Genomic DNA, 70,449 nt, shown 5'->3' with positions numbered 1-70,449 from the left:
ATTCAGAATGTCTGTGGTCCTCACATGACTCTTATTTCTTAAATATTAGAATGATAATCTTTTAGTCAGAAAAAAAATCTTGGTAATCGTCCCTTCAGTACAAGTATTAAAGTATCCGTGGCAGATGGCCGTTTGTTAAGCCCATGCCTGGAGAAATGTGGCATTAAACTCTCCATTTTGGGTGCAGACTATTCCCTTGGTGGCTGTTTCCTTTTTTTTAAGTTCCTTATGTTAGGCAGAAGTGCCTATCCCTGTAACTTCTGTGGTGGATCTCATTTCTTAGTTTCCAAAAGCAAGAGACTGTCCTCTCTCTTACATTACTGCCCTTCAGAATGTGAATTCAGCTGTTATAACTCCTACTCATAAATTCTTTTCTAAGCAAAACAGCCACAGTTCCTTTGATGGATCCTCATATGATATATCTGGACCTCTTTTCCCAAGACCGTCCTGCCTCAGGGCATGCGTCTTAAATGCATTTCTTAAAATTAAACATAGTTATTTAGATATGTTTATGATAAGTTTTATAGACTTTTAATACCTAAAAGTACTTCTTTCAGTTTGGATTATACTTCTGCTGTTTAGAATCAGATTATATTTGCTTTGAAGAAAATCAGTGATATTATGCTGTAAGCTCTAGATCTTTTTTACATACACTATAGTGAACTAGATTTATGCCATCCTTGTCTAAGAGAATTGCTTTTTATCCTTGATATCAGGACTTCACATATATGATTGTTCAGTTTTTTGGCCAAGTTTTCCAGCTTGTCAGAATAACTATGAGTCTTCATTTATTCAGGGTTTTAACTGTCCTTTCCAACTTTATGTCCCTGGCATATTTAATAAGTATTCATTCTATTTCTTCCTTCATGTCGTTGAACAGGTCAGAATTAGGACAGCCCTGTGTCGTGTCACTATAGACTTTCCTCTGCATTGTCATTGTTTTTACATTCTGTAGGTATCAGTATGCACTCAAGTTTGGTTTAACCTATTACACAGTTCTTTTTTTGAATTTGTTTAATATCATTAGAAGTCTTAACGTTACTTATTTATATAGGTTTGAGCCATACCTTATATTAATTCTCAGTTCTTTTAAGAGTGCAGAGAAACTCTTTCTTACAACTGCATGTGTACCTAAAATTATCTCAAAACCAAAAGTTTAATTTTAAAAATCAACTGTCTTTCACTATATTATCGGTAAACAATTATAAAATATAATAAAAATAGCAGTCTGCTTACGATAGCATCAAAAATATGAAACAGGAATATAATTAGCATGTGTAAGAAGATCTGTACACTGAAAGCTACAAAACGTTGCTGAGGAACATTTTTTCCAGCTATATTGAGATATACTTGACTCCTAACATTGTGTAAGTTTAAGTCGTCCAGTGTGATGATTTGATATACCTGTATGTTAGGAAGTGAATACCATAGTAAGGTTAATTACCACGTCTCTCATCTCACACATTTGCCTTCTGTGTGTGTGCATGGCGAAAACCTTTAAAATTTACTCACTCAGAAGCTTTCAAGTATATAATACAGTATTGTTAACCAAGGTCACCATGCTGTACATGAGATTCCCCAGAACTTATTTATCTTATAACTGGAACTTTGTGCCCTTTGACCAGCATCTCCCATTTCCCCCACCCCTCAACCCCTGGAAACTCTGTCTCTATGTGTTTAGCTTTTTTAGATTCCACATATAAGTGAGATCATGCAGTATTTGTCTTTCTTTGTCTTATTTCATTTAGCATAATGTCCTCAAGGTCCATCCATGTTGTTGCAAGTGGCAGGATTTCCTTCCCTTTTAAAAATTTTTTTTTTATGACTGAATAGTATCCCATTGTGTGTACACATATCACCACAGTTGATAGACATGTAAGTTGATATAACCCCTTTGGAAGACAGTACAGAGGTTCCTCAAGAAATTAAAAATAGGGGGCACCTGGGTGGCTCAGTCGGTTAAGCGTCTGCCTTCCACTGAGGTCATGATCCTAGGGTCCTGGGATCGAGTCCCACCTCGGGCTCCCTGCACCAAAGCCCCCGGAGGGGGGGTGGTTGCTTCTCCGTCTCCCTCTCCCTCTGTTGCTCCCCCTGCTTGTGTTTTCTCTCTCTGTCAAATAAATAAATAAAATCTAAAAAAAAAAAAATTTAAAAATAGAACTACCATATGGTCCATCTGGGTATATAGCCAAAGAATATAAAGTCTACCTTGGAGAAGTATCTGCACCCCTATATTTATCACAGTATTGATCACAATAGCCAAGACACAGAAACAACCTATTGTTTCCATCAGCAGATGAATGGATAAAGAATTTGCAATATATGTATTTCCATAGTGGCTATATCAATTTACATTCCCATTAATAGTGCACAAAGGTTCCTTTTCTCCACATCCTCACCAATACTTATCTTTTGTCTTTTTGATAGTATTCATTCTAACAGGTGTGAGGTGATCATTGTGGTTTTGATTTGCATTTACCTGATACGTAGTGCTATGGAGCACCTTTTTATGTACCTGCTGGCCATTCATCTATCTTCTTTGGAAAGATGTTTATTCAGGTCCTCTGCCCATTTTTAAATTGGATTATTTGTTTTTATGCTGTTGAGTTGTAGGAGTTCCTTAAACATATTTGATACTAACCCCTATCAAATATATGGCTTGCAAATATTTTCTCCCATTCCATAGGTTGCCTTTTCATTTTGTTGATGGCTTCCTTTGCTTTTTACAGAATTTTTTTTAGTTTGGTGTAGTTTCTCTTTGCTTGTGTTGCTTGTGCTTTTGATGTCATATCGAAAAGATCATTGCCAACACCAGCGTCAAGGAGCTTTCCTCCTAAGTTTTCTTCTAAGAGTTTTATGATTTTAGGTTTTAAGTCTGTAATCTATTTCAAGTTAATTTTCATGACCGGTATACAATAGGGGTTCATTTTCTTTATTCTGCATGTGATTATCTAATTTTCTTACCACCATTTTCTGAAGAGACTGTTCTTCACCCATTCTTTCCCCATTGAGTATTCTTGGCTCCTCTTTCAAATATTAACAGGCCAAATATGAGAGGGTTTATTTCTGGGCTCTCAATTCTGTTCCATTAATTTGTGTCTGTTTTTATGCTAGGACCATATTATTTTCATCACCATAGCTTTGTAATATAGTTTGAAATAAAAAAGTGTGATGCCTGCAGCTTTATTCTTTCTCAGGATTGCTTTGCCTTTTGGGGGTCTTTTGTGGTTCCATATGAATTTTAGATTGTTTTTTCTATTTTTGTGAAAAGTACCATTGGAATTTTGATAGGGATTGCACTGAGTCTATAGATAGCTTTGGGTAGTATGTACATTTTAACAATAGAAAGTCTTCAGATCGAGGCGCCTGGGTGGCTCAGTCAGTTAAGCGTCTGCCTTTGGCTCAGGTCATGATCCCAGGGTCCTGGGATTGAGCCCCTCATCGGGCTCCCTGCTCAGCGGAGAGCCTGCTTCTCCCTCTGCTCCCCCCACCCCTCATGCTCTCTTGCTCTATCTCAAATAAATACAATCTTTAAAAAAAATTCTTCTGATCCATGAACATGGGATACGTTTGTATTTATTTGTGTCTTCTGTGATTTTTTTTTCATCAGTGTCTTAGACTTTTCAGAGTAGAGATCTTTCACCTACTTGATTAAATTATTCCTAAGTATTTTGTTTTTGATGCTATTCTAAATGGGATTGTTTTCCTTCTTTTTTAGATACTTCCTTGTATAGAAACACCACTGATTTTTGTATGTTGATTTTGTATCCTGCAACTTTACTGAATTTGTTGATCTGACAGTGTTTTTGATGGAGTCTTTAAGATTTTCTCAGTATAATATGTCATCTGCAAACAGATAATTTTCCTTCTTCCTTTCTGATGTAGATGCCTTTTATTTCTTTTTGTTGCCTAATTACTCCAGTTAGGACTTCCGGTATCATGCTAAATGGAAAAGGTGAGAGTGGGCACCCTCCCCCTGTCCCGTATCTCAGAGGGAGATCTCAGCCTTTCACCATTGAGTATATGTTAGCTGTAGGGTTGTTATACCTGCTGTTATGCTGAGTTTGAGAAGTATTGGCATAACAGTTTCATACTGGGCTTGTCTTTGTTGGGGGGTTTTTGATTACTGGTTCAATCGCCTTACTCCTTATTGTTCTGTTCAGATTTTCTGTTAATTCATGATTCCATTTTATTGGGCATATGTTTCTAAGAATTTATCTATTTTTTATAGGTTGGTTACCCAGTTTGTTGGCCTAGCAGTTTCTTCTGATCCTTTGTATTTCTACAGTATCAGTTGTAATGTTTCCTCTTTCATTTCCGATTTTATTTAAGCTTTTTCTCTTTTTTTCTTAGTTTAGCTAAAAGTTTTTCAATTTTGTCTGCCTTTTCAAAAAGCCAACTCCTAGTTTCATTGATTTTTTTTGTTATTTTTCTGGTCTTTATTTCATTTACATCTGCTCTGATCTTTGTTATTTCCTTTTTTCTGCTAACTTGGGGCTTAGTTTGTTCTTCTCGTTCCTTGAGGTGTAATACAGGCTGTGTGTTTGAGATCTTTTTTCTTACTGTAGACATTTAGCACTACAGAATTCCCTCTCAGAGCTGCTTTTGCTACATCCCGTAGGTTTTGATATTTCGTTTCCATTTTCATTTGTTTCAAGATATCTTTTGATTTCCCTTTTGATTTCTTCTTTGACCCTTTTGGTGGTTCAGGAGTGTGTTATTTAGTGTCTACATGTTTGTGAATTTTCCAGTTTTTGATCTCTGGTTTCATACTATTTTTGTTGGGATAGACTGTGGGTATGATTTTGGTCTTCTTAATTTAGCAAAGTTAAGATCTATCCTGGAGAATGCTCCTGTGTCCTTGAGAAGAATGTGTATTCTGGTGGTGTTGGATAGAATGTTCTGTATATGTCTTTTAGGTCCATTTGGTCTAAAGTAGGTTCAAGTCCAGTTTCCTTGTTAATTTTCTGTCTGGATGATCTGTTCATCGCTGAAAGTGGGGTACTGAAGTCTTCTACTACTATGCATTGTTGTCTGTTTCTCCCTTGAGATCTGTTAGTATTTGCTTAACAGATTCAGGAGCTTTGATGTTAGGTACATATGTATTTATAATTATTATATTCTCTGAATGAATTGATTCCTTTATCATTATATAATGGCCCTTTTTGTCTCTACGGTTTGTGACTCTTAAGTCTTTTTTATCTGATATATGTATAACTACCTCTACTCTCTTTTGCTTTCCATTTGGATGCAATATCTTTTTCCATCTGTTTACTTTGAGCCTAGTGTGCCCTTAAAACTGAGTGAGTCTCTTCTAAGGCAGCATATAGTTGGGTCTTATTTTCTTTATCCATTCAGTTACTCTCTTCCTTTTGATTGGAGAATTTAGTCCGTTTATGTTTATTAGTAAGTAAGGACCTACTGATGCCTTAATAGTTATTTTCCGGCTGTTTTATACTTCCCAGGTTCCTTTCTTCCTCTTTTGCTGTCTTCCTTTGTGAATTGACCATTTTTCAGAGAGGTATGCTTTGATTTCCTTTTCTTTATCTTTTCTGTGTCTCCTGTAGGTTTTGCTATGTGGTTATCCTGGGGCTTACATAAGACATAGATAAAACATTTTTCAAGCTGATAACGAACTTAACTTCAACTACATACAAAAACTCCACCTTTTTACTGCTCCTCCCATTTTATGTCTTTGATGTCACAATTTATCTCTTTTTATATTTTGTATCTATTAATAAATTATTGTAGCTATAGTTATTTCTAACATTCTTGTCCTTTAACCCTTACATAAGAATTAATGTTGATGGGGCGCCTGGGTGGCTCAGTTGGTTAAGCGACTGCCTTCAGCTCAGGTCATGATCCTGGAGTCCCGGGATCGAGTCCCACATCAGGCTCCCTGCTCAGTGGGGGGTCTGCTTCTCCCTCTGACCCTCTTCCCTCTCATGCTCTCTGTCTCTCATTCTCTCTCTCTCAAATAAATAAATAAAATTAAAAAAAAAGAATTAATGTTGAACACACAACCGTATTACAATATTAGAGTGTTTTGAATTTGACTGTACACTTATTTTTACCAATGTGTTTTGTAATTTCATGTTTTCATGTTATTAATCAGCATCCTCTCATTTCAACTTGAAAGATGTCTTCCAGCATTTCTTGTGAAGCAAGTCTAGTGAACTCCTTCAGCTTTTGTTGTATAGGAATGTCTTTCTCTCCCATTTCTGAAGCACAGCTTTGCTGGGTAAAGTATTCTTGGTTTGCAGGTTTTTTTCTTTCAGCATGTTGAATACGTTATCCCATTCTGTCCTGGCTACAGTCTTTTGCTGAGCGGTCTGCCAATAGCCTGACATGGCTTCCCCTTAAATGGGAGGAATTTTTCTTTTCCTCTTCGTGCTTTTATAATTTTGTCTTTGATTGTAGACAGTTTCATCATAATGTGTTTTATTTTATTTTTTTTTAAGATTTATTTATTTGTCAGAGGGAACACAAGCAGGGGGAGCTTCAGGCAGAGGGAGAAGCAGGCTCCCCGATGAGGGACTTGATCCCAGGACCCCGGGATCATGACCTGAGCTGCTTAGCTGACTGTGCCACCCAGACGTCCCTATCATAATGTGTTTTAGAGAAGATATTTTTCACTGGAAATTATTTGGAGACCTGTGAGCTTTATGAACTTGGAGGTCCTGGTTTCTGCCAAGATTTGGGAAATTCTTAGCTATTATTTGTTTAGATAACCTTTCTGTCTCTTTTTCCCTCTATTCTTCTGGGACTCCAGTAATGTGTGGATGCTTCTTTTAATGGTATCCTATTATTTACATAGGAGTTCTTCATTCTTTTTCTCCTGTATTCTCCTCTGACTGGATAGTTTCAAATAACCTGTCTTCTGCCTCCCAGGTTCTTTCCTCTGCGTGGTCCAGTTGGCAATAGGTGTCTTCCATTGGCAGTTTTCCTTTCATTATGTTCTTTGGGTCTAGAATTTGTCTTGTTTTGCTTTATTGTTTATGATTTTATCTGTTAAACTTCGAATTTTGTATATTTCCCTAATTTCATTTAAATGTTTTTCTCTGTTATAGCTCACTGAGCATCTTTAAAACAACTATTTTGAATTTTTTTTTATCGTGTAAGTCATAAATCTCCCTTTCTTTAGGGCTAAAGGAAAATTATTGTATTCCTTTGGTGGTGTCATGTTTTCTTGATTTTTCATGTTTCTTGAAGTCTGGTGTTACATCTTTGCATTTGAAGAGGCAGTCACCTCCTCCTGTCTATACTTCCTGGCTTTGGGAGAAAATACCTTCTGTCAGCCCCGTTAGGGACTCTGAGGTGTTCTCAGATCTTCTGTGGATATGTCTGCCCCACTCTTCTTGTTGCCTTGTGGGGAGGATTTCCTAAAATTGTATGCCTTCTCTCAGTCCTGCAAAGCTAGGCCGGGTGCTGACAGACTCACATTTACTCTCCTTTGGTACTGAATACTCACGCTTTAGTGCTTTTCCCCCAATCCTGCAGAGTCAGGCTGGCCTGTGTGGGCTCACTAGCTGTCTCTGAAGTCTTGCTCTCACCGCCAATCAGGGATGTATCCAGGGAGCCAGCCACAGGGGGTGGGGTGTGTGTGTGCAGGTGAGGCATGCAGAGCCTGGGCGAATCTGCAGCTGAAGCATCCCCAGTGGCTCTTTGGCAGGCTTCCTGATGGAGTCCACGAAGTGGCTCGTAGGATCTGCGGTCCTTTGTTACCCTCCAGGACACTCACTGCTGTTCCCCCAGCTGCTCCCTTCCCCCCGCCCCCCAGGCACTCAGGACACTTCAGTATTCTGGTTGGATGAGAGGGAAGTGGGTCTTTTTGGTGGCATCCCACACAGCTAGGGAAGCTGAGTGCTCACACACTCCCTTTCCCCTGTGGGAGAAATAATGGGCCAAGAAGGTCTCTCTTGACACTGAGCTTTACCACCTTGGGGGTGGGGGCTGTGACACAGACAAAATGAAACTGCCTCTTACATCTTCAGTGCATCCAGTCCTGGGTTTTCTGTTTTTTTTTCATTCTTTTGTTGTTATTGTTGTTGTTTGTTTATTTGGCTTGCCCTTTTTTTTTTTTTCTTCTACCATGTATTGAAACTTCCCTGCTGGACTCTTGGACTTCCACAAAGACACTCTCATCCATGGGTGATGGTCTGTGTTCTTTGCAGGAAAGATGATAGAAGACTCTTATTTTGCCATGTTATCACTCCTCAGCGCTTTGCCTATTCTATCTTTTATAAATGTAAATCAGCCAAAATGGTTTTAAGTCCTTGCTTTTTTTCTTCTTGGGATTTTTCACAGTTGTATAGTTAGGATTACTTTTCATGTGCCTCTGTCCCTTAGAGTCATAATATTTGTAATATTTACTGAGCGTTTGTTATTGCCATTTACTATAACCAACATAGTTGGTTTCTGCAGGTCTCACTGTTGTTGGTTCTATTGGTTTCTGTTACTTGAAATCAGAAGCATCTTATCTGAGACATCTGTCTTGGTTCTGTTTTCCTAAAGTCTAGGTTACATATCTGTTCATGCACAACATTCCCTTCTGCTGTTAAAAACTCTAAAATCACACCTTCATTTTTTTCTCAAGATTTCTATTAGAAATCAGTTTTCCCTTACTGATCAAATCTTAAGTCGAGAATAATACATAGTTCCTTTTATTGCTTCCTCTGCTCTCTGAGAATTGGGCTTTCCTGTGAACCATTACTCTGAATAGGCCTCTCCAAGAGCAAAGTTTGTTTTTGTTTATTGACATATAAGTTACATATATTAAGTGCACTGATTTTTATGTATTATATACCAGTGGAATCACCACCCACGGCAAAATGTAGGATGTTTCTGATGCCCCAAAAGTTTCTGCCGTGCTCCTGTTCAGTTATTATTATCCCTCCAGAGTTATCCACTGGTCTAACTTCCATTACCATTGATCAGTTTGGTTGGCTTTTTTTATGTAAGCGGAATTATACATTTATGTATTCTTTTGTGTTTGGCTTGTTTTGCTCCGCATGATGAGGTACGTCCATGTTACTAGGTATATCAATACCTCATTCTTTTATATTGTTGAATAATATTCTGTTGTATGAAAATACTGTGGTTTATTTATCCATTCACCTGATAAAAGACATTTGGGTTGTTTCCCGTTTGGGGATATTATGAATACACTTGCTACAGACAGTCTTGTACAAGTCTCTGGGTGGTCATGAGTCCTGCCACAGGAGTGGAATTGCTGAATTCCGAACAAGCATTTGTTTACTTTAGTATATAACTGCCGAACAGTTTTCCTACGTGATTGATACATTTACTCCCCACAGCAATGCACAACGTTCCAGTTGCTCTGTATGCTTGCCAGCAGTTAGTATCGACCATGTCAGTTTAATTTTTAGATATTCTGGTGGGTAGGTAGTATAAGTAATTGTGCCATCGTGATATTTAATTTATGTTAATAGCAAAGTTTTAAAGGGCCTGTGAAGACTTTTGGGAAGTAATCGTATTATTTATTCAGATGTTGTTCATAGCAGAGAAAGCAGCAGAAATCTTTTGCTTCTTAATAAGGAACAGATTGAGTTGAAGGCTACTGTATGTGTCTAGGGACAGAGCTGTGAGCGTTGACATAACGCTTTACATCCTGAGTCTACTGATGAGGGTACCAGGCCCTAGTCAGCAGTTACCCTGTTTCTGTTTTTGGATTCGGAGAAGTAAAGGAAATGGCATAGTTCTTGCTATTTTCACGTGGAAAGATAATCTGGATTTAATAGCTTGCTGGTAATAGCTAATTTGGACACGATTCATTGTGGTTTCTTCTTCTTCTCCAGATCTGTCCTCTTCGGAGTCTGCCCTTCTCCAAGGGGAACATACTCTGCTCGCATCAGCCAGTTTTCAAGTAAGTTGGAATTCCTGAAATGCCATTTAGTCCTTAAGAGTGAATAGTGTATTTTCTGCTGTGGGGTATGTTCATTTAAAAAACCAATCCTGGGAATTCATTTTGGGCTCCCACCTGCCCAGTGACGTTTGAACCTCTGCCTCTCCAGCTTCACTAATACATTCACCACTTAACCTCCTGCTTCGTATCTTGTCACGCCCCAGCAGTGACAGGGCAAAGGAAGTACAAAATGGGATCCTTTACCTGAATAGACCAAATGACTGCTAAAAACCAGAACAGGTAAATATAAACAAAGCTAAATGAGTACCATGGAAATTTGAGAATGCAAAAATGTGTGGTCTGGAAGGGTCAGGAGAGTTTCAAGGGGTATGGGATTTGCACTACCTCTCACAGGATGGGGGACATTTGGATATTTAGACAAGTAATGTGGGAGGGACGGCATGGACTCTAGCTGACGGAGAAGATTTTGAGCAAAGGTTCACAACAATTAACGGATGTTACATAGGAATCAGAAAAATTGGGGGAGCTGGTTTATTTTGGCAGATGGTAAACAGATGAATAAATAAGTTGGAATATGACATTCCTCAAATGTCTAGATGAAAAGTTAAAGGCTTTTTTCTGTAGGCCATTTGTGAACCATTAATGTTTTTTTTTATTATTATGTTATGTTAGTCACCATACAGTATATCGTTCATTTTTGATGTAGTGTTCCATGATTCATTGTTTGTGCATAACACCCAGTGCTCCACGCAGAACGTGCCCTCTTTAATACCCATCACCAGGCTAACCCATCCCCCACCCCCTCCCCTCTAGAACCCTCAGTTTGTTTCTCAGAGTCCATCGTCTCTCGTGGTTCGTCTCCCCCTCCGACTTACTCCCCTTCAGTCTTCCCCTCCTGCTATCTTCTTCTTCTTCTTCTTTTTTTTCACATCTGTTGCATTATTTGCTTCAGAAGTACAGATCCGTGATTCATCAGTCTAGCCCACTTCACAGCGCTCGCCGTAGCACACACCCTCCCGAGGTCCGTCCCCCAGCCCCCCACCCCTCCCACCCCCCCCCATTAATGGTTTTTGAGGAAGAAAGGGACAGGGTACTGTTTTAGGAAAAACCAGTAACTGAGAATTTAGACAAAAACGGTGACCGTTGTTCCACCAGGTATAATTTACCTCAAGCCCTCCCTTATCAGGCTTTTTCTTAGACTTTTGCCCCTACTTCCTGTCCCACAATGTAATCATCTTATCAAAGAGATTACCCCAGTTCTTTCCACTTTGAGCTCAAGTACTTCTGGCATCACTTTATTTTTTCTTGACGTATAACGTGATAATAAACTACATGTATTTAAAGTGCGTAACTCAATACGTTTCGACATACACGTGCACCCGTGAAATCACCACCGCAATCAAGATCGTGAACACATCCAGTCAGAGAACATACTTTGTATGACTTGACTCTTTCTGAACTTGACACTCCTTTTGCCCTGATCTGGTAGATGAGCAGTGAGCACTTGAAAAGAATGTATGTTTTGCTTTTGTCGGCTAGAGGATTCTAAGAATGGATTAGTTTCCTTTTAGAAGCTTAACGACTGAAAACAACACATTTATTGTCTTACAGTCACAAAGGCCAGAAGTCCGAAATGAGCTGGCCGGGCTGCACTCCTCTGAAGGCTGTGGGCGGAATCTGTCCCCTCACCCTCCAGTTTCTGGAGGCAGCCTGGATTCATTGGCTTCTGTCGCAGTCCCCCATCCTCAGAGCCATCGGTGTGGCATCCTTAAATCTTTCTTCACATCTCCTGCTCTGTGACCTTCTTATAAGGACTCTTGATGACATTGGGCCCACCCCGGTAATCTGGGCTAACTTCCCCATCTTAAAAGTCCTCAACATGATCTCATTGGCAGTGCCTCTTGTTTTCGATAATTTCATAGTTTGGAGGATCCGGATGTGCCGTCTTTGGGAGGGGCCCGTATTCCGCACACGCAGAAGTCAGTTAGGTCAGGTCGGTTGAGCGTTGTTCAAATGCTTTATATCCTTATTGATTTTGTCTACTTGCTTTATCAAATGTGATAGGGATATTGAAATTTGGGGCTCTCATTATGTAGATTTGTGTGTTCTCCTTGCAGCTCTGTCAGTTTTTCCTTCATGTATTTTGAAGCTGCCACTCGATGCATAAACATTTGGGACTGTTATGTCCTCTTCATCAAGTGACCTTCCTTATCATTGAGAAATGAACTTTCTCTTGTTGGCCTTGAAGCTACTGTGATATCTGACAGTGTCAGCGGCGTATCTTCTTTCATCCTTTTGCTCTTAATTTACTTGTGTCTTCATATTTACATATAGGTAATATGTAGTTCATTGGGTTTTGCTTATTTCAGTCCAGTCTGGCAATCTGCCTTTTAATTGGGGTGTTGAGACCAATTACTTAATGTGATATTTACATTTAATGTGATTGTTGGTGTGATTAAGTCTATCATCCAGCTTTTTTTTTTCTGTTCATATTGCCTTCCTTCCCTTTTTCCTCCATTCTTACCTTTTTTTGGAAACTAAATATTGCTTAGGATTCCAGTTTATCTTCTTCATTAGCTTATTAGCCATAACCCTTTGTTATTTTATTTTTTAATTTTCTTTTTTAAAGATTTATTTATTTGAGAGAGCACTGGAGAGAGCAAGCACAAGGGGGGTGCAGAGGCAGAGGGAGACCCTGGGATCCTGGGACCCCGGGATCATGACCTGAGCCGAAGGCAGACGCTTAACTCCCTGAGCCCCCCAGGCGCCCCATGCCTTTGTCATATGTTGCTTAAGGTATACGTATTTATCGCCACTTACTTTCAAGTGATACTCCCCTTTGTGAACAGAAGAACCTTGCAGTAATGTTCTTCCACTTCTCTCCTCCCAGTGTTTAATGCCATTGTTGGCACAGGCTTTCCTTGTGCACATGTTGTCAACCCCACAATGCTTGTTATTTTTGTTTAAGCAATTATCATGTAAATAGTAAGAAAAAAATTATATCCACATACTTACTATTCTGGTGTTTTTCGTCTTTATGATGTCTATCAATGAGTGATAATTAGGGGTGATTTGACCCCGGGACGTTTGGCAGTGTTAGGAGACATTTTGGCTGTTAGGACTTCCTGGGACAGGCTCCTGGCTCCCAGTGGGTTGATGCCAGCGATGCTCTCCCCGCAATGATTTAAAAGAATGATTTGGTCCAAAATCATTCAATAACAACAAGGTTGAGAAACACTGGTTGTAGATCTGGTATCATTTTTTCTTCTGCATGAAGGGCTTCCTTAAGATTTCCACAGTGCAGTCCGCTGTTCATGAATTCTTTCCAGTTTTTATGTCTGAGGAAGTCTTTATTTTGCCATTGTGTTTCAATTCTCATTTGACAGTTTTTCTTTTTAGTATATAATGTTGTTGCTCCGTTTTCTTCTTGTTTGCATTGCTTCCAACGAAAAAGCTGCTGTCGTTTTTTATCTTTGTTTCTTTACATTTAATGTGTTTTTTTTTCCCTCTGGTTGCTTGTAAGATTTTTTCTAACACTGGGTTTGAGTTACTTGATTAAGATGTGCCTCAGTGTAGATTTGTGTCTCGTATGCTTGCAGTTTATTGAGTTTCTTAGACCTCTGAACCTTCATCAAGTTCAGAAAATAATGAGCTATTATTTCTTCAAATGTTTTTTTCTGCTGCTCTCCCCTCGTTTTGTTTTCAGGGACTCCCGTTGCACACATACTGGGCCACCTGAAGTCCCTGGTGCCATCTCTCTCTCTCTCTTTTTTTTTTTTAAAGATTTTATTTATTTGAGAGAGAGAGTGAGCCCAAGAGGGGGGAGGGTCAGAGGGAGAAGCAGACTCCCCACTGAGCAGGGAGCCCGATGCGGGACCTCTGGGATCATGACCTGAGCCAAAAGCAGTCGCTCAACCAACTGAGCCACCCAGGCATCCTGCCAGCTCTTTTTATAAATTCTTGTCTTCTGTCTGTTTTACTTTTGATATTTTCTGTTTTGTTGTCTTTGAATTTACTTTTTTCTTCTTCAATGCCTGATGTGCCATGAAGACTATTCAGTATGCTTTTCATCTCCAAACGTTCTCACTTTTAGCTCTAGATATTCCATTAAGGTCTTTTTAAAAAATGTCTTCCGTGTCTCTCTTAAACTTTTTTTTTTTTTTAAAGATTTTATTTATTTGACAGAGAGAGACACAGTGAGAGAGGGAACACAAGCAGGGGGAGTGGGAGAGGGAGAAGCAGGCTTCCTGCTGAGCAGGGAGCCCGATGCGGGGCTCGATCCTAGGACCCTGGGATCGTGACTGAGCCGAAGGCAGATGCTTAATGACTGAGCCACCCAGGAGCCCCTCTATTAACTTCTTGAACATGCGGAATATAGTCATAATTTTTAATGTTCTCATCTGTTAATTTTAGCATCTGTGTTAGTTCTGGGTTGGCTTTAATGGATTATTTTTTTTCCTCATTATAGGTTGTATTTTCCTGCTTCTCTGTAGACCTGATAATCTTTGATTGAATGGCAGACACTGTAAATTTTACTTTATTGGGTTCTGCATACTTTTGTGTTGAGCCTTATTCTGGGATTAAGTTACTTAAAACAGTGTGTTTGTTTCATATCTGGCTTCTAAGATGTATTAGGTGAAGCAGAACAGTGTGTAGTGTAGGGCCGCCTGGTCCCACCGTTGGGGCCCCGCCTTCCTGAGTATTGGAACCAGCGTCTAATGAATGTGAAATTTGCCAGTTTGGCTGATGGGAACAGAAACTCTATTTCCAGCCCTTTTTGAGCACCGGTACTGCTCCCTTGAATCCTTCTGGGTGATTGTTCCCCTGCCTCGGTGGTCTCATCACACCCACGCACTGATGGGTACTTCACTGAGTACTCGAGTGGGAACCTCTGCAGTTCTCGTTGCTTCTTTCCTTGTGCAGCTTTCATCTGCAGTCCCGTGACCTCGAGTCCCCCTGATTTTCCCGAACTCTAAGCATTCTCTCTCAGTTCGGGGAGTCTGTTGGGCAGCCTCCGGGTGCCCCCTGTCTGCACCCTGGCCTGGAAACTCAAGGCAATATGCTGGAGCAGTTGTGTGACTCACCTCATTGGTTTACTGATTCTTAGGGATTGCTGTTCTTTGTTGTAGGAAACTCATTGTCTTGGAAACTTGTTTCCTTTGTTTTGTCTGGAATTTTTTGGTTATTTCACGTAGGAGTGTGGATCCAATCTTGTTAATTTTATCTTGACCACAGCTTGATCCTTTTGAGGTTGTTTTCTTTGAATTTATTACCCTTTATTCATATCATAAGTTTTATTAGGGCCGATCTAGCCCAACCTCACTCTGGGACTATTTCTCAGGGGCCCCATGACCACCGTGTACCTCAGTGATCTGCTAGAATGCCTCACCCAATGCAGTGGCATGACTTAGGGCTAAAGATGATTACTACAAAGGACATGAAACAGGATCAAGAAGGAAAAAAGATCCTCGCAAGTGAAATCCAGAGAAATCTGGTGCAGGCTTCCTAGTCTTCCCTCTGTGAGGGTCGCATGGAGGCCCTTTGTTTCTAGCTGTGAGAATGTCTCTCCCCGGGGAAGCCTGCTTGAGCCCTGGAGTCCAGAATTCTTAGAAGGAGCTGACCCCTCTGGCAGGCACCTCCTGTCGGGCAGCTATGGGGCAGACCCCCGACGAGGCACCGTCCTGCAGGAAATCTTCGTGTGTGCTTGAAACAGTGCGGACAGTTGGGGACATCACCCTCCAGGTGCACTGGGACACTCTTGGTGCGTGACGACGTAAGCCTTAGTTTTGACGGCGTAAGGCTTGGAAGCGTGGATCCAGTTCTCCCTGTTGATCAGTAAGGATCGAACAGACCAGACTCACGGCTGCACTTTCCTCCTGGGTGCACTGGCCTTGCTGCGGAAGGTGCTGGAATGGTCTGCGTGTCTGTCTTCACACTGGGTTCTGTCCTCTGTGACTTCCTCTTGCCCGTGGAAGCTGCGGTGCTTCCACCAGATTAATGAACTTCCTCTCCTGCATCTGCCCCATAGATGCCCTGCATCCGCAGTCCCGAGCTGTCACCTTCATGTCCTCGGCTCTGTCTGACCGCTGTTCTTGAGGGGCCCTGCCTCCCTGCTCTGCAGCCTGGGGAGCCTGCTGGCAGGGTGCCGAGGGGGCTTGGGGTCATGTCATGGTCTCCCTTCTCTCAGGGTCACTGTTCTGTCCCGCTGCTGTTCAAATACGGAAACCGTTGTTCCAGATCGTTCAGTGGGGTAGCTCGTGACACCGCAGAGCTAGTCCACTTGCTCCTGTGTTAGAAACAAATCTTACGAGTTGACTTACCAATTTTAAAACAAAATTAACTCACCCAGTTTTGAATACAGACTAAAGAATAAGTAGTAGGACGCCCCCTGTACCGCCTCCATCTCCCACCGATGATACTTGGTAATGTCGTCTTTCGGGTTTTCTCTGTCATTTACATATAAACCTTCCTTTTCATAAAAATAAAAGGATCACGCCACATATACCATTCTTAATATCACACGTATTTCCTAATCAGTGCATAGAAAGAGACGTCATTTTAAAATGTCCACAGAAAGCGCTTTAGTAGGGATACGCCGTACATTCGTCAACTGCGATCCTACTAATGGACATTTAAGTTTGCCTTTTATCCTCCAGAGGGCTGCAGGGTGCTTGTGCTATGTCTTTGCCCTCGGCGGTGCTTCTGGACAATCAGTTCCCCCCAGCAACAAAACTGGACTGGGTGATAGGTGCATTTATAAGTTTTGATGGCTCCTGTCCTGTCAGACTGCCCCCTGGGTGGACAGAGCGAGGTTCCGTCCCTGCCACGCCACCCACATGTGCTTCTGGGCCTCGCCCCCTCCATGTTTTACGTGGAGCATTCTCTTGTGGCTCATTTGACACTGTCACTGTCACCCACTGTCGTGGGTGAATTGCTTGTTTGGGTTGTTGGCTTTTTTGTTATTGTTGTGGGTTCATCTCTTTTGCTATTTATGGGAATTCGGAATATTGCCTTTTGTTTATGGTTTATTTTAGAAGTTTTGCATTTTTATGTGGTTATATCTGTCAGTCTCTTTGTCTTAGGATTTTTTGCTTTCTGTATTTCAAGCTTATGAACGCTTTTATTCTGTTTTTGCTTTTTTTTTTAAATTTTACTCCAACAGAAATTTTCATGTGTGCCATGAAAGTAAGAAACTCATTTAAATTTTTTTCTCAGTCATTTGTTATGACAATATTTAGTGACTAATTCATCTTATTTTAACTAATTTGACAGCTGCTTAATCCTATTCAGTTCTTATAATCCTGGGTCTGTTTCATTGAGTTTTATTCCATACTAGGCACTCTCTTTTACCTTATCTCTTGGTACATTTTAAAATGTGGTAGGGCAAGTCTCCTCTGAATTCTTTCAAAACTATTTTTGGTTATTAAACATTGTAGGTAGGTAAGGCGTTTTATTGATATTGGTATAGGTATGCTATCAATACTTTGTGTATCTTAGAACACAGAGATGATGATGAACTACAACAGGGCCAACACGGACTTAGCACCAGTTGTATGCCAGGCCCTAAATGAAGCATTTCATGTTGAACATTTCTTACTAATTTCTCACAGTCACCCTGTGCGTGAGGTACTGTTTTTATATTCATTTCACAAAGAAGAAACATCAGGGTCATTTCTCGGATAGCCCCATGGCTGTCTTGCCTTCGTTCTGTCCGTACCGCAAACCTCACCCCTCTCTCAGGTGAAGGCTCTATGGCTAAGGACAAATCTGTTTGGTATTTCAGGAATCCGTGACCTTCAAGGATGTGATAGTGGACTTTACCCAGGAAGAATGGAAACAGCTAGATCCTGTCCAGAGAGATTTGTTCAGGGATGTGACACTGGAAAATTATACACACCTGGTCTCCATAGGTAAGGATGATTTCTCAGTATCTCAGGGTGTGGAGGAAGAGGGGTCTCTTGTGCTTAGGTGAGTTTTTGCCTTTAATGAAGTTAAGGAACCTAAGATTCCTAAATTTTGAAAGGCTTTGAAAAGGTTTCTACTCTCCTAGCAAGTAGAAGTACAAACTAGTAACTTCTCTGAGCCCACATTGGTTCCCAAATTATACTATGGGGATTTGTAACATCAAGGCTTTATGTGCTATTCACTGCTCTCGGATTTGTCTCATGTAGGACTTTCCTCCTACTGTAATCAGGCACCTTTTTTCCCCCCGTGAGCAGGACTCCAAGTTTCCAAACCTGATGTGATTTCCCAGTTAGAGCAAGGGACGGAGCCATGGATCGTGGAGCCTGGCATCCCAGTAGGTTCTTTGGGAGGTAAGTAATGGATACCCGCTCGGTGAGTATCATTAACTCTAACCATTAGCCTGATAAGAGATTTTATGTCTGAAATACAGATGTATTTGCTTCTCTTTACCATCTCCCGTGGAGAAATGAGAATCCATCTGGACTCTTGGGGCTTTGTCAAAACACTAATGGTCTCAACATATATTCTATTTTGATACTCCTTTCAGAGGCGGTATCCTTCCTGCTTTTTTTCTGAAGGCAGCCTCTTGACCTGGACTCTGGATTCCATCTTTTCCCACCTCCTTTGGGACCCTGGTCTCTTAATTCGCACCTCACTTTTCAGCCCTTACCGCTTGTTTGTTTTGGATCTCCAGGCTTGATGACTAGTACTTTCAAACAGAAATAGTACCCTAAATTTCCAGATGCTTTTACTCAACACTCTTCATCCTGTTGGCCACCATCCAGTCTGTCACCTCGCTTTCCCAGCCAAACTCTACAAAAGTCAGTTCCATACCTGCAGTCTTCATTTTTTATCACCTGTTTCTTAAGCTTCTGACTCTACAACTTAATCTAAGACTATCCCTGAAATTGTGAATAACTTTCTTGTAGATCATGAATTCCCAAAGTGCACAGAGAGGCGCTTCAAGGATCTGACCCTGAAAAAATATACAGACTTAGTCTCGCTAGGTGAGGGATAGATCTCCAAAGTCAGTGAGGTGGAGCAGGGGTTCTTTTTATGGGGAGGAAAAAAAAAGTACTCCATGTTCAAATTTGAGAATTGTTGGGTCATCAAAATTTTAGCAGGTTTCTTACTGAAAGACCACTCAGAGATTTCTTAAATACGTAATTGGGTGGTATGAATTTCCAACAGTGTTGCATAGCCTGTAACATTCTTCCTCCCCCGCCGCCCCAACCGTGAAGCCTTTTCATACTGCATCTTTAAAATCTTCCTCTTAGAAGACGGTTTCTCAGAACACAGTTTAGAAAAGTGATTTTTTAGAAAAATTAAGAGCTTTATTAAGTCATGCTTAACTTTTGGAAAAAAGTTGTCAGGTTTTACTACAAATTAAAGTTTTTAAAAATCCCAACTTGAGCAGATAGAAAGCAATTTTAAAATATTTAACTGTGTACTGAAAAATCCTAGGTTTTTCACAAAATGCTTTAGTCATTACCAAAGAGAGATTTATTTAGGTAAAAATAACACTAGACGCCTCCTGTTACGTAGATAACGTAGATGATCCCAGGGATCCGGTCGGTAGGCAGAAGACAAACACTTGAAATATTTGGCCCTATTCCTTGGTTGACTTCTTACTATGGAATGAGACATGATGGTAGTCTTGGTAAGCTGGCCTCTCACCCCTAGCCCTGCGCTTTTCAGCATCCAGAGTGGACTCATTCTCAACTGCGGATTTGGCTGTTTTTATCTCTGTAAGAACAACGTGCAGCTTCACAGACACGTGCGGGTAGTTGGGAGTTGTAGAAGCACCCACAGTGAGGTGGCTGCTCATCCTGGGCCTTGTCTGGGTTCCTCTCCTTACCTTCCTCATGCCATCTCCTCTGGGCCGGTGGAGACCTGGCCCCTGCGGGATCCTGACCGGTAGCCCTGACCCGTGCTGTGTCTCTCGGGTCCCAGCGCGCAGGGGTGTGGCAGTGTTGTGGTCGAGGCCCACAGCTTTGCTTTAGTAAAGTGAGAATTCCTTTCTGCAGCAGGAATGGTGCTGCTCAGTCTGGCCTTCTGGAACTCTCTCCAGTCCTTCATTCTTTGCCCCACCACGGATCTAAGACATGACAACGTGGATAACGTTTGTGGCCTTCTTCTGCCCCTTAGAGCTGGACACCCTTTTCCTCTTTAACAGCCTCAGACCCCATGATCTCTGTGTTCCTCACTGTGGAATACTTCCAGAAGGTATTCTTCATGGCCAAGTGCTGTACAAATAGGTCTTTCTTGGTGTTAGTCCGTTAGTGGAAACACACCCATTTCTTGTACTGCACAGCTGGCCATTCCCCCGACTCTTCGGGTCTGTGCTGGGGGAGCTCAGCTGTTCGGCTTCGGCCTCGGCTTCCAGACGCCACACCCGTAGCCAGGGCGCCCGGGATGGAGGGGGCGGAGGCTGTCCTGCATCTCTGCCTCCCAATGCCCGCTGGCAGTGACGATGGTGGTGATAGTGGCCCTCCTGTCACCAACAGAACCACAGAAATGTGTAATTAAGCTGCTTGGTTTCTTTACTGAATCTACCAGCATTGACTCCCCTGCTGCGTGTAGCTGTCGCCTCCCTGGGCTTGAGCAGCACTCCGCCCCCCGGTTATGCGCCTGCCTGCCTGTCCCTCTGCTGCCTTTCTGCAGTAAGTTTGACCCCGCCCGTCACCCTGTCTTTCAGGGTCTCCCCTGCCCTCTTTTTTTCTCAGACATTCCCGTGGTTTCTCCTACCCTCTGCTCCCTTTTTAGTGCCGATCCCTCCTCTCCTCTATCTGAACATCTGGGTGGTTCTACTTTTGGCATCTTCCACCCCCACAAACACCACTGCAGTCTGGTCCCTCAGTTCTCTTCCGGATTCTCAGAATGCCTGGAGTTGAACTTGCTGTCTTCCTCCCTTAAAGTCTGTCCTCTGCCTGCACCTTTCCCATTCCTGGCAGAGATGTAACTGTTCCCTCAGTGTGCCCGGCTAACGACCGTGGTCCCGGTTAGCCAGGGCTTCCCTAGTTGTCCTCACTTGAAATCTTTGTTCTCAGATTTTTGTTTGCTGCTCGTTGGCAAGGAATCCGCGTTCAGACTTGCTTTCGTCTGTTGGTGTCTCCTGGGCCATCTCTCATCCCTATGGTCAGCTTCTAATTTAACTATTATGTTCCTGGTTCTTCAAGATTATCTATGAAACTGAGTGAGACATTCTCTTGCCACTTCGTGTTTTATTTATCATTATCCTTCGCTCTTTCCAACTTTCTCCCCAGATATAATTGGCTACACTTGAAAACCCTCAAGATTTCCTAAGGGCTTTCTTTTTAGCTTCATTAGGTCCTTCCCACAACAGCAATTATTTGTTCCCTTCTATTTAGAGAACAGAGACATTCTCTTTATCTTTCAGACTGCGAGACAAGACCAGAAAATAGCAGTTCAGTCCGAGTGCTGAACATCTCTGGGGAGCAGCCAAGTCAAGAGGCAGTAGTGGAAAGACACAAAAGGGATGATCCTTGTAGTTCTAACTCTTTAGAAAGCTGGGGGTGTGGAAGCAGTGTGGAGAAGCATCAGGCAAACCACCAGACACGGGCAAGAGAAATAAAAATCACTGAAAAGACAGTACCCACCTGGGAGAGAGGCCCTGTAACTAAGGACTCTGAAAAACGCATCAGTGTGAGTTCAAACCTTGTAACACAAGAAAAATCTCCAGAAGAGACCTCTACTAAAACAAGCGCCAAACAGAATACAAACCCAGTTAAAAAAGAGAAATCTTGTAAGTGCAACGAATGTGGGAAAGCTTTTAGTTATTGTTCAGCTCTCATTCGCCATCAGAGAACACATACTGGAGAAAAGCCCTACAAATGTAATGAATGTGAAAAAGCCTTCAGCCGGAGTGAAAACCTTATAAACCATCAAAGAATTCATACTGGAGATAAACCGTATAAATGCGATCAGTGTGGAAAAGGCTTCATTGAGGGTCCATCTCTTACTCAACATCAAAGAATTCACACTGGAGAAAAACCCTATAAATGTGATGAATGTGGGAAAGCCTTTAGTCAGAGGACCCATCTTGTTCAGCATCAGAGAATTCATACTGGCGAGAAACCATATACTTGCAATGAGTGCGGAAAAGCCTTTAGCCAGAGAGGCCACTTTATGGAACATCAGAAAATTCATACAGGAGAAAAACCTTTTAAATGTGATGAATGTGATAAAACCTTTACCAGGAGCACACACCTCACTCAGCATCAAAAAATTCATACCGGCGAGAAAACCTATAAATGTAATGAATGTGGGAAGGCCTTCAACGGGCCCTCGACGTTTATCCGCCATCACATGATCCACACTGGGGAGAAGCCGTATGAGTGCAATGAGTGTGGGAAAGCCTTCAGTCAGCACTCGAACCTCACTCAGCATCAGAAAACACACACGGGGGAGAAACCGTACGACTGTGCCGAGTGCGGGAAATCCTTCAGTTACTGGTCATCCCTCGCTCAGCACCTGAAAATCCACACCGGAGAGAAACCGTACAAATGCACCGAGTGTGGCAAGGCCTTCAGTTACTGTTCCTCCCTGACTCAGCACCGGAGAATCCACACCAGAGAGAAGCCTTTCGAGTGCACCGAGTGCGGGAAGGCTTTCAGTTACCTCTCCAACCTCAATCAGCATCAGAAGACGCACACCCAGGAGAAAGCGTACGAGTGTAAGGAGTGTGGAAAAGCCTTTATTCGGAGTTCATCTCTGGCCAAACACGAGAGGATCCATACCGGCGAGAAGCCCTACCAGTGTCACGAGTGCGGGAAAACCTTCAGTTACGGCTCATCCCTCATTCAGCACAGGAAAATACACACTGGGGAGAGACCATACAAGTGTAACGAATGTGGGAGAGCCTTCAACCAGAACATCCACCTCACACAGCATAAGAGAATTCACACAGGCGCAAAGCCTTACGAGTGTGCCGAGTGCGGCAAAGCCTTTCGGCACTGTTCCTCTCTTGCTCAGCATCAGAAGACTCACACCGAAGAGAAACCCTACCAGTGTAACAGATGTGAGAAGGCTTTCAGCCAGAACTCTCACCTGACTCAGCACCAGCGCATCCACAGCGGAGAGAAGCCGTACAAGTGCACCGAGTGTGACAAGGCCTTCAGCCGGAGCACCCACCTGACGGAACATCAGAACACGCACACGGGGGAGAGACCTTACAACTGTCACGAATGCAGGAAGACTTTCAGCCAGAGCACGTACCTCATCCAGCACCAGAGGATTCACTCAGGGGAGAGACCCTTCGGGTGTAACGACTGTGGGAAGGCCTTCAGGTACCGTTCTGCGCTCAACAAACATCAGAGACTGCACCCGGGCATATGACTCTTCCGGGAAGTCCGCGTTGTCCTTTGGTTAAGTACCGAGGAATCAGAGTGAAGTAAGCGAACTGCTCAAAATATTTTTACTTTTCACCATCCACTATGGCATGGAAAGGACGCAAAGGGCTGAAGGAATCCAATGATGTTGTTGTTAAGCAACTCGGTGACATTGGAAAATTCAACTGTTTTAAGTTTCAGTTTGCTCTGTGAATGAGGATCTGGAGTAGATGGGTTTCAGGACTTTGGAGTTTTATATTCCAGTTTTGTATGTTCACGATATATTCTTGATTAGGATTACTGTACATCAGCATTTTGCTGTGTTGCATCTACAGTGTGTATATTTATGCATGTTTTGCTAATAGAAAGCATTTGTGCTTCAGTAACTAGACGGGGGATCTATTATGCTCCTGTTCTAATGCATTTAAGTTAAGTAACTGCTTCCTAATAAAAAGAATTAAAAAGCATTCTTAAATTAATAATTCATTAGTATATACTGGCTTACCTCAGGGCAAGGATTAAACCTTCCTGTTCCTATTTCTTTTAGTATGTTTTAGCATCCTAGGAGTTTATCACAACTACAGAGATCCTCCTCTGTAGCGAAACCAGTGTTATTTAACCCTCATTGAAGAGTGCAGTCACTTCAGGAACTTTGCTGCTAAGGCCCCACCCTCGGAGACTAATTTAACTGGCCTAGTGGGTGGGGACCAGGCTTCAGTATTTATTTTTAAACTCCTAATGTGCAGCCCAGAAAGAACAACTGGATTAGATGACCCACTCCTTTAGTCAGTAGCTTCCAGTGGCTCCTCCTAGAAGCCTCACATAACTTGTACACGTAATTTCGACTGTCATCTTGTTTCATAAGTTGGGTTCTCATGCTCTGGGAGGTAGGGTTAATTTATTTCCTCACCAAAGTGCAGAAATTAAACCGCTGTGTAAAGGTCATCTTACCTGCTTTTCCTTGGCCCCAGATACCAAAGGCAGGTGACAGTGTTAACGACCTCCCTGGCCGTGTGTGGCTCCGGCCTGCACGGCCATTTGAGGCAGACCCGGTCAGGGTAATGTGCGAGCCAGGAATCCATATGGGCTGAGCCCAGAAGAGACAGGCCCCTTTGATTTCTTCCAGATCTAGTCAAATTACCAGGTAGCTCTTTTCTGGGCAACTAACGACTTCCCAGCTGGGCCTTGAGAATGGAGAGCTCAGAACAGAGGGTAGCAGAGCAAAGTTCTAGACTCTCCTACAGCAGGGTTTGTGGGGAGTGGGTGCTGCAGATTCTCACAAGTGAAAAAAAAACCAATGTAGTCTTCTTGGCTTTTATAAATGCCAGGGACCTACACTGGAGTCTTGTCCCCTCCTCAAGTGGAGGTGCCAGACAGTGAAAAACAGATTGAATTCAGGAAAAATGTAGCCATTTTAAATCTCACGACCTTATCCTGTTGTAATTTGGAACATCTGTAAAGGAATGCCACCTTGGTATTTCATAACCTCTCAAGGCTTCCATCGTGGGGGTTAGAGTCCCCCCACCTCGGAGGTGGGGACGGGCAGGGCACGGAGTAAGCTTGGGGTGGGGTCGGAGCCCCCCCACAGGGCAAGGAAATGAAGCGTCTGTACCTGCGTGAAGGGTCCTCTCGTGTCAGAGGAGACCCCCAGATGGAAAACACCACAGTCTGGGATGCGAGGACGCCTGTCCTTGTGCCACCAGTTCCTAAATGAAGGAGTAGAATTTATGTGGAAATGTGTCACCAACCTTGAAAGATCCCACTTTGTTCCACTCATCACAGATGCCGTCAGGTCCAGAGCACCCGGAGCGTATGGTCACTGCCCAGCTCACTTCCTCTGCTTGCCTGTCCCCCATCTGCCCAGATCTCTCCCCGATCATACCGGCCTGCAGGACGCAGAAGCAGAGGCCCTCCGGAGGTTGGCATGACCTTCGTTTCTTTATCTTCTTTTTGAGTAGCTCCAGAAACCCTCTTTATTATTTGTCCCAGAACACATCCCACGTCCCCAGGGGGGCAGATTTGCAACTGCCGCTTCTGCTCAGACACCCTAATCCTACACGGTGGTGGTGAGTGAAGGTGACCTGAGCTGCCCCCTCGCCATGTACATTCCTCCCTCCCCCCCATCTTAAGAGCCGAGAGAGGAAGTTCCTTCGAGTGGTTTCTTAGTCCTTTTTTCTTAATTGTGTCACTTATATGCCACAAACATCTATAAAGTAACTGTATGGATAATAACATGCTCTATCCCACTATGTCTTACTAGACGGCAAAGTAAAATTAAAATCTAAAGAGGAAAACTGGAAGTTAGAAGTTCTAGCCTTTTCCTTGAACTTATAACCAGCCCAGAAAGCTAGGAGTTCAGTTTACCTTAGAGGTGTACCATCCACTGACAAGCTGCCCCAAAATAAAAGGGTCTCAGAAATAACCAATAAAACCAGACAATATGAGACGAGAAATTCTCTACTATTTACAAAAAATTCTATGACCTTCATAATGTAGTTTCTTCGGGTGTTTCAGCGTCCAAGACTGAGCATGTAAAGACCACACATTTTTCCCTCAGTCCTAGACTGGCAATTTCCTTATCTGCCACCAGATTATAGATAAAGGGCCACCTGACCAGGTTTTTGTCAAATACGTTGTTGGGGGGAAAGGGGAAATATCAATAACCTCATCATTCTTACACATTTGGGTCTTCAGGGCCGCCTGGGTGGCTCAGTTGGTCAAGCGGCTGCCTTGGGCTCAGGTCACGATCCCGGGGGCAGCAGGGAATCTGCTTCTCCGTCTCCCTCTGCCCCCACCCTTGCTTGTGCTCTCTCAAAGTAAAATCTTTAAAGCAAAAAAAAATTGGGGTTTTCCATTAAAAATAATCCAACCACAGCCAGTGCTTATGAGCTACCTAACCTTAGAGTGCTTGGGGGTCAGATGTGGACAAGACCAAATCTCTGCTTCCACAGAATTCACATTATAAATGGATGTGTAGAATGCCAAGCGATGGGGTAAGTGGTTGAACCAACACTGGAGCAGCATGGATGGCTGGTGAGAAATCCCACCAGGGCTGTGGAAGTAGGCTGGCTGGGAAATGCCTTTCTGAGGAGACCGCCGAGCACAGGCTGGAGGAAGTGAAGGAATGACGGTATCTGGAGAGCCTCCTGGGCACCGGGCTGTGGCCACAAAGGGCCTGACACAGAGCGTCTTTGGCAGCTGGAGGACACTGGCCAGAGCCCGGTGCGTGGTGGATGAGGTCAGGCAGCTGCAGAACCGTGCACACGGGGCCTTCCTGGCCTTGGGAAGGACTGGGCGTTTTATTCTGAGCGGGACGGGAGGTCACCGGGGGCTGTTGAGCAGGGCAGTGACAGGATTTTTCTTAGGTTTTAGGAGGGTCGCTGGCTGTGGTGGAGGGAAGAGAGTGCGGGGCCTGGGTGGCATGCTACCCCGGCTGGTCCAGGTGACCCGGACAGAAGGGTTAGTGAATGTAGGAAGTAGCTGGGTTGAGGCGCTACTCTGAAAAAACAGACCAGGTTTGCTGATGGTTTGGACGTGAAAGTGCGAGAGAAAGAAACCAGAATGGCTCTGGCGTGGGAAGCAAAGGCAAAAGAAAAATCTCCTTACTACCTACAGCCCACTGACAAGTCCTTGAAACGGGCAGAGAGGCTTCCTCTGGGGGCTCAGCGGCCCGAGCCAAGCGCAATGTATACTACTACTCTGCTGAGGGCAAAAGGCAATGCTAGCCCGGCCCCCAGGACCCTGTGAGTCTACTTTAAAACATAAGAATTCCTTTGGAAACTTCCTCGATCTCTACCATCCTCCCCCAAGATACGTGTTGGCAATCGTCCCCCAAGCATACGGTCCACTGACGGACGTCTGCAGGGTCTCATGACTCAGGTTCTATTAGACGGTAATAAATGACCTTTCGCCAGTAGCAGCCAGCCCCCGCGAGGTCCTAGAAACCTTGCTTCCAAATTCCCTGTTGACTCACGCTCTCCCTAACCGCCTCCCAACTTGAGGGTATACAATGGGCCGCTTTTCACGACCCCAGTGCGGCTCTTTCTGCCCACGGGTCCTGTCCCGTGCTTTACGAAAACCACCTTTTTGCACCAAAGATGTCTCAAGCATTCCTTCCTGGCCGTCTGCCTCGAACCCTAATGTCTTTCCTACATCTGCTCTAAGGGCTCCGGCCTGAGTAACATGAAGAAAGCAGCTGCCGAGTCCTGGAGAAAAGATGACCAAAGAGGGAGCAGGTTCACAGAAGGGGTGAGGAATCTGAATTCAGTTTGGGAACCTGTTAAAACATGGGAAACCCCACAGGATACAAGTGTACAAAACACATCGGTACAATATCACTCAGGTCCCGAAAGAAGAGCATTACCAGCGTCCCAGTAAACCCCTGCTCTACCCCTTCCAGGCACAACCTGTCTCCATCCCCCAGGGAACCACTGTCCTGCGTTCCAACACCGGAGATCAGTTTCACCTGTTTTTGACCTGTGCTCATACAATAGGCTTGTGTGACTAGCTTTTTAAACTCAGATTGTGTTTGCGGGACTCATCCATGTTGTTGGAAGGAGCTGTGAGCGTCGCACTCCATTCTACCACAGGTGTATCACGTGGATTGTTTCCACTTTGAGGCAGTTGGGAATAACGCCACCTGATAACATCCCTGCACGTCTTTTGGGCACATATGTGCCCATCTCTGTTCCGAGTACACCTGGGGGTGAAATGATCGTGTCAGGGTATACGTAGGTCCAACTTCAGTAGACACTGCCAAACCGCCACCACCCATATTCGAGAGCTTCCACTGCTCTGCATCTTTGCCGACGTTTTCATGGTGTTTTTAGTTTAGCGACCTGGGCCAAGTGTTGCTCCGGATACTTTAGACACCCGAGTGCACACACCAAGTCGGCTGTAGGATGCGCAAGTCTGCAGTATGGAGGAGAGGTCCACTGCTGGGAGTCTACAGTGTGTATTTAAAATCATGGGAGCGGATGGTGTGGCTTTGGAGGAGAGTATAGAGAAACAAGAGTTTCAAGGACTGAGCCCTTAGAAACCCAGCTTTTAGAAATCAGGTGGGGATCCATGCAGAAGGCAGGCAGCCTGTGAGGCAGTGAGATAATCAAGGAGTGTACTGGAAGCCCAATGAAAAGAGTGTTTAAGGATGAGAAGGTGATCGACTCGTCTCCTGAGAGGTTGCAAACGATGAAAACTGAGAACTGACCTTTAGATTTGGCAGGGAAAGGATCGATGTTGACCTGAAGAGCAGCTTTGGTGGACGGCAGGAACCAAACCCTGACTGGTGGGGTGAACATGAGAGTAGGAAGGAAGCAACCGGAGAAAGCAAGTTTGGGCACTTGAGTTTTGCCAGAATGAGAAAAGAAAATCGGGGTAGTTGCTAGAGGCAGATATTGAGTTGATGACTTTTTTTTTTTAAGATTGTATTTTTTCAAGTGAGAGTGAGTGGGGGGGGAGGGGCAGGGGGCGAAGCTCCCAGGGCTCTCCCTGGGAGCCCGACACGGGACTCAATCCCAGGACCGTGAGATCGTGACCTGAGCCGGAGGCAGACGCTTCACCGACTGAGCCCCCCGGGCGCCGAGGTGATGACTTTTAATAGGAGTTAGGACAGTATGTTTGAATGCTCCTCCGCCTGACCCAGTAGAGAGGGAAAAGCTGATGACCCAGAGAGGAGTGAAGTTAAAGGGAAGTCCCGAAGGGAGCAGAACGCAGTGAGCTCGGGGCACAAGGGGGAGGGCTGACCTTAAAACAGGAGCGAGACCAGGATGGCTGTGGAAACAGGAGGGGCCCAGAGTGTTTGGCTGTGGTTGTAGGGAGGCTGGTGGAGGAAGGCTGCGGAAGTTCTCCTTCAGTTGCTTCTGTTTTTTCACAGAATTATGTCATGAGCGGAGACGGAGAAGTGGGTGATGAGCTGTCAGAGGCTTAATGAGAGGATACAAGGCGCGAATGGGGACCTCGGACAGCGCAGGGGAGTGACCAACGGAAGAGGGCGACAGACAGGCCCTTTGAAGAGTCAAAGGGAATTTCCAAGGAGACCCATCACCATCGCTGAGCTCCCTTTGATGTTCCGCTGCATGGGGGCAGGGACAGAATAAGCTGAAAACTGGATTTAACCAGGATTTTCCTAGGACAGTGTGACCCAAGAGAGGGTTAAGAGAGCAAGGCTGCTTGAGAGACATGGATTATAATAATGACCTGTGGCATTTACGTGGAGAATGGAGGGAAGCAAAGAAAAACCCACAGGTCTTACTGTTCTAGGTTTTGTTGAGGCTGAAAACAGATATGTCGTCCTAGAGGGAGGAAGCTGAAAAGGTAGGAAGGAGATGGCAGTCAGGAAGCGGGCTGCTTGCCATGGAGGTTGTGAGGCGTGTACTCACTGGTGAGGACACAAGGTCTAGGGTGTGCCTCCGGGTGGAGATGTCTGAAGAGAAAGAGAAAAGCAGACGGTTGGAGGAGAGGAAGCTGAGACCCGGGAGCGCGGGCGTTGGGTGGACTGACGACATGACTATAACCGGGAAGAGTGAAGCAGGTGCTGTGATCTCAGGGTGAAGCAGTGACTTGGGATCAGGAGATGGCCTCAAGAAGGGGTGGTGGGTGGTCTAGTTTGATGACGGATGTCTTGGCGGCAGGGGGGTCTAGGGCCGAGGCGGAAAGGATGGCCTGTAAGTGGCAATGAGGGGCAAGGACACCTACCTCACCTCCAGGCCCAGTTAAGTCTGCTTACGTGAGAGAGATGCAAGGGAAGAAGAGCAAGAAGGCAAAGGAAATATTCTAAAAGAAGTGCCAGAATTACCTGAAGAATTGTCTTCAGAGTCTGATCCATCTTCTTGTGAATTCTCACACTGTGACAAGTGCAAATGAGAAAGTAGACTGATAATCTGGGAACATTTTGGATCAAGACTAAAGAGTGATCACAGAGCCTGGGCTCTGTTTACCGGAAGGAGGAAGGAGAAGGGCAGTGGGAGGGGGCCCAGCCCTCAGACGGTAGCTACCCAGTTTGTGTTTATAACTGGGTCACTGGCTGCAAGTTAAGTAGGGCAGATACATTACGAGGGAGGAGAGGAGTCAGTATTCATCCTAAGGATCCTATGTTTCGGAGGCAAAGTGCCCACGGCCCAGGTCCCTAGGTAAATTCGAGCCTCCAGGCTGAAGAGAATAGGAAGTGAAACTGGATGGGCCCTAGGAAGGAAAGAGAGGCGCAGGGGCCCCTGAAGGAAGGGTACGTAGGTGAGGTGGGGGGACCTAGAGAGCCAGAGGCCAATGGGACAGTGTGGGGCGGTCGGCATCAGTGACTTCAGCATGATCCCAAACCTTCTGAATCACACAGCCGACTCCCCTTGTACAATCCCACACTGCTTCCGCACCCTTATTTTCTGCTGACGACCTGGCTGGCGCTGCACATCGGCCCACCAGGAGAGCGCGGGGCTTGCGCTCATCACCCCCGCCAGCCCTCCCGGCAGGCGCGGGTCCTGCAGCTAATTAACAAAGTAGCGGCCTGTGTTCTACGGGAGTCTCAAATGACGGATCTGATTTCCGCTGGTCCGTGTGAAGAAACTCCTGTAGTCCGGCCACACCTGGCCTCAAACCCTGGGGACCAGGCCCCGGACAATGACCACAGCAATAATAATTACTGTTTATCAAAAAGCAGCATTCCAGGCCGCTTCACATGCATTATCCCATTTTTTAAAACGACAACCCTAGGAGGTTTGTGTTGCTATACCTGCTTTTACAGGTGATAAAATTGAAATTTAAATGGTAACTAACTTTCCTGTCAATCATATAGTAAGGGTGCAATGGGCATTCAAATTCTATTCCCGCTTGCTTCCAAGTCCCTATTTTCCTACCTCCTCACAATGCCCACCAGCAAGTCACCAAAAGTAATGCCTCTGAGTGTTGAGTCGACTGGGTTTCTTCCAGGGGCAAGAACGCATAGACACACACCTCTTTCAATCTCCACCATAGTTTTATGTACTCAGCGTTCCATCTCCGTGACATTTTCCTTGCCAAAATGTTTCCCCAAACACAAGATGAGTCTTAAAAAAAATAGTAACAACCTTTGATGAAGCTCCTTGACAAAACTTTTGAAAATCTAAATCACAGCATCAAGGCAAACTTCATTGCCTCGGTGTACCAGAGGACTGCCAGTCTACCCTCAGTTGAAAAAAAAAAAAAAGCAAATGATCAATACTTTTAAAATGAATGTCTATACTGTAATGATCATGAAGCAATGGACAGAAAGTAGCATTACCATTTAGCCCTGAAATTAAATATCCTGACCATCAATAGAACTATAGGTTTTTAACCTGTCTATACATCAGAGAGCTACAGAATAATAAAATGGATACTGTAAGTTTTCCTAAAATTGATTCTTTTCAGTGCCTGAGCCACTTCTCACCACCTTTCACCAAACCTTTCCTCCTGTGGAATCAGACCAATTCATTTGAAATCAATTTGTCATAAGTGAATTAGACAGAAATCAATGTATGACCAATTGGCTGAAAAATCAATTCACCCATTTTCCAAAAAAAAAAAAAAATGCATTTAATTATAAAGTTACAATTGAGTAAACGGGGAAAAAATAGGGCATGATGAAAGTGAAAACACTGGATACATGAATTCTAATATTTTTTTAAGATTACTGTAAAATTTAAGCTGGGCAATCTTCATTTTTCTAGCATACAAAAATGTTGGAAAAAAAATAATCAATTTGGGGACATAAAGATCATATAAGGTAGTTTCATCTTCTAATCGGTTATGAAAAAAAGACTAGACTCCAAAACCAAAAACTTCAGTGTAGCATTCGTACTCCCATAGACCTTGATCATCGATTTGCTGAGAAACCATCTAGGGCGGTGCTTCTCCAGCTTTAAAGTACGTGACTCACTGAGGATCTTGTTACTGCTTCTTCAGCAGGCTGGGGAAAGGTCTCAGAGTTTCTCACGAGCCGCTTGATCCATGCAGTTCACTCTAAAACCGGCCCTGCAGTGCCCTCTTCAATATGAAACAGCGAAGTTTCTGGTACGAACTGCTCGAAAACACAGAGCTCCTCTGCCATTTACCACACTGATGGAATAATGGCAACATTTTCTGGAGATCGGCAAAATGACAACTAACACTCAAAAACAGAAAAGAACTCAAAAGTACCCTCCCAAATCCTACCCACACAGAATGTTAACATTTATAAATCTGGTTGCTAGAAGTACAAAATTTGAGGAATTGAGTGAATACCACAGTGACTGAGAGAGAGTGGTCCTTGTGGCTTCTGCTTGGAAAGCTCCGTCTCTCAGATCCTTCCCTGGCTGGAAACACTATTTTCCAAAAATGGCCCTAGCAGTATTTCCGGTCCTAAAACATTCTTCCAGAAAGCCCATTCTCCCACTCAACCTCCCCAACTCGGGGGCTGTCACCCCTCCTTGAGCAGCACTCAGCAGAAGTGACCTGGTTTCCAGGTCTAGGTCGTAAAAAGGAGAAGACCCCGCTCCCCTCACTTCTCCCTCCAACCCAGAAACTGCCTCTCCAGCCTCCCCCCGGCCCCGGTCCTTTGTAGCACACACACAAGCACAGACGTCCCCTCGCCTTCTAGGAAACAGATGTTTGGAGAGAGTTCTTTGAAAAGTTGGACTTGGTCTTTATTACTGTTTTCTCTCCATAATCCAAGCAGCTGACAAAGAGGACTGTATAAACCCCAGACAGCAAGTGGCACTCTTTTGTGCGAGAATCACCCTTTAATCGGCTCCTGAACCTCTGTCCTGAACGTCTGATACACAGCCACTCACTTCCCTGAGCGTGAACTCTTTCCCGTAAGGTTCTCGACTTCATGCAGAAACCACCTGTAATTAAGGGTCTTTCTATTTTTGATTCCTGGCTTTGGGCACCCCCCTACCCCCCCCGCCTGGTAGTCCTGGTGCTTCTTCTTTGGGCATGCTGGGGTGCAGGGTGTTCAACCCACACAATCCCTGGCTCACATGTGAGAACTCTCACCCAGTCCCCCCATCCATCATAAAACCCCACGCCAGGAACCCCTCCACACTATTTTCTGACCATGTGGGGAGCTTGCTGTGCTCTCCCCAGAAAGTCTCACTTTCACACCATCTTGGTGCCGGTGTGGAGTCATCAGTCTTGACATCTGATCCACTGTGCCCGCGTCCGGTCACCAGGCCACCACCTCCATCTGAGTCCTTGCGCGAACACAGCTTGGGTTTCAGCTGGTGATCTTCATGCATAGGTGTTAGGAATCCAACGGCCTGCCTGCAAAAATTCTGGCTCTTCTACAAAAACATCCTGTAAAACTAAGATCACGCCTGTCTGCTGCGTTGGAACAAGACATACTGTTACACCACGCATCACTTTGCTCCCTGTTCTTTCATTTTGTAGTCTATCAGTGCTGAGAGTGTTGGCAGTTGCTAAAGGTTTCAGAAATATGGCAGAACAAATTAGTGTTGATGGGAAGAAAAAAACAACAATCCATTAACTTTTTCCTCTGTGAACTGCAGTTGTTCGATTTCAGTGGTGCTAGATCTCTTTCCAGCTGCTGGTAGAGAGGGGTTCCCAGGAAAAATAGTTTGATGCAACAAGGGAAAGGTCAGAGAAGTTTCTCTCTCTCTGGATTTGTCCCTGTAAAGGGGTGTGGAGAAGGGAGGGGAAGAATGCCCTCACAATGGGTTGGGACCTGTGTTCCAGACACTGTCTTGGTCACAGCCTGTGCCTCAGATGGGCGTCCAGGTGCTTGAGCTGTGGATGAACCCACCACTGCCTGACTCACCTCGGTCCTGGACCGGCAAGAAAATATCCAGGCTCAAGGCCCAGGAAGTAGGGAATGTATGGTTACTAAGTCCTCCTAGAAAGGCAGTTCTGAGCAGAACACTCTAGGGCCAGCAAAACCTGGACTCACAGCTCTGACGGCCGATGGCCCCATCACCGCCCAAGAAGATCCGGAAACAACCGTGGGTCTCTTGGTAAAGGAAGAGATTTTCGGGGGCCTCTTCTTGGCTGCTCCCTTACTTTCTTTGCCGCACCTCTGGGCAGAGTCCCAGAGAGAAACTGATGGCCCCCTCAAGCAGTTCAATGGAAGAAAATTCCCCCAAGATGGGGAACCAAGCAAGGCCAGCGGAGCACTGGCACTGAGCCCTCCCAGAGACACCCCCGAGCCTGGAAGGGCAAGGGCAAGGCTCTCATGGCCACTGGGACAAAGTGCCACAAGCTTGGAGGCTTTAAACAACACATTCCTTTTCACGTTCCTGGCGTCCAGAAGTCTGAAATCAGTGTCGCCGGGCCAAAATCAAAGTGTTGCCAGGGCCATACTCCTTCGGGAAGCTGCACGGGAGAAACCATTCCCTGCCTCTTAGAGATGGTGGTATCACTCCAGTCCCGGTCCCCACTGCCGCCTCCTCTTCTTTGCCTCCCTCTTATGAGGTCCACCCTCGTACTCGGGATCATCTCCCCATCTCAAGATCCAGAATTTTTTAAAAATTTTTTTTATTTGCAAGAGAGAGCACGAGCCGGGGGTGGCGGGGAGGCGCACAGGGAGAAGGAGAAGCAGGCTCCCCGCCGAGCAGGGAACCCGATGCGGGGCTCGATCCCAGGACCCCGGGACCACGACCTGAGCCGAAGGCAGACGCTTCGCCGACTGAGCCCCCCAGGCGCCCCAGGAGGGTGATTTTTTTCACATGGGAATCTAGGAGCTCCTGAGTAGCACCTTGGTCCTTCCCCAGAGGGGAGCACAGAGGAGGTGGAAAGGGATGCTTTGCCCCACACAGGTCAGGAGTGGAGAGAAGGTGGGCAAAGCGGGCTTTCAGTCTCGGGTGTGTGCTTACTCAAGAGTACCACGATCAGCTATGTTTTGGGGGAAGATAACTGACAGCAAACGTGAAGAGCAGGGAATGGAAGCCCAGAGGCAGAGACCAGTTTAGGAAGCCTTCACAAAGTTGTAGCTGAGAGCTCGTATGTGAACTAAGCCAGAGACGGCAGCAAGAGGGGGATCAACAGGGCTGGGTGATGGGCTAACTGTAGGAGTAAGGAAAAGAGAAGAGCCGCAGATGGCACCATAGCTTGAACCAAGACAATGGGTTGGCAGGTGAGGCGGTCACCCTATTGGCATTTGAGGGGGACAGTTCCCACTGTGCCAGATTGCCACACGCATTTTAGGATGTTTATCATCACCGACTCCTGCCCACTAAATCAAAGTAACACTCCCCAGTCACTGTGACCACCAAAATGCCCTCTAAAGGGCTGGGGATACCACTCGACACGGTAGCCAGTCTAACAAGTGGGGTTGAAGATGATGGGTTCCTTTTCACACACATCAGTTTGTGGCGCCAACAGAATAGTGATCTGCAGACACCTAGGAAATAGGTGGAAACGTAGGTCTTAAGCTCATGAGGAAGGCTGTGTGGCGATGTAGACCAGGACCTCAGAGTTAATGGTTTAAGCTGCGGAGAGCCAGAGGAAAGATGCTAAACACAGAACTTTGGAGAATGTCCAAAGTCAAGAAACAGAAGAGTCAGAGAAAGAGATAAAGCAAGTCAGAGTACTAGGAGGGTCAAAGCTCTGAGAAGCGAGATGAAATTCCAAGGCAAGACTGTGTGTGGCAAGTAGGAGCTCCTGAAATCCACAGAAAATGCAAGTTTTTGAACAGGTAAAAATAGTCACATGGCTCAAAAATTACGAAAGTATAAAAAAGTACATTGTACTTGTCACTCCTACCTCTGTCCTGCACCTGTCTAGAAGTCCCTTTCAAGTAACCACTTTAATTAATTTGTGTACCCTTCTAGGATTCTGGTGCAGATAAAAGCAAACATAAATTCATATTGTTTTAATTCTTCTTTAACACTGGATATGGCACATAGAATGTTATTCACCTGGCTTTTTTTCACTCAAAAATATATTCTGGAGATTTTTTTTTTTTTTTTTGTAGTGCTGTTTCATTCTCTTCAGAGAGACAGAATCCATATAGATGACATACAGATTTAGATACAGAAAGAGATTTATTTTAAAAAATTGGCTCATGCAATCATGGGAGCTGACAAGTCCCAAATCCCTAGGGCAGGCCAGCAGGCTGGAAACTCGGGCAAGATTTCGGTGTTAAGGTCTTGAGGCAGAATTCCTTCTGCTCTGAGACACCTGTTTTTGTCTGACGGCTTACCACTGATTGAATGAGGCCCACCCACGTTACAGAGGGTTAGCAACTTTACTCAATAATCACATCTACAAAATACCTTCACAGAAACACCTAGGGTCTGGCCAACAACGCAGCACAGAGCCTAGCCAAGTTGACACACAAAATGAACCATCACAAGACGCACACTATCTCATTGTATGGACAGGCAGAATTTACTCAACCAGTTCCGTAGATGGAAGACATTTAGCTTCTTATCAATTTTTTTTTGCTATTACAAACTATTCAATGAATCACCTCGTATATATGTCATTTGAAATAGGGGCAGATATATGCAACCGTCGGATATTACCACACTCCCCTTCGTGGGGTTGCTCCAGCGACCTCTGAGACCGACTCTTCCCCACAGCCTTGACAACTATGCTGTCAAATCTGGGAATTTTTGCGTCTGATTGGTGAAAATGATAGCCCCATGGAGTTTTAATTCTCCTTTCCCTGTGAGCAGATGTAGCTGAGCTGCAAGGGGACAGGTCAAATTCCGGGGGCTGGGAACACGCGGATGATGGTATGGTGTAGAGCTGAAGAAACAGTCTAAAGGGACAGAAATCTGGCAATATTAGGAGAGAATTAGCTTGGTGGCTAGAGTAGCATGTGGGTTTAATGAAGATGTTTTTAAATAGAAGAGATCTATTAGACTTGTTTAAAGTGATAATGAAATGAGTCACCAGAAGAAGACTGAAAACTGAAGAGTGTGAGAGCAAAGTCATAAAGGAGACAAAAAGGACTGGATCTCCAATGAAGTTGGGATGGAGAGGAGCTAAGTGGTGGGTGTGCAAAGTGTGGAGGACAGAAGCTGGTGGGTGGGGAGCAGACGGCAGGCACCTTTTAAAGGCAGAGGAGGAGGAGAACTTTTGGAACAAGAATTAAAAAGGGAAGGATTAGATTCACCGGTGGGAGAGGAAAAGCACAAGGCGCAGATGCTACACTGGCCAAAGGCATGGGGATTCCTGCCTGCCAAGAACACCAGGGTTCCAGAGAAAAGGCAGAATGGTTGCTGGATGATTCATCCATGTGGACGCGGAGATTCAACAAATATTTACCGAGCGTTTACCCTGTGAGCCACACTGATGTCACTCGGAATGAAACGAGACCAAGAAATAGAGCAGAAGGCTGTAAGTCAGATGCCAAGGTCACGTATGTCTGAGACCAGGAGGAGAGAGAGTGGGGGAGCACGAAGATAAAAGGCATGTTCTGGGAAAAGCAGAGATTTACTTTAGCCTCAGAGGTACGGTGGAAAATCTAGTAACAAGATGGGTCCCAGGGAAAGGAATCGCTAGCATCACGGAGGTGACTGGAGGGAAAAATTCTTCATTTGCGCAGTGGTGAAGGGATGACTTGAACATGAGGCAGGAAGGAATTGGTGGACCTCCCTGTTCCATGAGGAATACTGGTACACATAAAAATAAATCATTAAAGGAAATTTCCATTAGACACGGGCTAGTATAGCGAACTCCACTGTATCCCTCACTCAGCTTCAATACTGATCAGTATTTTGCCAATCTTGTTTAGTGATCGCCCCCTCATTCCCCTTTTATTTATTCCTGGAGTATTTTTCAATAAGACCCAGGTATGATATGAGTTGTATCTCCTAACCCATAAAGGACTTTTTCTTCCTTTTAAAACATAACCATAATGCCATTATCACAACTAATAGAACTAATTTTATAAAGCTGTTTTGATAATAAGTGACCGAAGCATTTGCTAAGGGTACAAAATAAGAACACCGGCGTTTAGAAAGCCTGAGAAGGAAAGCTGACACTGGGCAGGATTAGTTAGGTCTTTGGCAGCACTATTAAAACCTACAGCGTAAAACACGAACGCGGGGGAGTGGAGGGTGTAAACTGTTACCTGTACACCGTAATTGGTTACATATAAACACACGCCTCTCTCTCCATACCTAGCTGGGTAGGTACAAACAGGTGTCAGGGAGGACGAGAGGCTGCGCGCACATTTACTGGATCGGCCCGACGCGGGCAGCACCGTGCGCGGCTCGCTCCTCACGCTCCTCGGGGGCGCCGCGGGCCCCCTCGGTCGGGCGCAGTCAGGCCCCGGGAGGGGGCTCAGTCCGCCAGCGCACACATCCGGGACGCACATCGGCAGGCGGCAGGCCGGGGAACGAGCAAGGGCGACGGCTTCACCCCGACTCCTCAGTTGGTGAGAAAAGGCAGCCGCTCCCCCACGGCCGGCGCCCCGCCCCCAACGGGGCGCACCGGCACGCCCAGCGCCTGCCGAGGGCCGCCCCCCCCCCCACGCCAGCGGAAGCTTGGGGCAGGGACGTCACACAGGGTTCTCGGTGTGGGCGGGGCTTGTCCCTAAGACTCCTGGGAGATGGAGTCCGGGAGCCGGGGCGCCGCGGGGCTTTCTGGGAACTGTAGTTCTCAGCCGTGCTCTCAGCGGGCCGGGAGGGTGCGCGTCGCTCGGAGAGGCCACCTCCCCTGTGCCGGAGGGACGCGCGACTGCGCGCGTTGTGCCAGCCCGCGAAGGAGGCCAAGGCCGTGTAGAGCCGGGTGCCGCCCCGGGAGGCAAGTTCCTGTGTGAGGCTGAAATCGGGCCCGTCTGCCAGCCCAGCGTCTGCGCAGCTGCGGCCCGGGCGGGACCGGGAGGCCGAGCGGCCGCGTGCCCGCCGCTCTGGAACCGCGAACCTGGCCTACAGCGTTCCAGCCTGAGGTTTTGGAAGAAGACCCGCGCGAAGGAGTATATCCTGAAGCCGCTGAGGTCGAAGCCACCTGTGGTTGCTTTACCAGGGAAATTTAGGATTAAGGTGAAACCGCAAAATCGTCTGTGTCAAAGGGATGGTGAGGGGCGGGTTCTGTTGTTTCAGAGCCTCAGAGGAGGCCATGGAGAACAGAAGGGTGATGCAAGACCAGGTGAAACCAGCCTCCAAGGGGACATCTCGGAAGACAACTCTTGTCTTGCTCCGTGATGTCGCCCTCGCATCAGGCCACGACCCCCTTCTCTCCCTCCGGCGCTGCGCGTGTGCCACTATGGTCTGTGGGTCCGGAGAACGAACGCTCGCCTCGCCTCCCGTGCTTCGGGGGAGGGGACAATACAATCATCAGAGCCCCGGCCCACTTTCCCAAAGTGTGTTTCCTTGCAGGGACGCACGGTAGCACAGAAGAATGGGCTCCCCGGCCCCAGGCTTCGCAGACTCAAGCGCTGGCTCTGTGGCCTGCTGGAACTACTATGCCTGCCTCACCTTGCTCATGTTCAAAATATGCGTAACGTCGCGGACGTCTTCGTTAGGGTTCCACCGACTGAGTACATTCCTGTACAGCTTGACAGCAGTGGCTCCCAGATAAGCACTCGGCATTAGTCTTCATTCACTCCAGTGTTAGGAGTTATTAAATAAGATCTGAGCATTTTGCTCTTTGCGCTTCTATGTGTTTTAAATTTCTTAGTAGTTTTGTGCAGTAAGTGGAAATGAGGAAACACTCAGGCTAAATGACTGCCCTGTGTTCGGGGAACAAGTAGCGCCCTTGGGGCTACAAGTCTCGTCTAATGGATCATTCTTCCGACCACCACACCATGACTTCCTTGCTCACATTCTTCTAGCTTGGATCTATGAAGCTACAAAGCTGCAGTGATTCTGTACACACCTCGGAGTCAAGTAATGGGTTGGGCATTCAGGCAGTCCTCAATTTATAAACAGAAACTGACCTTTGCATGGGCTGCACAGAAATTTCTCAGTCCTAAGATGATCTCTGCATGTTTCAAAACGTCTTAGGACAAAGTTCATTAGGATTTATGCTCATGTCTACAGTAGGGAATTATGGACAGACCTCTCTATGGAAAAGTAAACTGAGAGCAAATCGAATTGCTTGGTACCCTCTCCCTCCGCGCGGGATGGAGCCTCACTCCAGATCCTTGCTGATTTTAGAATGCACCCATAGGAGCTGACTGCACTGATAAGTGCAGGCTTCTCCCGTCCAGAACTCAGAATCCGTATTTCCCACACTGTTAACGATGGTTTGTGAGTCAGACACGTTAGGGATATTATTCATTGCATAAGCTTATTTAAGTTTGACCTAGCACCCTAAATGCCAAGCATGATTTCCTTGGAAAATAGTTTCTAAGCTGCTGGTCTCAGGGATTTAACTTGCAGGTATGAGTGAAATTCCTGTAGTTTTTCATTTTGGTGTGCCAATCACTAAGGCTCAGAGACATTCGATCATTTATTTATTTGATAGGTATTTCTTGAACATCTACTGTGTGCCAAGCACGGTTTTGTAGCTATGGGTACAAAGGTAGACAAAAAAGAAATTACCTGCCCTCATGTTGGATTTGGTTAAGAAGTTTGGTTAGGAAGACAGACTTTAATCAAATAATCACATAAGCTACAGATTGTGAAGGAGCTGTGAGAGTAAAATGCCCTGGCCTGGGAGTCCCAGAAAGCTCCCTTGAAGAAGTGCCACATGAGCTGAGAGCTCGTGGGTGAGGAAGACTAAAGGTTGTATTAACCATATTCTTCTTCTTCCTTGACGCTCTGATATTTGGAACCTCACAGACGCAAGGGGGATTGTCCCTTCTCAGGATTAGCAGAGTCCTAGAGATAGCCAACAATTTGCGGGGCCCCCAGCATAGCTTTCATAGGCAAACTAACCAATCCAGAGCCCCAAACGCCCTTCCCCACCTCCCCTTTGGCTGCTACTCTCTGCTATTTACCTTTCCTAATCACCCCAGGTCCCTACACTCCCCCACTGAAATAATTCAAACTGGCCAATTCTAAACCTGCCTACCCTCCTTCGTCTGTTCTTTTCCATATGGAAACCACAATAAAGGCTTTTGCCCACATTTTCCTCCCACCTCTTCAGCCTCCTGACCAACCTTGGTGCTTCCCCCGCATGTGGCGCTGCCTGGCCGGGCACGGCATACATGCACCTCAGGAACAGTGAGTAACAAGCTCTCTTCTCAGTGGCAATCATCTCTTGATGTCATCATACCTAAACAATAAATAAAACCTACATTTTAAAACAGGCAAAGAAAACAGTGTAGGGTATGGAGCAGGGAGCCGCTAACATTCTCCCGCCAGCAGAGACCCGGGTGAGGTTGAGCTTCTGCTCCTGGACTTGTGCAGTGGGAACAAACTTCCTTCCCTTGTACTAGACCATCTTTCCCTTACCTCATCCCATGTAAGGACAGAACTGGCCAAGACAGAGTTGGGGTGTCAAAGAGACAGAAGTCAAGGGCAATGGCTATACTTCAAGCCTGAGGGTTGTACCACTGATAGATAAGGGAAATCAGGAGATTAGGCTTTTTGATGGGAAGAATCTAGATATCACATCAACGAGCAGAGAAAACGCTTTTAAGAACCTTTAGCGAATCCTTAAGCAGATACTTCAGAAATCACATCAGATGACTCTAACCTTAGTAAAATAAAGAGAGGGAATGGATAACTAGTTTTAAATCAGAAAGTTTAGCTGTTTGGGTATAGTCATTATAACTTCCGAAGAGAAGGAAGAAGGGACTTCATTTGTACTGTTAATGCTGATTTCCTCAGCTAGGTGGTTACGTGTGTATTCTTTATGTTAACATTTGTAATATTTTGAACGTCTTGAATATTTCCTAATGATTTAAAAAAGTGTATTGGGAGATTGTTGGGCAAGGAGGTAGTGTGAATAATTATGTAGGCAATTAGTAATAATAAATCTCTCCATAATTGTCCATGAAACATTTACAAAAATAGGGTTTTTTTTTTTATTTAACAAAATACTATCTATGCATATTTTTAAAAGCCAAACAGTACTATTAGGTTTATAAGGAAAAACAGTCATCCCTACGTCCATGACCTGCTGTCCAAAGGAACTATTATTAAGTCTTTTGGCTATTTTGGTGTTACCCTGAATGTTTCTAAGAAGAAACATTTATTTTATTTTTTATTCTTGATTTTATTCCTGATTTTTCATTTTTAGGTAATTATATATTGGCTTTTGCTATGGAGGATAAGCATTTTTACCTCTCTCAACCTTCCCATACACATCTTCTCCCCAACCTTTCCAATAAACTGGTATCACAAGGCTGGGTGAAATCAGTTTTGATAACTAGGACTACATATTGTTCACAGCTCAGCCACACAGTACACTATGATTAATTTTCCTTTTTTGTACAGATTTTTGTTTTTCCTAAAGGTAGTTACTGCCCCTTTTTTCTGCTTAGTGTTCTATGTACCAATGCATCAATTCACCGGTAGATCCATGAAAACCTCAGTATGGTCAAACACAGCAGACTATCAGTTCGACTGTTTTCCTTGCTGACAACCCTTTGGGGGCCGCCTCCTGTCCCCACCTTGACTCTTTAGGCTTACCACGTAGTTAGCATTCTGGGGCAGTCTTTTATTTGTCCTTACAGCTTTGAACACTCTCAGTGTTATTTTTAGTTTGGTCCTATCTCACTTCTGGCTACTTCATTCTTCATCCTAGTACTAGACCTATCTATAGGTCTATGTATCTTTGATTTTCAGGAACTGACAATATTCCACACGATTGTAGACTTCACCCAGAAGACGCGGCAACAAATGAACCTTGCTCAGACACACAGATAGAGATGTGATGCTTGAAAACTACAAAACCCGGTAGCACAAGGTAATACTCGCTTCTCCCATGACTCAAATTTCCTCACCTACGGTACTTTCTGCTTTCAATCTAAAATAATAGCACCTTATGTTTGTTTCGTGTTTCATGGTACTTACACTGCTTCTATGTTCCTCACTGGATCCAGATAATATCCCTGTTCACATTTTCTTGTTTATATAATTTTTAAATTTTTACAATTATTTGTTTTGTTGCTGGGTGAACTGGGGAGACTCCAGACCCTGAGGCCTTGATCCAGAGCACCCCAAAGATGTCACCAAAGGCCCTTGGTCTTATCACAAGAAAAAATTCAAGGACAGACAACACAACAGAGAAGCAAGAGAATTTCTTGAAGTGAAAGTACACTCTCCGTATCTGAGCTGCAAGCTCAAGAGAGTGAGCTGCGTGCTATCGGCTTTGGGTTTCTATCTTTTATGTACAGTTGTTAACAAGGCGATGGAATATTCATTATTTGGGGGGGTAATTTCTTGGAAGCAGGGTTTTCTGCCTTTTCTTTCTTATTCGGTCATGGGTTTCTGGCCTACTTTGTCAGTCATCTTGGACCTGTCTGGTTGGATCCGGCTTCCTGTGCTGTGTCTTGGAGTGCTGCCAGGACGGGCTTCTGACTCTGAGAGCTGGCCATGACCTCCTCTTGGCTGACCTCCAGGCATCTTATTAGAGCCTAAAGAACTCGCGCCACTCAGCTGAATCGGAGTCCAAATAAGGTCCGTATATTATGACTGGTTGGTAGGTCTCTTGAGACTTTCTATAGTGTCGTCTTCTACGTATTTGTTTTCTTGCAACTTTTTAGTGAATTAACTAGGTTGTTTGTCATAGTGTTTCCCATTGTTGTTTTGGATTTTGCTGGTTGTATTCCCACAGTGTCATTTAACAGATTTCTTTTGTCCCTTGTGTTTCCCATAAATCAATAGATCCAAGAGGCTTAGCCAAATATATCTATATTTATATTTTTACATTTATATATAATTTATAGATATATTTAATTATATCTATATATCTATATTTATTTTGGCGGAAAGGCTACTTCATAGGTGGTGGTGTATACATCTATTAGAGGTACATAATGGCAATAATGTCAGCCATTGATGATCATTGCCTCAATTAATTCATTATCTCTTGATTTACTTCTGATTTTAAATATTTTTCTACCTTATTTCTCTTGATACATTATTTGTGTTTACTTGCTCTTCTGTTCCTTGTAGTTTCGTCCTCATATCTGAAATTATTTTTCCTTTTTTCAATTCTTTCTTGAGTTGTTCGTTCTTTTCCAAACCTCTCTATTTCTGGTTGTGATATTATAATATAATAAGAAATATGTATCTGGCCTTGTCCCAGTTCCTGAGCTCCTAAAACCCTTTTTGTTTTCTCCTAAAACCTTTGTAATTTCCTAAGTAATAAAAGCAATAGAAACATCGTCTCTTATATTTGGTTTCTGTCCCCAGCTCTGGAAACAGCTCCAGAATGATAAAGATGAAAGAGCATCCTTTGTTATTCATAAAAGTCCCTTACAACCACCCTGAGTTTATGTTAATGAGGCGACTTTTGGAAAGCCCCTAAGGATGGGGCTGCTGGTTACCAGGGAAACCAACCGTGTGATTAGACAGTTGGAACTCTCAGCCCCAGTCCTAACTTCCAAGTATGGGAGAGGGGCTGGAGGTTGAGTTAATCACTAATGGCCAGTGATTTAACCCATTGAGCCACTGTAATGAAGCCTCCATTAAAAACCCTAACCTAAGGGGTTCAGAGAGCTTCCAGGTTGGTTGGTGAATACATCAAGGTACCAGGAGAGGCACCTTATACCCCTATACCTTGCCGTACACATCTCTTCCATCTGGCCATTCCTGACTTGCATCCTTTTATCTAGTAAGTATACAGCAGGATGGTGTTATTTACTTCTAAGGCCTCCAAACCTCTTTCCTGTAATAGCTTTGCTAAATCAGTACTCCTGGGATTAAGAATATGTCAAATAATCTGTTCAAAAGTTGCCCTCAGCTCTTTCCAAAGAGCTCACTAAGAGGAATAAATGTGTGAGGTTGTGATTATAACACTTACGCGGTCTTGGTGCGAAAGGCTGGCCTAGGAAAGTTAAATGCATGTAAACTGGTCTTCGAGTAGCTAATACTATTTTATCTGAACAGTGGAGAAGTCTCAGATACATTTTAATTCAGTGTTTCACAAAATGATAAATATGACATTGTTTTGTTTTCATATTAGTTTGTCCCTAATTTTAGGAGCTCAGGAACTGGGACAAGGCCAGATACATATTTCTTATTATATTATAATATCACAACCAGAAATAGAGAGGTTTGGAAAAGAACTAACAACTCAAGAAAGAATTGAAAAAAAAAATAATTTCAGATAGGAAGACGAAATTACAAGGAACAGAAGAGCAAGTAAACACAAATAATGTATCAAGAGAAATAAGGTAGAAAAATGTTTAAAATCAGAAATAAATCAAGAGATAATGAATTAATTGAGGCAATGATCATTGTCCCCAGTTACGTACTATCTGTCATTTATTTTGAAAACTTCTCAGCCATTATTACTCCAAATAATTCTTCTGATCCTTTTGATGTGGGAAACAAAGGCAGAAGAAAAATTATTAAATTTCCTTACTACCTAGAGCCCATTGACAAGTCCTTGAAACACGCAGAGTGACATTTCTCTAGGGACTCAACTGCCTTGATGTTGACACTTTGCTAAGGGCAAAAGGCAATCCTAGACCAACCCCCGGGCTCCTGTAAGTCTACTTTAACATACAAAAATTCTTTTAGAAATTTCCTTTATCTCTAAACCCTCCAAGATGCCTGTTGGCAGTCATCCCCCAAGCAGATGACCCACCGATATTCATCTGAAGGGTCTCATGACTAAGGTTCTATTAGACGGTAATAAATGACCTTTCCCCAACAACAGCTACCCCCCTCAAGGTTCTGGAAACTTTGCTTCCAAAATTCCTTAGAGACTTACTATCCCTAACCCCCTCCCAACTTTTAAGTATATTAATGGGCCACTCCTCATGACCCCAGCATGGCTCTTTCTGCCCATGGGTCATGTCCCTGTGCTTCAATAAAATCATCTTTTTGCACCAAAGACGTCTCAAGAATTCTTTCTTGAGCCATCGAAACGGCTTTGAACCCAAATGTCTTTCCTACCTCACTGTCTCCTTCTCCTCCTGGTATTCCCATTGAGCATGTTACAATTATTTTTTGTAATTGCCTCACAGTTCTTGGATATTCTGCTATGCTCTTTTTATTCTTTTTTTTCTTTGTTTTTCAGTTTGGGGAGTTTCTATTAACATATATTCAAGCTCAGTGATTCTGATGTAGTTTTGGAATGTAGGTGAGGTTTGGTGGGGTGAGGTTGAAAGCAGATGACCAGGAAAGAATTCTTGGTGCAAAGTGGTGGTTTATTAAAGCCCGGGGTCAAGCCCCGGGGGCCAAACCAGCGGCTGCCCCGGGGTTGTGAGCGTGGCTGATTATATACTGTGCGGCTGGGGGAGGTGAGGCAAAGCGAGGTTTTCAAAAGGACTTTCTTATGCAAAAGAGGACCTACCAGATACCGGAGGATTTGCCATTGTCAAGTCAAGGTTGTTTTTCCCTCTAGCAAGGCATTAACAGGAAGACAGTTGGGAGCTTCCCGGAGGAACGTCACACCTGTCCCACCCAGGAGTCGGGGGTGGGGCAAGGTTGCAGGGTGTCGGCTTGTGCTGTGTCTTCAGCCAGCCTTCTGCTCCCTCATCAATTCTTTGCTTGGCTGTGTCCGGTCTACTCATGGGTCTGTCTAAGCTATTCTTCATTTCTTTACACTGCTTTTGAATTCTAGCATTTCCTTTTGATTCATACTTAGAGTTTTTGCTTACATTATCTGTTCTTGTATGTTGTGCACTTTTTAAAGCCCTTAACATGCTCATCATATTTTAAATTCCTGCTAATTCCAAAATCTACGCCATATCTGAACCTGCTTCTGATTGATGTTTGCTTTCTCTTTAGCCTGTTTTGTGCTTTGTGGTATGCCTTTAATTATTTGTGGAAATCCAGACATGCTGTATTGTAAGTAAGGAACTGAAGTAAATAATAAATAGGTCTGTGGTGTGGGGTTTTATGTTTGTGTGGCTAGGAGTTAGACTGTGTGTTTTCGGTTTTCTGCAGCCACAGGCCTCAGAGGCTAGTTTCCTGTGTCCTTGTTTTTGTCTCCTCTGTAATCCCTGGGTTTCCCAAGAAATTCTTTCCCAAATACAGCCTGAGTCTTACTGGGAAAGTAGACAGTGAGGCTCTAACGGGATGCCCGGAGGCCCGCAAGGAGGCGGCCGCGGCCCGCTGTGGGGAAGGCCAGGGGTCCGTCCTGGCAGCGTCCACGAGAGGCCGGATCCCACCGGACAGGCCCACGGTGGCGGCGCCACGACGGGAAAGCCCTGAGCAAGTGGGGAAGAAAAAGCTCAAAACCCTGCTTCCAGCCCCAAGTAATAAATATTCTGTCCCCTAGTTAACAACTGTCAGTAAGAGACAGAAACCCAACCCCCAGGGCGCACAGTTGAGCTCACCATGCTCTCACAACTTGAGAGTGTACTTTTGCTCGAATAAACTTTCCTGCTTGTAACCCTCATACACTGTGTTGTGTCTGCCCTTGAATTCTTTCTCCTGAGGAGACCAAGAGCCTTCTGCGACATCATTGGGACAGGCTGGGTCAAGGCCCCAAGGCCTGGAGTCTCCCCAGTTCACCTGGCAACATGACAACTCTTTCCTGTGTAATCCTCCATTGTTACACAGGAACTATACTGACGTGGTCAGATGTCAGGGTGGCTGGGGGAAGTGTTCTCTAATCTGTGCTTAGGCCTCCGTTGTTTAGTGTTTATGACCCTGGCTGGGACCTTCACAAGTACTTCTCAGTACTTCTGCTCCCTTCTAGGTGAGACGGGAAGGCGAGAGGGAGCCAGCGTTGGGAGTTTCCTTTCCCCCACGTAGACTTTAATGAAATAGTTTTCTTTGAGGGCAGACATTTGTTAAGGAGAATGGAATAGCTCTGGGTTTATTTCAAGATTATTACTTCCAGCAGGGAAAGGATTTTTCTCAGGTCTTCACAGGGAGAACCTGATAGGGCTCCTGGAAGTAAACCTTATAAAAACATGGGGCTCCGCAAAGGTTAGACCCCAGGTTTTTTTAACTCTCAAATTAGACCATACTCAGTCTCCAGCAACTAATCAATTAGCCTTTAGCTAATCCTATCAGTAGCTGGCTCCAACCTGGGTTTAGGCTCTTGGTCAGTTGAGATTCTCTGTATCCGCTTGTCTGTCTCTCCAGTTTTCAGGGCGGTATTTGCCCTGTGACTTCAATTCTCTGGTGCATCTAAGAAGAGTTGTTAATGTTCAGTTTGTTCAGTTTTTTTCTTGTTGTGAGGATGGGAGTGAGAACTTCCAAGCTCCTTACAGGTTGGCCTGGAAACCAGACGTCTATATTGTATGTCATGGAGTTCTGATGCTGTTTAAGAACAGAACTTCTGAATTTTCTCTCAGAATTCTGATGCTGTGAAAGACATGAGCTGAGTGAAGATCCTTCCACGTTTGGCATATTGATAGGGCTTCTCACTAATATCTTCTTTGATGTGAAGAGATGGAACAAGACCAAAAGATTTCCGGGGCACCTGAGTGGCTCAGTCGGTTAAGCGTCTGCCTTCGGCTCAGGTCATGATCCCAGGTCCTGGGATCGAGCCCCGCATCGGGCTCCCTGCTCGGCGGGGAGCCTGCCTCTCTCTCCCCCATCGCCCTGCTTGTGTTCCCTCTCTCTCGCTGTGTCTCTGTCAAATAAATAAAATCTTAAAAAGAAAAAAAAAAGACTGGAATGGTGATGCAAGTCTTTCCCACAATCATTACAACACTACATTTTCTCTCCAGTAAAAATAATCTGATGTTTTATTGGCTTTGAATTCCATCTGAAGCTTTTCTCATATATATTACAATTAGTGAGATCTTCCTGTAAGAACTCTACTGTTCAGTGAATAGAGTCTTAGCTTTTGCTAAACCTATTACATTCATACTTATGCTCCACAGCGGGGTTTTTAGGTAAGTGACTAGTATTTTTTGTGAAGCCCCTTTCTTCAAAAAGGCGTTTCTTGTAATGTGTTCCTACACAATTTCTCCTAAGCTCGGATACTCTCACCTACACAAGATTCTTCATACAAAGGTGCTGAGGAAGGTTTTCAAAGCGTCTCTCTCTGATGGGCTCTGGTACTCCTTACTCAGTAATGCTCTGCTCTGAAATCACTGACTTTGTGTAAATTCTCATCCCTGAATCTGAAGCAAACAAAAAGACAGAGATCAGCTTTTCTCTGTGTTCATTCTTTAAGTGCTTACTCTTTCAGATAATAAGAACATAGCAGTAAATAAAATAAATAAAAATCCCTCCTCTCATGATGGTTGCGTTCTACTGACAGGTGGATAATTTTAACCATCTGAGCTACCCAGGCGCCCCCAGGGTGGATAATTTTAAAAATGTAAAGTACAATGTATAGCCATAGGTAAAAATAAAGCAAGACAAGGAGGTAGAGAATACATTTTAAATAGGGTGACAAAAAACAGCCTCATTGAGAAGATGGCATAGGAGGTGAGAAAGGGAGCCATATGGATCTGGGCAGAGGGAAGAGCAAATGTGAAAGTCCTGTGGCAAGAGTGGCCTGGCACTGGGGCACCCGGGGGGCTCAGTCAGTTAAGCGTCTGCCTTCGGCTCAGGTCATGATCCCAGGGTCCTGGGATCGAGCCCCGCATCAGGCTCCCTGCTCCGCGGGAAGCCTGCTTCTCCCTCTCCCACTCCCCCTGCTTGTGTTCCCATTCTCTCTCTGTCAAATAAATAAAATCTTTAAAAAAAAAATAAAATGTTAAAAAAAAAAAAAGTGGCCTGGCATGTTTAAATACAACTAGAAGGCCACCGTGGCCAGAGGAAAGAGAGTAACAAGGAGGCGGTTAGAGTCAAGAGGTCAGACAGAGCCAGACTATGTGGATCCTGCAGACTTCTCCAGGGTCTGTGGCTTTGGCTTCTACTATGAGTGAGATGAGAAGCCACCGGACAGTTCTGAGCAGGGGTGACATGATTTAAAAGATATCTGAAAAGGATCCCTCTTGGTTCTGTGTTGAGAACAGACTGTGGGAAATAGTTTGATTCCAGAACAATTCTGAAGTAGGGACAGGATTTGCTGTTGGATTGGATATGGGATGTGTTTTTAATTTCGGTTGCCCCATGTTCATTGTTAAAAGAGTTCATTGTTAAAGAGACTATGAAGTCATAAGGAAATGGTTAACCACGGGAAAAGGCCTATCGGAGAAGATGGAAAGTGAGGAAAAATACTGGAAAATGGTTCTCAAAGATTCAAATCTCTAGCTCCCCAGAAGCCATTTTTTTTTTTTTTAAGATTTTATTTATTTGAGAGAGAAAGGGACAAGCAGACTCTGTGCTGAGCATGGAGCCTGAAACAGGACCCAATCCCAGGACCCCAAGATCACAACCCAAGTTGAAACCAAGAGTCTGACGCCCAACTGACTGAGCTACCCGGGCACCCCAAGAAGCCAATGTTCTGAAGAAACGAACAGGCTCAGTTAATGCAGTTCTACTCCAGGGTCTTGGAAGTTAGGATAAAAGGTGAGCATCACATGGAAGAAATGTCCTATCTCAACTCTTAAACTTAGAATGGATCCACATCCAGAACCAGGCTACCTTAGTTTCTCTGCATTTTCCAAAACAGAAGATGTAGCTCGGGTTTATTTCATCTACAAACTAAAGGGTATCCAAGGAATTACTATTAATTTTGTTAGGTCTGATAGTAGCATCGTGGTTACACAGGGAATTGTCCCTGGTTTTTAGAAATGCATAATGAAATAGGGATGAAACTACATGATGTTTCAATTTCATTTAAAATATCTCAGCAAAATACAACGCCCAAAAAACAAATAATCCAATTTAAAAAATGGGCAGAAGAAATGAACAGACACTTCTCCAGAGAAGACATACAAATGGCCAACAGACACATGGAAAGATGCTCAACATCACTCTTCATCAGGGAAATACAAATCAAAATACAATGAGTATTACCTCACACCTGTCAGAATGGCTAAAATTAACAACACAGGAAACAACAGATGTTGGTGAGGATGCAGGGAAAGGGAAACCCTCTTCGGCTGTTGGTGGGAATGCAAACTGGTGCAGGCACTCTGGAAAATAGAATGGAGGCTCCTCAAAAAGTTAAGTACAGAACTACCCTATGATCCAGTAATCACAGTACTGGGTATTTACCCCAAATATTCACTAAGTCAAAGGGATACATGCACCCTTATGTTTATAACAGCATTATCTACAATAACCAAATTATGGAAGCAGCCCAAGTATCCATCGACAGATGAATGGATAAAGATGTGGCGTGTATATCCAAAGGGATATTACTCAGCATCAGAAAGAATGAAATCTTGCCATCTGCCATGACACGGATGGAACTAGAGGGTATTATGCTAAGAGAAATAAGTTAGAGAAAGACAAATACCATATGATTTCACACACATGTGGAATTTAAGAAAGAAACAAACAAACAAAAAGAGCAAAGGGGGGGAAAAAGAGACTAACAAAGAAACAGACTCTTAACTCTAGAGAACACACTGATGGTGACCAGAGGGGAGGTGGGTGGGGGATGGGGAAACAGGTGATGGGGATTAAGGAGGGCACTTATGATGAGCACCCGGTGTTGTATGAAATTGTTGAATCACTATATTGGACACCTGAAACTAATATAACACTGTGGGTTAACTACACTGGAATTTAAATTAAAAATTTTTAAAGTCAGAAGAATAAAACAACGGAAGAAAAGAGGGACAAATAAAGCAAATGTGGCAAAATTTCAATAATTGTTGAATCTGGGCAATGGGTATATGGGAATTTATTGTACTATTCTAATTTTTGTATATTTCAAATTTGTCATTTTTTATAAGTGAACATTGTTTTATCAGTTTAATTATTTCCTAGAGAACAAGTTTAAAGTGGATTTGACTGGTTTTATGATCTCTGAGATAAAACTTCAAAGCAATCATAGAAGGTATAGACTTGGGGTCTTGATTCTCTTCCAACCTCTGTTCCTAAATTTCATCACCCTACGATTGCCCTTCCTTTCCACCTTCTCCTTCATTTCCTTTCACAGCCAAATGAGGAAGAGCATCATGTGTTGGGAGAGAAAAGGCAAAAAGTGGTAGGAAGAGAAAAATATGACTTTGATGAGATGTAGAAGTTAAATTATCAGCAGCCGCTGACTCCATGTCCCAAAACTGCATGAGGAGCCATCAACTAGGAATTAGGGCCAAGGCTCTTCCTCAGCAACTTCAAACTCCATATTCCTTTTTCTATCTTTGTTAAAAAATATTAAAATGCAGCACCTTCTGATTAGTTTGCAAGAACAAGTTAACGCGTATGAGGAAAGCCAGCACCATTTCAGCACTAACCTTTGCATAAGAACGGAACCGAAAAATAAGCACTGATTCAACAAACAGTGCAGACAATGCACTTTCTTCGTTAAAACCGTGTTAAATAGACTCGAGAGTCCCATCCCGCATCCCCGTGTCAGAAAGCATTAGAATAACGCTGACAGCACTGAAAGTCGCGGGCAAGTGTTCCGCACCCCGGCAGAAGCCGAAGTCGTCGGCAAACCTGAAGCAAAGCCCCTTTGGGAAAGGAAAGCACAGCGCCCCTGGGAGTCGCGGCCCGGGGGCCTTGGCTGCCCGGCTCCCCTCCGGCGCGCCCACGGCCCTCCCCGGCGGCGGCCGAGGTCAGACCCTCAGCCCGGCACCGGCCGCTCCGCGCGCCTGGCTCAAGTCAGCGAGCCGCCCGAACACACGAGGACGCGCGCGGCGGCGGCCGGCGCACGGGGCTCTCTCGTCCGCGCCGCGCGCTCCCGGCTCTCCGGCCCGCCTCGCCCGGCAGCGCCTGCACGAAGCGGGGACGTGCGGTTGGGGGCGGCGGCCGGGCTGCGCGAGCGGCGTCGCGGCTCCGTCGGGGGAACGGCTGCGCGCCCCGGCCGCCGCCTGCCTACGGGGACGGGAAGGGCCCGGAGTGCGTCGGGACGCGGAGCCGGGACGCGGAGCCGGGACGCGGAGCCCGCCCGCAGGCTCCCGCCCTCGCGCCCCGCCCCCGCCCCGGGCCCACGAACGACCGCGGCGCGTGTGTGCAAGTGTCCGTGTGTCCGCGTGTGTGTGGGTATGAGTGTGTATGCACGTGTCCGTGTGCGTGCGCGCGTGTGTGCACGCGTGCATGTGCTCGTGTGTGCGTGTGTGTGCAGACGGGAGGTGTCCTGCCGCGGGAGCGCCTCACAGGATTTCCCGGCAGACTCCACGCTGTTCCCCGCAAAGGCGGACCCCTCCCAATCACGCGTCCTGTGACTCGACTTCCCCACGGGAAATCCCTAACGTTTCTGGTTCCACGTTGACTGAAAAGACGCAAGGCAATCCTACCCGAGAGCCGACACTGGTATTACTGAGGGTATATCCCAAACCCCTCCCTGCGGGTGCAGGTCACTTACAGGACAAGTAACCACAGCAGTTAAGGAACGCAGCCTCTGGTCGCTCCTGTCCCGGGTCCGGATCTAGGCACCGCCTCTTCATCCACCCGGTGGATGCTCTTCGACTCCCAACACCACCACCCTAAGACGCCAGCTTCCCACCTAGCTTCTGCCTACTCTCCCTCAGGTCCAAACCATCCTGTCTCCTCTCCCAGATTAATCTTTCTCCCTGAAGCCACACTTAATCAGCCTCATCAGTCACCTCCTGTGATTCCCTCGTTAAACCCAAACACGATCTAGGACTGGAGGCGGCCATCACCAAGTTAACCCGATTCCAAGTCGGCTTTCTCATTCCTGACTTCGCCGAACTCCCTGCCACAGACAGTCCAGTCCATCTCCTGGAACTTTTCCCCACCTCCACGCCTTTACTCACTGTTCTTTCTTTTCCAGACCTTGCCAGCGTCCACCTTAAGAAGTCCAGTACGGTCAGCAGAACTGGGGTCAAATCCTGGTCTTTGGTAAGTTATTTCACATCCGCAAAGGTAAGTTTTTTCATCCCTTAAGGTAGGAAATTAAATGACTCAAATGGGTGAAAAGAGGTTTTCTTCCGGCACCCAGGTATCATGTGGTTATCAACTGTACGCCTTGCTCCTTCTAACCCCACTCCCCCTGAAGAACAATCTTCACCCCTACCTTTCTGAGCTTTCCACTATGAATTAAATACTTGTTCACTGGAGAACCTACTATATGCTAGGTGTTGTGGAGAATATATTATTTTTTATTTTTTGCTATCAAATGCATTGTATAATTACATGCAGACAAATGGAGAAATTCATCTTAAATCTATTAGGAAAGCTCTGGGACAGAATCTGTAAAGGGGCTGGGGGTGGAGGGAAGGAAAGTTCTCCGAGCAGTTAGCCTAGGAGACTGGGAGGACTCTGGCTTCCTTGAAAGAAAAACGAGGTGGGGGCGGGGAGCGGAGACTGGGGCCCACAGTGCATCTGTGGGCCCTGCAGGCGTTTGGAGTTTAGCCCAGCAGCACCGAGTAGCCATGAGTGGGTTTTACGCTGGGGTGTAGTGTGACCCTTAGGATTTTAGTGGATCCCTCTGGCCTCGGTGCCTGCTCAGGGCTTGGCCAGCTTGGGAAGAAAAGAACTCCTTGCTGCATCATGCGACACTGCAAGCTGCCTTCTCACCCCACTGTGGCTTTGGGGAGGTGAGGGGACCCCGGTGAGGGGGCGGGTGCCACACCCATTTTGCAGATGTTTGTAGACCGCGGTACGATCCTGGCTGTGATGGGCTGAACGGGACAGAGAACACCAGTTCTGTGTGTACCGCTTAGAGTGGGAGAGGGGTCCCAGAGTAGGAATCACCAGGGGGACATGCCCAGAGGCAGGGCTGGGGCTGGAGGGGTTTGAGAGAGAGAGAGAGAGAGGGAAGCACATCTGCAAAGGCACAGTCAGGGAAGAGCACAGTGTGCCAGGGGTAGCCTGACTCGGAACTTGGGTATAAAGAACTTGAAGTCTGCCTGCCCATCTGTCATTGTCCCTCCCTGGGGCTGCTAAGGTGCAGGCGAGGAGCAGAGAGGGGCCCCTGGGTTTGGGTGTACATGGTGGTTGCAGGAGGCGGGTGGTGGAGGAGGGGCAGGGAAGGCCCCCTCAAAGCTCAGGCTGTTGGGCGGGGGTGGGGGTGGGGGGTTTAGCTGGGGGACGGAGCGGAGAGGTTGAAAATGGAGAGTAAACCCAGTGCTTATCTCTGCTTCCTCTGGAAACGTCATTACAATGATGGCAAAGAATAAAAAAATGCATGAGAGAAGAGATGACCAAAGATGAGTGGTCAAAAAAAAACCTTTCCTTGAAGAATGGACTTTTTTTTTTCTTTCCAAATACAAAGTAAGCAAATGACCACCCCCTTTGGCTGCCAGAATGCTGTCTGCACCTCTGTCTGGATAACTACAGCGTAACCATAACTTGACCTGATCTTGTCTTTGAGGCTTTCTCCTTTCTCTAATGCTGATTTTTTTTAAAGATTTTATTTATTTATCTGGGAGAGAGAGAGAACAAGCAGGGGGAAGGGCAGAGGGATTGGGAGAAGCAGACTCGGGGGCTCGATCCCAGGACCCCGGGATCACGACCTGAGCCGAAGGCAGACACTTCACCGACTGAGCCCCCCAGGCGCCCCTCTAATGCTGATTTTTGTGTTTTCATTTTCTATTTTATCATATAAGCTGTCTTGAGTCCTTTTTGACGTGATAGTTATAGTAAAACAGATGGCTATTGCCTGTTATTACCGTTAGCAGAAATGTCTTCTAAGTTAATTGACTGTAATCGTAGTTTCCCATTGCTGGTAATGGACTTACCCTGCAGGGGATGAAATGAAAGGCCATAGGCTGATGTGCAGCAGAATCATAACAATTAGCATTTATTGAGCACTTACTTTATGTCAGGCACTGTCTTCATCACTTTACATGAATAAACTCACTTATTCCTTACAACAGTCTCATGAAATGGAAAGCCAAGAGGCCAGCATCCCGGGAGCTCTAAAGGAGAGTTAGTCCCAAGAGTGAATTTACATAATTCAAGGTAGGACAAAAAGGACCAAAATATTTATGATCTTATCTCTCCATTCAAAAGACTAAAGAGATTGCACTATTAAATTAAACCCTCCTGGTTTAGATTAAAACTAGAGTCCAGACCTGCATCATACCATGTATCAGATGGGGCTTCTGAGAAATTTAAGATAATTTCTAACTTCAGAAGCTTATGGGAAAAGAGCACCTGAGAGAATCAGAAAACAGAATAGGAAAGTTTGCAATGCACGAAAATGCAAAGGACTTCAAAGGTGGGGGACCCAAAGTGTCAGAGGAGGCAGGACCCGAGCAAGGCCTTTTATGAAGCGTGGACAGGATTTCTGGAGACGCAAGGAGGAAAGCAGGACATGTAAAAGGGTGCCAGAGAATCGTGTGAAAGGAAGCCAAGTGCGAGAAGAGGGCAGAGCAGACACAAACGACAGGCTGCCTACAGGCACCAGGCAGTAATGGAAAATGGAAAAGTAAGTAGATCTAACTGTGGAAAGCCTTGGAGCTAAACGTTTGATCTTTTTCCTGGGAACCGTGGACTCTTTGAACAAGGTGGTGGTTTAGTCAGGCAGCTAGATAAAGAGGACAAGGGCAGTGTTGACTCCCGTAACCTGGGCCCAAACTCCAGCAGCACCAAGAACAGAGAAAGAAATCAACTCGTAAGCCACTTCAAGTAAAATCTTGCAGACTGATTACTTGGGATAAAGTAGGCAGTAATTATAGATCATTTAGTGACTATTCAGCACTACGGATGTTTCACAGGGGTTGAAAAGACCTTTGTCTTCAGGAAGCTTACAATCTAATTGAGTGACTGCAAGTATTATAACCTGATAAAATGAGAGCATTCTGGTCGAACTCTTGCCCAAAGTTATAGAGCTGATCATTGTTAATCGGAGAGTGCTGGGAGGTAGGAAAAGTGTGGATCAGCACAGAATCAGGGATGCCAGAAGCAGCTCAAATTTTAAGGCATAAGAGTGGCTAAAAGTGCCAATTCTGCAAATATCAAGTAGGAAAAAGACTAAGAAATAGGCACTGAATTGTCCTTCAGAAATCAGGTTTATAGGATTGGTGAGAGTTTGAACCAGAGGGTATAAGTTTCATGAAGAAGAAACAGAAGAAAAATTTAAAAACTAGGGAAGCAATTTTTTTTTTAAATAATAGAAGAACTCAGTGTAAGTGTTAGGACATTTTTGGTGAGGATAAGATAAAATACACTAGGTTTAGTTAGGCACATTAGAACTATGGTTTATACTTTGAGGAAAATATGCTATAGCAAAAAAGGTTTAAGAGAAAAATCTGTCCTTATAAAATGAGAGACTGGATTTGCCTCAACACTATTATCACCAAACTGGTGGGAAGCTTTTTGTCCTGTTCTGAAGCCAGCTCCTTTTCTGCTCCTGGAACCAGCAGCACGCACATACACAGGATTTCCTCTTTAAGTAAAGGGGCTGATGTGGTCGGGAAACAAGGTTCACTGACTGTTCAGGGACCCAAGCCCCATGGAATAGATAAAGTGAGCAAATACAAGGTGTCAGGAGGGTCTAAACTCTAAGGCTGGAGTCCTCTGGAATAGGAGATGGAATACGTGAGGTTCTTAAAGTTATCCCCTTGTACTCACTCCCTGGAGCATCAGTTTACAGAACGGAAGGAAGGAAGGCTAACTTGAAACCGGCTTATAGCTAGCTAGTAGAGGAGAAAACTCCAAAGATGTATCTATTGTTCTTTGCAGGCACAGGACGCGAAGGCTGTGTGCTCTTACGGTAACATTAATGAAAAAGCTCAAATACTACTCTTTAGTGTGAAGTCGCTGATGTCTGATGAGAGTTGAACTCTGGCTGAAGGCTTTCTCACAGTCATTACATTTGTAAGGCTTCTCTCCGGTGTGAGTTCTCTGGTGGATAATAAGGGATGAGCTCCGACTGAAGCCCTTCCCACATTCTCTGCACTCATGGGGCTTCTCTCCAGTGTGGATTCTCTGATGCTCAACGAGGGATGAGCTGCGGGAAAACACTTTGCCACAGTCGCTGCATGCATAGGGGTTCTCTCCGGTGTGTGTCCTCTGATGCTCAATAAGAGACGAGATCCAACTGAAAGCTTTCCCACATTCACTGCATTCATAGGGATTGTCTCCAGTGTGTATTCGTTGATGCTGAATTATGGTTGAACGGTCACTGAAGGCTTTCCCACATTCGTTACATTTGTAAGGTTTCTCTTGAGTATGAGTTCGCTGATGTTGGCTGAGGTTAGTGCTTCGGCTGAAGGCTTTCCCACACTGACCACATTCATACGGTTTCTCTCCAGTGTGGATCCTCTGATGCAGACTCAGGTGAGTGCCCCGGCTAAAAGCTTTTCCACATTCACTGCATTCATATGGCTTCTCTCCAGTGTGAGTTCTCTGATGTTCAATAAGGTGTGTACTTCGGCTAAAAGTTTTCCCACATTCGTTGCATTCAAAAGGCTTTTCTCCACCATGAATTCTCCTGTGGACAATAAGGTCTGATTGGTAACCGAAGGCTTTCCCACATTTGTTGCATTTACAAGACTTCTTTTGTGGGCAGAGTTTTTGGTGTTTAATGAAGTCCGAATTATCTTTGGAGTTTTTCCTAGATATGGGGGATCTAGCTGCCTTTGGAATGTTCTGCTGTGTATTAACTTTTGAGCTTAGACTAAATTCACTAGATTCAGGAACTCTCTCCCTAGTGAAAATTTCCTTGAGGGTCATCGACACTCTCCTGATTGCTGTTTTCTCAAAAGATGTCTTCTGTACAGGACATTTTGTCTGCCTTGATAACCGGCCCTCACCTTTATAGGCCTCTTCATTCTTAGGACCTTGGGCAGTACTCCCTCTGAGACTCTCCATTGCTGACCCTGAAAACTCTAGTTCTTCAGAAATAGCCTGATTGGTGTTGATGCTTTGGCTCAGTTCACATCTCCCTATCTGAAAGACATTTAAAGTGCAAATGTCACCCGCATCTAGTATGGAGAGCAAGGAAAATAAACCAGCAGAAAAAAAAAAAAAGACAACAAACTTGCAATTCACACACACTAGCAACTTTATATGGGAAGAAAACAAAAAGGGACAGCGGAAGGCAAGTGAACAGGAGCAGAAGAAATAACAGGCAGTTTTTATAATAGGCATGGGGAGCACAGAGACATCAAAAACTATGGGAAGGGTGACTGGGTACTACGCTGAGCCAAAAAATGGAGATGAGCAGATATACCAGCTGATGAGCAGAGAATAGGGGGTTAGAAAGTAAAATGAGCTGTTATTATAGCCGATCAGCAATGGTAAATGGGAGAAAGGAAAGGGATGAAAACAGTAGACTCTTAAGTGTAGAAAAGATACCTAAAAAAAGCAAACAGTAAGGATGATTCTATGAAGCTTGGATGCAGTCATTTTCTTGGGATTGAGAGAGAACAGAATTTCAGAAACACTGTCTACAGGACTGCCTCCCGCCGTGCCCCCCGACCCTCCTTCCAGCTAGTGTAGGTGCTCTTCTAAACAAGTCTACTTTCAGAGTACCCCGAGGACAGCTCACTTACTTGACAAATAGAAGGCAAACTAACTTAAGTCACCCAGTGAATTCCAAGAACTTAGACTGGAACTCATGTCTCCCTAAATGTTGAATTGGTGGTCTTTTCATGGTCTCACTCACCCAGACAGGTATTTTTGCTCACTCCCCTCTTCAGTGCCCTGAAGATCCAGCATCCACAGCTGTCCTCCCTCCGACTGAATGACCATGTCCAATTCACACGCTGAGACTCCTGCTGATGGGAAAGGATTTAACACAAGGCTTGGGTGCTGGAGACACAGGGCTATTCAGAGCTCAATATTAGTGCTTCAATCTAGAGAAAAGATGGTGTGAACTTTCAGAAGCTGTGGGAGGAGGGCCTGGCAAAAATGGCTTTCTGAAAGAGGGCAAAGTTGGGTTCCAGAAGGTTATACACATTCACATCAGGATCCCCCAGGGAACTTGTTAGTTGAGATACCTGGGCTTAGCTTCAGACCTAGTAGGTAGGACACGGGGCCCAGGCATTTGTATTTAATAACTTCATATAACCTGACAAGTAGAACTGTCCAAAAAGAAGCCTAGAAACATAGCGTAGATTGCCTGAAAAATGTGCTCCCCACTCCAACGTTCCTCACAGAGCAGAGGGTCTAAAATACAAACTCAGCTACCCCTAGACAGGTGGCTTCTCCCTTCTGCAAGCAGGGCCAACGCCTCCCAAGAATCTCACGATTCCCAGGTAGCCAGCCAGCTTTCTCAGACGCCTCCTATCACACCGCTGGTGCCCCACATTCAGACGGCCCGACACCAAGCCGTCCACCTATCTCCCCACTGACACCTGCCCTCCTGAGTAAGAGCAACGGGCCCTCTCCCGGAACACCGGCCTATGCTGAGTGACCCACAGAGCATCCGCCTACAGCAGCCTTCTTGCTGGGAAAATGGGAGAATGTGGGAATCTGTGTCTTTCCTCACCCATCTCTGGACTCTAACTTTCCCCACGAAAGCCCTTTCTTTAAGCCATGGTCTTGTGGATTCATCTGGAGCCCTTGTGCTTGACAGTCGGCTACAAACTATGTACCATCTCCCCTAATGCTTCTGCTCACAGCACAGTCTGAGATCACTGGGTTAGGACATGATCTGGTCGCACAGGGTACTTCCTTTCTTGTAGACCAGGGACCCTTCCAGATGTGCAGGTGAGCTGTGGAGGACATCCACCAAGACGTCACATAGGGAGAACCTCAAAGGCAATGTGATGCTGCTGTCTGTATCCAGCGTGGCCCAAAACATGCCTCCCAACTGGAAACAGGGAACACAGAAGCACTACCACTAGACCGACTGAGTCTGATTTATTTAGAGCCTCTCAGTACAATCCAGGGGCATACTTTATGGTGCCCTCATTCCTTAGTAGGAAGTTGCCACATCGCTAGGTTGGCTGGCCTGCATTCTTGCAGCACATACCCTACCACTACGCCGTCCTGATTTTGTTGACCATTCACTGTGATTTCTCTCTTTTTTGACAGTAATTCTCAAGGCAGCAGGCTACCTCCCGGGGAGAGTTCTGGGATTTGGTGAGGGGTTTTGATTTTGGACCGTCATGTTGACTGGATGGTGTTACTGGAATTTAGTGGGGGTCAGGGATAATGGGCATTCCTGCAAAACAAAAAAATGTTCCTGATCCGGTGTGACTTTCAAAAAAGTTGTTTAATAGCGGCACCCAGGTGGCTCGGTCAGTTAAAGCGTCCAACTCTTGATTTCAGCTCAGGTCATGATCGCAGGTCCTGGGATCGAGCCCTACGTTGGGCTCCGTGCTGGGCGTGGAGCCTGCTTGAGATTCTTTCTCTCCCTCTCTGTCTTTCTGCCCCTCCCGCCACTCTAAAAAAAAGTTAATAGTTACCTAAGGCTAGAACCTAACATTACTTTACAGAGATACAAAATATTTTGCACAGCTTTGATATATATTGGAAAATGAAGGAAAGATACTTCTCTTTCTTTCTGCTATTCTTCTGTTTTTTTTTTCTGTAGGCCTTGTTCACCATTTCAGGAAAATCAAACCACTTAATGGTATTAGATTCAAAAATACAACATTCATATATCGGGTTGTATCCATAGCTCTTGTAGGTGCAGGCATCTATTTCGTCCCATCTGTATACACTGAAACACATACTATCCTAATACAAATTACATTCCTTTATATCAGAGTTAGGTAATATACTGATATTTTGGAAATTATATCTACAGGCCATCAATATTATCTGTCAGTCTTACTACAGGATAGTAAATGGGACATTTGTTCCTAGGGGAATGTTACTACATTATTACATATTATATTCCATCCTAGGGAAGAGATACTGTTGAGAAAATGTTTAGGTTTTTGGTGGTTTAAGTTTTCCCCCTAACCAGGAAGATCTGAAATTTGAAGATCTTTGTAAATTGTCTTCTTTAAAAAAAAAAAAAAAAAAAGATTTTATTTATTTATTTGACAAAGAGAGAGCATAAGCAGGGGCAGCAGCAGAGGGAGAGGGAGAAGCAGGCTCCCCGCTGAGCAGGGACCCAGGCGCCCCTGTAAATTGACTTTTTAGAACCATGAAAACATAGGCTACCTGAAAGTAAGCAGAATATCCTGGACAGAGAAAGAACTAGGGCAGAATTCAAAGGAGATGGCCAGGTGGAGGTTGACGGTTCTCCTTCATGCTCATTAGTATTTTGGTGATTGGTAAGCTGAGCCAAGGTGCTATCAGTTTACCTATATAATTCAATTCGTATGTATACTGTGTAGTACAAGTGTCCCAAAATGTAGCTGTTTGGGCATTTCAAATAAGTTCATTACATGTGTAACTGTATTATGCATTTCATGTTTGTAAATGTGACACATTATCGATACACAGAAACCCCATTGGGAAAGTTTCTACATTAAAACAAAGGAACCTCACTTGGGAAATTCTTGAGGTCTTTTGGGTCTGCTTTTTATAAGCATTTTATGAATATTGACTCATTTATGCTTCACAACAGTGACAGGGGTACTATTGTTATGCCCACAGTACAAATGAAGAACCGGAGGTACAGAAAGGTTAAGTAACTTGGCCCAAAGCCAAGTGTTAAATCCTGGACTCAAACTCACTAGGGACCAACACCTGCACTGCACTTTCCACTCCTGTGGCCCCTAAATGGCCAAGAAACTAACCCCCACTGATCCCAGGATACCAGCATGACCTTAACCACAGTGAGCCATGGAGGTTTAGAGAGTGCCTGCCTCGGAAAGGTGACCACCCTGAGAGGCTCACCGAGTCCCACTCATGCTAAAGTCCTATCTATGTAACCTGAGCCGCCCCAGTGCAGGTGTCATCCTTGGCACAAATCAGTGAAACATCAGAAAGAGGCCCTGTGATGTCAGCATTTACCAGGTAATCTGGATTTTTTAAAAGATTTATTTATTTATTTGACAGGGGAGAGGCAGAGGGAGATTATCAAGCAGACTCCACTCTGAGTGAGGAGCCCTATGTGGGGCTTGATCTCAAGACCCTGAGATCATGACCTGAGCCGAAATCAAGAGTCAGATACTCAACTGACTGCACCCCCCAGGCACCCCAGTAATTTGGATTTTGATTATAGTTCTAATGATAGCTATATAAAAAACAGGGGAAAATAACCAGTCTGGTTTTTAAGTCCTCCTCATCTGTCAAATGAAGATGTTGGACTTGTTTGGTACAAAGCTCTCTGATTCCTGGAGTTTAATTTTAAGTGCCAAACACTAAAGCACATACCTGTCTGCCTAGACTAAGGGGATTAGACTAATATGAGCCTAGTCTTTTTCAAATCATGAGACATGTGAGAGCCTCAGGTCCATGTTTTGGATGAAACCATTCAAGAAACAGGCCAATAAGGTGTTCTTCAATCACCTAATGATGAAATAGAGCAAAGGAGTGTTTAGGAAGACATTAAGGGCAATCATCAGGCAAGTGAAGAACAGTCCCATCCTGGGCAAAATTTGGCAGATTCACCTAAGGGAAGTTCTATGAAAAGAAATAAATGCATCCCCTGCTTGGAAGAAGGAAGACTCCTTAACTTACATGGGACATAGCTCTTCTAGTGAGGTAGACAGTTGCCTCTCCCTCTTCCACCTTCCACCATCTCTTGGCTTTCTTTCTGGTCAAAGATAAAGCTGGCAAAGGTCCTATCCTAGGCAGCCAGAATCACTGGTCTAGTAATGTCACATCTGGCCCGTTGAATGCAACCTTAAGCGTTGAGGTAAAACAAATGCCTAAAAGCAATCCTACCTCCTCCCAGATGCAGAGAAAAGGACAATAGACATTGACGTCTGACCTGAAGTCTCTCGTTCTTGAATGATAAAAGGTAAAGGGGATGGATCTGGGCCGAGTCTAAACCCTCCCTAAACTCTGTAGGTGATCTGAGGCTTAAAATCCAGGCTCTTGGTCAATTTCCTCCCATGGGGTAGGAGTTCAAATGGAGTTTGACACAGTCTCATAATTCCTCCTGAGGATCAAAACAGAAGGCAGCCGATGCTGCTTCAGCACTGTAGGGCTGCGCATCCCTGGGCAAGTCACTCACCTCTCTGAAAGTCTGGTCCCACACTGTAAAAGGGCATAACTAGAACTTGCTTGTCCTTTCTCACAAAGCTTCTGTTAATGCTCCAAGTGAAAAGACAGCAAAGCATTTACAATAAAGGATTTCATATATAACATAAAGAGATATGACCGCTTTGCATATCTCAAATGAATTCATTTTAGGGGTGCCTGGGTGCCTCAGTCGTTGGGCATCTGCCTTCGGCTCAGGTCATGACCCCGGGAAGCCTGCTTCTCCCTCTCCCACTCCCCCTGCTTGTGTTCCCTCTCACGCTGTCTCTGTCAAATAAATAAAATCTTTAAAAAAAAAAAAAAAAAAAAGAGGGCGCCTGGGTGGCTCAGTTGGTTAGGCGACTGCCTTCGGCTCAGGTCATGATCCTGGAGTCCTGGGATCGAGTCCCGCATCGGGCTCCCTGCTCAGCAGGGAGTCTGCTTCTCCCTCTGACCCTCCCCCCTCTCATGTGCTTTCTCTCTCTCTCTTTCTCGCTCTCTCAAATAAATTAAATCTTTAAAAAAAAAGAATTCATTTTAAAATTGTGAGGGTATACATTTAACTTGTGAGGCTCCCGTCGGCAGCTGCTGCTACAGGGTGGGGACAGGTGAGTTCTTTTTCCCGGCTTTGGAGGACGCACAGGAAGGCAGGACTGGTCTGTGTGACAAGTCTCAGGAGGGAACCCTGAGATGTAGTTCAGAGAGGCCAGGAGGGTATTGGCTCCACAAGGTTACGGCCATTCCCGTGCTCAGGCTCCATTCGAGGACTCCTCCACCTTAGTGAGGCAAGTCCTTCTCCCTTTACCTCCTTCCTACCTCACACTTTAGTTATTGGGATCACCTTACTGCTACAGACATACTGTATCCCAAGTACAGCGCTCCTAAGGGCTGCAGCAAACCCAATCTGCTTTTACGGGACGAACCTCCGAGCGCTGTCCACCTCCTGTGACCCGAACCGTCTGAAATTCTTTGGACCATGCCACTTCCCCTTCGACTGGGAACCCAGCAAGAATTCTCCCTTGTTTCTACCCGCTTCCGTATTAAGCATTTATCTCGCTCAGAAGGAAGCAGGTGCGGAAGGTTCTGGAATAGCTCTTCTCCAGGTGCTTTGCTTTCTGCTCTGGGCCGGCCTGCTTGCTGGAGTCTTTGCTGATGGACAAAGGAATCAGCAAGAGGGCCTAGGCAGCCTCAGTTCAACCTGAGAACAGAGACGTCCTGAGACCTACTGAAATTTGCTCTTCAGGCAACCGTGTTGGCGGAAACTGGCTCGAGATAACACAGAATTTGACTTACAGTGTTTGCCAAAGCCTCCACCAATAAGTCAACACCTACTATACGCAGGTACCAACGGTCCTCGACAGAACCGTAAAATAAAGGCTACTACTCACAAGCTGCGTAACTTCCCGGAAGGTGCTTCATCTCGGCGTGCCTCAGTTTCCTCGTCGGCAACGTGGGGATGATAACGGTGCATGTCATGGGGCGGCTGCGAGGATAAAAGGAGTCATCCCGGTGCAAACTCCTGGAGTGGCGACGGGCACAGCCGCGCACAGAAGCCCTGCGGCGCCTGGCTGCACGGCAGAGGGGAGCAGGTCGCCGGCACGCACCCCCGGAGTCCACCGCCCGCCCCCAGCGCAGCCCCGGGACTGGACTGAGCCCCCGGCCGAAGCAGCCCGCGTCCCCGCCGCCCCGCCCGTGGCTGCGGCGCGACACCGCCTGCGCGCTTCCCAGGGCCTGCAGGCCCGCCCGCCCAGGCCCGGCCCGGCGCCCTGCGCGCTCCACTCACCGGCCGCCTCGGCCGCGCGCCGGGGCACACCCGGGGCCGGGGCACACCCGGGGCCGCGCTGCGACGGAACCCGAGCGCGCGGCGCTCGAGGAAGCCGGAAGGCTCCGTGGGGAGCCCGGCGTCGGCCCGCGGCGCGCGGCCTGCCGGCCTAACGGCGCCTCCTCCGTCGCGCTCGGCGAGGCCTGGCGGAGCCCAGCCGCCGGAGCGCCGAGCGGGTGGGGCGCGGGGGCAGCGCGCGGCGGCGCCGCTCTGCGCCTGCGCCCGGGAGCCGGGGCCCGCGGCGCGCCGCGCGGAGCCCCTCCCGCGGTGGGTGCGGACGGTCGGTGGCGGAGCGCCGCGGGCGGCGGGCGTCCGTGCGGTCCCCGCAGGACAGCCCAGGCCTGCCTAGTGGTGAAGGGCGTCCCTGGACGACTGCGTAAAGTACAGACCCCCGGGCTCGCGCTCCGCCCTGAGGAGGGTCGCGGGAACGCGGCGCTTCCGACGGGGCATCCCGGGCCGGGCTGTCCCCCGACCCCACTGCAGGGACGGGCTTGCCCAGCCTCGATGCTCACGCGCAGTCAGCCGCAGGAGCCAGGGCGGCTCAGTCGGGGAAGCGGCTGCCTTCGGCTCGGGTCTGGTCCCGGGATCCGGGGATCGAGCCCCGCATCGGGCTCCCCGCTCAGCGAGGCCGGCTTTCTCCCTCTGCCCTCTGCCCCTGCTCACGCTCTCTGTCTCTCAAATAAATAAAACTAAAAACAAAATCATCCCATCAAGAGCTGTACAGATGCATAAAATCAGGATCTATTACATTTGGGAAAAAAGAAAAAACCAAGACGCTTTTCTACACGAAATTTTAATACAGGATAGTGTCATTGCCTCAAAATCGGTAAATTTGATCTGGGAGTTCAGAAGGGAGAGCCCCTATGGGATGAGGGACATCAGAGTGGTTTGGTTCATAGAAGATACAATGAAAGTACAGCGGGCGGCAACGCTGAGAAGAACTGAGGAGCTAGTCGAGGGGAAAGCGTGTGCCAGGCTGTGGACTGGGTGTGTGACAGCTGTGTGCATCTGCCGTGGAGTAATCCAAGAGGGTCGGGAGCCAAATCATGAAGCTAGAAGGCACCTGGAGACCATCTAATGTTATCACTTTCATTATATTTTTAATTGAAATTCAAATCATAGTAAAATATACACAAGAGTTCCCGTTTTAACTATTTTAAAGTGCACGGGAAATTTTTTAGTGTATTCAGAATATTGTGCAAACACCACCACCATCTGATTTCAGAACATTTCCTCACCCCAAAAGAAACCTTGAGCACACTGAGCAGTTACTCCTCGTTACCCTCCTCCGCAGCTCCTGGTAACTTCCATTTTACTTCCTGTCTCTGTGCACTTGCCCAATCTAGACAACACATAAAAGTGGAATTGTACATTTACCTTATAGTGTTTGGGTTTTTTTTTTTCAATTAGCATAATGTTTCAAGGCTAATCCACGTTATAGCGTGTATCAGGTTCACCCTGTCCCAGGTTCATCCATATTATAGCATCATCCATTCATCTCTTGTTCAACACTTGGGGTGTTTGCACCTTTTGACTATTGTGAATAGTGCTGCTATGAACATTGGTTATAAGCACCTGAGTCCCTAATTTCAGTTCCTGTTTTAATTCTTGTTGGGATTTTGATTGGGGCTGTATTAAATATATGCATCCATCTGGGAAGGGTTGATGTCTAAACAATATTGAGTCTTCAGTATATGAACATGGTATATTTCTCAACTTATTTAAGTTTTCTTTAGTTTTCTGAGCAATCTATTTAGTTTCCAGTTTAAAGGTCATATATGTGTTTTGTTAAATTTAACCCTAAATACTTTATGGCTTTTATATCATTAGAAATTGAATTATTTGGGGGCACCTCAGTGGCTCAGTCAGTTAAGCATCAGCCTTCGGCTTAGGTCATGATCCCAGGGTCCTGGGAGCGAGCCCCATGTTGGGCTCCCTCCTCAGCGGGGAGTCTGCTTCTCCCTTCCCCTCTCCCCCTGCTCATGCTCTCTCTCTCTCAAATAAATAAATAAAATCTAAAAAAAAAAAAAAAGAAATGGAATTATTTGCATTTCATTTTCTGGTTGTTTCGTACTAGCATATAGAAATGTGATTGATTTTTTAAGGATCTTATTATTTTAGAGAGAGAGAGAGAGAGAGAGAGAGAGAGAGAGCTCAAGTGGGGGAGGGGCAGAGGAAGGGAGAGAGAATCTCAAGCCGACTCTGCACTGAGCAGGGAGCCTGATGCAAGGCTCCATCTCACAACCCTGAGGTCATGACCTCAGCCAAACTCAAGAGTTGGACACTTAACTGACTGAGCCACCTGGGTGCCCAGCAATTGATTTTTTTCTACTGATCTTATACTGTGTCACCTTGTTATGTTTCCTTATTTGTTTCAATGATTGTTTTGTAGGTTCCTTGGGATATTTCCATGTAAATAATAATGCTGACTGTGAATAGAGTTTTACTTCTTCCGTTCCGGTCTTTAGGCCTTCTATTTCTTTTACTACTTTTATTAAAGCTTCTGCTATTTATTTTCTATTTATTCCTCATACGTATTCATTACTTTTATTTCACCGGCTAGGACCTCCAGTACAATGCTGAATGGACATGATGACAGCAGATGTCTTTGTCCTGTTTCCAATCTTATGAGCAGAACTTTAACATTTCACCATTAAATATATTTGTTGTATCAGATTGTGGAATTTTGCTTCTATTCCTAGTTTGCTAAGAGTTTTTTATTTAAATAAATGGGTATTGAATTTTGTCACCTTTTTTGCATCTATTTAAAAGATCATGTAAGTTTTGTCCTTTATTTTGTTAATATGATGAATTACATTGATTATTCAAATGTTTCACATACCTTACATTTCAGACATAAACCCCACTTGATCCTGACATATTATTTTGTTTAAATATTGAGGGATTTTTGATCTCAGGGTTGTGAGATCAAGCCCCATGTCAGGCTCTGCACTCAGCATGGAGTCGGCTTGAGATTCTCTCTCCCTCTGCCCCTCCCCCACTCTTTCTCTCTAAAATAAAAATAAGTAAATATTTTTTTTTAAAGATTTTATTTATTTATTTGACAGAGAGAGAGACACAGCGAGAGCAGGAACATAAGCCGAGGGAGTGGGAGAGGGAGAAGCAGGCTTCCTGCCGAGCAGGGAGCCCGATGTGGGACTCGATCCCAGGACCCTGGGATCATGACCTGAGCCGAAGGCAGACGCTTAACGACTGAGCCACCCAGGTGCCCCGTAAATATTTTTAAAAAATAAAAAATAAAGTTTTAAATATTGATGGATTCTATCTATCTGATAATATACTTTTAAGGATTCATCTATGTTCATGAAGGATATTGATCTATAATTTTATCATAATATCTTTGTCAGGATTTGGTGACAGGATTATGCTGGTCCCATAAAACAACCTAGGAACGGTTTCCTTCCTTTATATTTTCTGAAAGATTTGGGGGAAGTATAGTATTATTTCTTCCTTGTGTGTTTTGATGGAATTTACCATATAGGCCTGGAGGTTTTTGTTGTTGTTGTTTTTGTAGAATTCCATTTAATAATGCATTAAATTTGGCGCGCCTGGGTGGCTCAGTCGTTGAGCGTCTGCCTTCGGCTCAGGTCGTGGTCCCGGGGTCCCGGGATCGAGCCCCGCATCGGGCTCCCTGCTCGGCGGGAGCCTGCTTCTCCCTCTGCCTCTGCTGCTCCCGCCTGTGATCTCTCTCTCTGTCAAGTAAATAAATAAAATCTTAAAAAAAAATAATGCATTAAATTTCTTTAATAAGCACAGGGCTATTTATTCATATTTTCTATCTCTCCTTGTGCTAGTTTTGTTGTGTTTTTCATAGAATTTGTCCATTTCATCTAAGTTGGGCTTAGTGGCAGGAATTTGTCCATACTATACCCTTATTATTTTTTTGTTGTCTATAGAATCTGTAATGATATCTTCTGTTCATTCCTCTTATTGGTAAGTTGTGTACTTTCTCTTTTTTTTCTTGATCAGTTTTTCTAGGAAGTACCAATTTTACCAGTATTTTCAAAGAAACTTTTTCTGTTGATTTTTTCAAACCTTGTTTTCTATTTCATTGCCTTCTAGTCTTTAACAGCCATTTACTTATGTGGGGTTTAATATATTCATTTTCTAGCTTCTCAAGGTAGACACTTAGATAATTGACTTTAAACCTTCTTTTCTAATATAAGCATTTAAAGATACAAACTTCCCTCTAACAGAGCCCTTCAGCTAGATCTCACCCATTTTGCTATGTTGCACTTTTATGATCATTTAATTTGAAATATTTTCTGATTTCCCTAGTGATTTTTCCTTTGACTCACAAGTTACTTATAAATGTGAGTGTTCTTAATTTCTAAATGTCTCAGGCTTTTCTGGATATTATACTGTTATTGATTACCAATTTAGTTCTGCTGGTCAGAATATATTCTATGTAAGATTTCAATTCTTTGACATTTATTGCAACTTAGACGTATGGTGAAAGAGCCTGCT

At 45.1% G+C, this 70,449-nt stretch overlaps 3 protein-coding genes and 1 long non-coding RNA gene across 9 annotated transcripts in view; 2 read left to right on the top strand and 2 right to left on the bottom strand.

Moving 5' to 3' along the window:
* Nucleotides 1–23,671, top strand: part of ZNF184 (zinc finger protein 184) — a 28,698-nt gene extending 5,027 nt beyond the window's left edge. For all 5 annotated transcript variants that reach the window (XM_027602159.1, XM_027602158.1, XM_027602155.1 and 2 more), the window contains exons 3-6: nt 9,819–9,886; nt 17,670–17,796; nt 18,106–18,201; nt 21,252–23,671. In XM_027602159.1, coding sequence (XP_027457960.1) covers nt 9,819–9,886; nt 17,670–17,796; nt 18,106–18,201; nt 21,252–23,209 — 2,249 coding nt within the window. In that variant the 3' untranslated portion in view covers nt 23,210–23,671. The remainder of the gene's footprint in view (nt 1–9,818; nt 9,887–17,669; nt 17,797–18,105; nt 18,202–21,251) is intronic.
* Nucleotides 20,305–25,932, bottom strand: LOC113926904. Its single transcript, XR_003521444.1, has 3 exons — nt 25,881–25,932; nt 24,815–24,908; nt 20,305–20,345 (listed from the first exon to the last, which is right to left on the bottom strand). It is a non-coding gene; the product is annotated as an uncharacterized LOC113926904 (long non-coding RNA).
* Nucleotides 25,933–34,107: 8,175 nt separating this feature from the next.
* LOC113928028 lies at nt 34,108–39,882 on the top strand. Its single transcript, XM_035728355.1, has 3 exons — nt 34,108–34,145; nt 38,633–39,137; nt 39,474–39,882. Exons 1-3 carry the CDS (start codon nt 34,108–34,110, stop codon nt 39,687–39,689), a joined length of 759 nt encoding a protein of 252 aa, XP_035584248.1. The 3' UTR covers nt 39,690–39,882.
* A 16,001-nt stretch (nt 39,883–55,883) lies between these two features.
* On the bottom strand, nt 55,884–66,107 carry ZNF391 (zinc finger protein 391). 2 transcript variants are annotated; one of them, XM_027602212.1, is made up of 4 exons: nt 65,923–66,107; nt 65,528–65,622; nt 59,716–59,824; nt 55,884–58,997 (listed from the first exon to the last, which is right to left on the bottom strand). In XM_027602212.1, the coding sequence occupies exon 4, from the start codon at nt 58,917–58,919 to the stop codon at nt 57,846–57,848; it is 1,074 nt and encodes a 357-aa protein (XP_027458013.1). In that variant the 5' UTR covers nt 58,920–58,997; nt 59,716–59,824; nt 65,528–65,622; nt 65,923–66,107; the 3' UTR covers nt 55,884–57,845. The 2 variants fall into 2 exon arrangements, with proteins under 2 accessions (XP_027458013.1, XP_027458015.1); XM_027602214.1 differs by lacking the exon at nt 65,923–66,107 and having other exon boundaries at nt 59,716–59,827; nt 65,528–65,545.
* Between the last annotated feature and the right edge of the window lie 4,342 nt (nt 66,108–70,449).

The sequence above is a fragment of the Zalophus californianus genome, chromosome 7 (genome assembly GCF_009762305.2).
Source record: "Zalophus californianus isolate mZalCal1 chromosome 7, mZalCal1.pri.v2, whole genome shotgun sequence".
In the NCBI taxonomy this organism is placed as follows: Eukaryota; Metazoa; Chordata; class Mammalia; order Carnivora; family Otariidae; genus Zalophus; species Zalophus californianus.
This window is presented reverse-complemented; position numbering and strand designations above follow the sequence as displayed.

Bases quoted from the DNA above. Each gene is read 5' to 3' on its own strand.
- ZNF391 (XM_027602212.1), bottom strand. From the start codon at position 58,919: ATGGAGAGTCTCAGAGGGAGTACTGCCCAAGGTCCTAAGAATGAAGAG.
- LOC113928028 (XM_035728355.1), top strand. From the start codon at position 34,108: ATGGCCCCATCACCGCCCAAGAAGATCCGGAAACAACC. The intron at 34,146-38,632 runs GTGGGTCTCTTG...CCCCCACGCCAG, and splicing joins AAGAAGATCCGGAAACAACC to CGGAAGCTTGGGGCAGGGAC. The intron at 39,138-39,473 runs GTGAAACCGCAA...GTTTCCTTGCAG, and splicing joins CAGGGAAATTTAGGATTAAG to GGACGCACGGTAGCACAGAA.